The sequence below is a fragment of the Populus trichocarpa genome, chromosome 4, assembly GCF_000002775.5.
Source record: "Populus trichocarpa isolate Nisqually-1 chromosome 4, P.trichocarpa_v4.1, whole genome shotgun sequence".
Lineage (NCBI taxonomy): Eukaryota > Viridiplantae > Streptophyta > Magnoliopsida > Malpighiales > Salicaceae > Populus > Populus trichocarpa.
In genome coordinates, this window is record NC_037288.2 from 4880554 (window position 1) to 4936058 (window position 55505).

The 55505-nt window shown below is 32.5% G+C and overlaps 5 protein-coding genes across 13 annotated transcripts; 4 read left to right on the top strand and 1 right to left on the bottom strand.

The window, feature by feature from the left end:
* Positions 1-3788: 3788 nt before the first annotated feature.
* Positions 3789-5415, top strand: LOC7476335 (anaphase-promoting complex subunit 13). The gene is made up of 4 exons (XM_024599416.2): positions 3789-3934; positions 4211-4313; positions 4431-4484; positions 5019-5415. The coding sequence occupies exons 2-4, from the start codon at positions 4238-4240 to the stop codon at positions 5078-5080; spliced, it is 192 nt and encodes a 63-aa protein (XP_024455184.1). The 5' UTR covers positions 3789-3934; positions 4211-4237; the 3' UTR covers positions 5081-5415.
* A 3940-nt stretch (positions 5416-9355) lies between these two features.
* LOC7476334 (calmodulin-binding receptor kinase CaMRLK) lies at positions 9356-13034 on the top strand. Its single transcript, XM_002305704.4, has 2 exons — positions 9356-11040; positions 11599-13034. The coding sequence occupies exons 1-2, from the start codon at positions 9645-9647 to the stop codon at positions 12234-12236; spliced, it is 2034 nt and encodes a 677-aa protein (XP_002305740.4). The 5' UTR covers positions 9356-9644; the 3' UTR covers positions 12237-13034.
* Positions 13035-16923: 3889 nt separating this feature from the next.
* On the top strand, positions 16924-21413 carry LOC7476332 (uncharacterized). 6 transcript variants are annotated; one of them, XM_024599406.2, is made up of 9 exons: positions 16924-17365; positions 17476-17512; positions 18066-18304; positions 18946-19147; positions 19776-19910; positions 20027-20118; positions 20209-20327; positions 20952-21083; positions 21175-21413. In XM_024599406.2, exons 1-9 carry the CDS (start codon positions 17027-17029, stop codon positions 21248-21250), a joined length of 1371 nt encoding a protein of 456 aa, XP_024455174.2. In that variant the 5' UTR covers positions 16924-17026; the 3' UTR covers positions 21251-21413. The 6 variants fall into 6 exon arrangements, with proteins under 6 accessions (XP_024455174.2, XP_024455180.2, XP_024455176.2 ...); XM_024599412.2 differs by lacking the exon at positions 21175-21413 and adding an exon at positions 20481-20558 and having other exon boundaries at positions 16925-17365; positions 20948-21147; XM_024599408.2 differs by having other exon boundaries at positions 16927-17365; positions 19779-19910.
* Positions 21414-29950: 8537 nt separating this feature from the next.
* LOC7470202 (nucleobase-ascorbate transporter 2) lies at positions 29951-34170 on the top strand. The gene is made up of 13 exons (XM_002305701.4): positions 29951-30416; positions 30501-30598; positions 30793-30969; positions 31444-31544; positions 31620-31695; positions 31812-31871; positions 32107-32291; positions 32601-32697; positions 32780-32925; positions 33001-33092; positions 33174-33251; positions 33345-33505; positions 33693-34170. The coding sequence occupies exons 1-13, from the start codon at positions 30323-30325 to the stop codon at positions 33903-33905; spliced, it is 1578 nt and encodes a 525-aa protein (XP_002305737.1). The 5' UTR covers positions 29951-30322; the 3' UTR covers positions 33906-34170.
* A 131-nt stretch (positions 34171-34301) lies between these two features.
* LOC7476331 (O-fucosyltransferase 8) lies at positions 34302-41257 on the bottom strand. Of its 4 annotated transcripts, XM_002305027.4 has the most exons (11): positions 40542-41250; positions 39783-39872; positions 39594-39690; positions 39391-39461; positions 37532-37620; positions 37095-37215; positions 36860-37003; positions 35792-36126; positions 35460-35700; positions 35025-35344; positions 34302-34706 (listed from the first exon to the last, which is right to left on the bottom strand). In XM_002305027.4, exons 1-10 carry the CDS (start codon positions 40863-40865, stop codon positions 35036-35038), a joined length of 1821 nt encoding a protein of 606 aa, XP_002305063.3. In that variant the 5' UTR covers positions 40866-41250; the 3' UTR covers positions 34302-34706; positions 35025-35035. The 4 variants fall into 4 exon arrangements, with proteins under 4 accessions (XP_002305063.3, XP_052307856.1, XP_024455173.1 ...); XM_052451896.1 differs by having other exon boundaries at positions 34302-35344; positions 40542-41246; XM_024599405.2 differs by having other exon boundaries at positions 34302-35344; positions 39594-39686; positions 40542-40556.
* Positions 41258-55505: the final 14248 nt, after the last annotated feature.

A 55505-nucleotide genomic window follows, 5' to 3' on the forward strand; every position in this document is an offset into this window, starting at 1 on the left:
ATGTTGGTCGAGTTTGATTTTAGGATTTGGATGGTTTAAGATGTTTAATTAATGTTTTAAGGTGTTAGTTTGGCTTAAATCATTTGATATGAGGACTGAGTTATGAGTTTTTTTAAGAACAAGTTGAATTATTTTAAAGATCTGCAGTTTTGGAAAACTGGCAAATTAGGATTTTAAAATCTTAATCAACCGATCAACCTATTTGTCTGAACCAGTCGACCTGTTGTGATTATGGTTGATCAGTTGACTGAGCAGTAGGGGTTGATCAATTCTTTTAGGTTCGATCAGTTTATGACATGTTCGAGATCAATCAGGTGGATTTGTTTTACTTTTATAATTATATTTTGATCTCTAATTTTAGAGTTGTAATCTTTTATGTTATTTGTTTCGAGTTGTATTTTAGTATTTTTTTTGTATTCGTAATAAGTTCTACTGACATTCCTCTTAGCAATCCTCAATAGTCACTAGTTTTATGTCTGTTTGTATTTCGTCTTTATTTTCTTGGTGAGTGAGATAATTTTTAACATGTATGTAATATAAATAAATTTATGTATGTTGATCGTATGATGAGTAGAACTGGTTATTTCTTGAATCTTTTTATATGTTGCTTTATTTTTTGAGTAATTATTCATTCTTGAATTTTCACTCGCATTTTATTGGATTAAATTATATTTGATATGACATTCATTTGCTTTGATAATTATGTGAATATCTGTTGTGTATTGATATCGAAAACTTCAAACTAACAGAGATTAGTTAATCTATATATATATATATATATATATATATATATATATATAGTAGTTTGTATGCCTAGGTGGTGAGAGAGACACCAGCCTGTAGCAACTAATCATCTTATAGTGATTAGGGCTGCAAACCACGTCTGTTATCAAAACCATAAGGTTTCGTCTGTTATTTTTTATATGACATATATTTCACTACCATATACTAATATGCTTAATATATATATACACACACACTTCTGTTTCAGTTCTTATACTTCTATTATATCACAATTTATTATCGATAACTTATAAATATCCATAATGTATATTAAATGCTATTCCTTTACTGAGTTGATTGAACTCACTCCTTTTTTTTAATATTATTTTTAGATTCTTAGCTTTTGGTAGCAGGTTAACTTTGTTGAGAATTTTTGCTTCTTTATTTTTGACTGATATGTCTTGCTTGTTTTTGTAAGGCTTTTCTTTTGGTCTTGATTTGATGTTTTAGAATACTCTATATTATTACACTATTTTAGTTAAAGTTTGGATTTTTATATTGTAATAAGTATTATGAATTATTATTAGTTTTAAAGAATATTTTGAAAGTTTAGGAAATGCTATGGAATTTTATATAAATTATTTTTTGAGAAGTATGTCCAAGGCTTAACGTAGATGGAGTGTTCATATAACACCTCTCTTACGTTGTCAGTCACGAACCTCGAATTTATTGGGCGAACATCCCACACATGTATTTAATTAATCTAGTTTAGTTAATTTAAATTAGATCAAAGAAAAACAAATTGTGATATGTTTAGTTTATTTATTTGTTCTAATTAATCTTTGTTGATACTGAAACACTTGTTGGGTCGGCCATCCCACACATATATTTAATTAATCTAGTTTAGTTAATTTCAATTTAGATCAATGAAAAACAAATTGAAGTTAAAAAAAAAAAAAGAGTAAAGGGTCTGGGGTTAGGTAGCCCATTGTGTCTAGCTCGTAAAAATGAAATGTCATGCTCGAAAGCCTACTAAGATAGGCTTGTGTGCCTTGTTTGTTTAGATATTTTTTAGTGAACCAAGGACGACATTATTTTTTTCAAAAAAACAACAAAAGAAGACGACGTGTCAACTGTTGCGCCATCTATTTTTTCAGAATTCGAGCGTCGGAGAGGAGGTCCAAAATTCAATTAGTGGTTTTCTTAGCCTAAAATTTTATTTTCAACGTATTTTAACCTAAAAACATCCTTAAGCTCTTAAAGAATCTATTTATCAACCCGAGAACCACTAATTAATCTTAAAAACACAAAATTAACTCTTAAACAATTTTTTTTTTTAATAAAACGAGCACCTCAATTTAATTTTTATCATCAAATAAAAATCATTGACACCGAGAATAAATTTTTTTATTTTTGAAAATAGAGAACCAACTATTTTTCAATCGTTTTCATTAAACTCTGTCTCTTCCTCTTTAAAACACAAGGACTAAAACGTGATTCAAATAAATTTTTGGATCAAAACACAAAATTGTCAAATTAAAAGAACCAAAATTAAACTTGTCCCCAATCCAAAGACAAAAGAATGGAAGAAACACACTGACAAGACAATGTGTGGGAAAAGAAAATCCAGTTTTTTGCCCTCAAATTGAATCTAAGTCCCTCTAATTTCAATTTTTTGCAAACAATTAAATTGATTTTTTTTCTGCAAAATATTATAAGAAAAAACAAAACCATTTTAGGAGCACAATAAATTAAATAATTAGTATTTCTATAAGCGTCGGCCTTTCATGAAATTTCCAATCCCGGTACTTTACTTTCACCTGCTTCTCCCTCTTTATCAATATTAAAATAAAACCAAATAAGTAGCTTTTTAATTCTCGAGGAGCCTTTATATAAAAATAACAATACTTTCTTGAAAAATACATTAAACGTAGGGGCCTTTTATTTTCAGCTTGGGGGCGGTCGCCCCCACCAGCCCCCCGGCTCAGCCACCGTGACATTACTGTAGAAACGGAAAATGCATAGGCAATGATAATGCTATAGCTAATCAAATAAAGCAAAAGTAGATGATTCAGCCCCCTTTTATTAGATTTTTATCATGGGAATGCTCCGACAAATAAAAAGAGCAGACCATTAAGAAAGTGGCGTAATTAATGGAATAACCTGAAAAAGATCAATTCATTTACAATCATCAATAAAAAGATTTTATTTTAGAAAAGTAAATTCATCATTACATTATTTTAATGAATAATGAATACTATCACATTGAATAATGTCTTTCATCCCAATTAGTTTTTGATAATAAATGGCTGCTCTAAGACTTTATTAAATCGTTAAATCCATGAATTTCATTGTAAACTCGATTAAGTTTAACCTTTTTTTTTTAATTCATTTTTAATAATATAATAATAAATATAAACATGTGCAAGAAAGTCACTAAATAATTTTTTTTTAAAATAATAGGATATACAAAAAGATTGTTTGCTAATGTTATAAAAAGAATATTAAGATTTTATTTGAAAAAAAGTGAAAATCAAACGATATTAAATAAAATAATTTTTTTAATTTATTTTAATAAGCAAAAATAAAAACAAAAAAAATCAAGCACCTAGACTCGATAGGCTTTTGACCCATATAAAAAAAAAAACTAAGCACAACCATCTAGTAGGTGTCCTAGTGGTAATAGCTTGGGATCAAGGGGTTTACTCCTCCTGTGTTCTTAAAGTTCAAACCCTGTGGTTGCTAATATGATAGACACTGGAAGCTTGCATGGTCGTTAACTTCAAGACCTGTAGGATTAGTTAAGATACACGCAAACTGAGCCGGATATCCATATTAATAATAATAAAAAAAACTAAGCACACATGAATGCATTTTTTTTTTTTCTAAAAAAAAAAAAGGTGCAGTTGACACACCGGAGTTTTTTTTGGACTAAGAAACAATTTTGAACAAAAAGCACGTGATAAAATATAGAAAGGGGTATAGAAACTGACACCAGGCCAGGCCCAGACACGACCAACCTATAAAACCTATTTTTTATATTAACGGTGTCCACAAAATTTGCGCGGGCCTAAAATAATGTGACCCAATGGCTTCTAATTACGAGCATGATCTTCTGGGACCCTAAGCCCAAATCTTGATTTTAGGCAATTATACAGAACCATGTTTGAGGATCTCTTCTTCAAGTCATCAAACCAAGCAGCAACAGCAGGTACATATTCTCAAGCTTCTTTCTTCGCTTTTCCTTTTATTTCTCCAAGTTCACTGCTTTGTACCCCAGTTTTCTGCCTTGATCTTCATTTTAGCTTTAATCTAATTCAGATTTTCAACATGTTCGATAAAATGCCTCAACCAAACTTTACCCCATTTTCTGTTTATTTTTAGCACTTGAGAGAAGTTTTTGTACTCTTTATATCCTTGGAGGATCACTAATATCGAATGTTGCTTAACCTTTGTGCAATTTGTTTGTGGTGTGTATTTTTGAAAGGGAATTCGATTGAAGTAAGAAGCAAATATGGCAGAACTAAACATGGGTATTCTTATAGATATTGTGGACGAGGAATGGATGAGAGACACTTTGCCTGATGATGGTATCATCATTTTCATTCATTTAGTAATTACCCAATGCGGCTTTCTTCTTCTTCTTCTCTTTTATTGTAACTTAACTGCCTAATTTTTGGGATTATTCTTGCCTTAAATGAATGCAGATCTTGCATTACCACCGGTGATGGTTGTCAGGACTGATGATACTGAAGATTCAAGTATGCCTCGCAAACTTTGTTTTAGTGTTGGAACTTTGGAGAAAAAATTATCTCTTTTTTTCTTATTAAATTGGATGCCCATCTTTATAATTGATGTTTTCTGCAATGTCACTGGAGAGGAATTTATTATATTACAGCTTTTCTTTAAATGTGTCTCTGTTTTTTTTTTTTTTTCCGAGTAATTTTTATAGTCTTTGTAAATTGCCAATCAAACCATTTGTCTTCACTGCATTAATCAATTGTAACTATGGAGTATACTGCATTGAACGATTTTGTTGGTTCGCTCAACACAGACCGAGTTTCTGGAACAGTTTTTCCATTTCCATGTGTTTGCTTGTTTATTAAGTGAAGGAGACTTGGCTGGAAATGATGAGAGCTGTTTGGTTGGGTAGTTCCAGTTGATCTATCTCTCTTCAGTAACATGGTTGATTTAAGCGTACTAGTGCTTCTCTCAGTCAATTTTTATAGTCATGTTGTGTTTCAGCTGCAAGTCCATTTCTAAGAGTATTTGGGTTTGCCTTTTTTTTTTTTCAGATCAGGAGACTCAACATGTGGACACAGATGCTTGGCATGATTTGGCCTTAGGCAATCAGTAAAGTTTTCTGGTGCCAGATCTTCTGTTTATTTGTTGTGGAATCTGTCGAGATGGTTGAACCTTTGTTTTTGAGACTTAGTTTTCTCAATGATCTGAAATCTAGACTGAGTCCTGTTTGTGTGTAAGGTTTCAGAAAAAACAACTACTCTTTATGTAATTGAATTTGGGGGGGGGGGGGGGGGCTGGGCTTCATTGGGTGTATTGTGTAAAATGGTTCCACACCTGCCCATCCCCTTCAAAGTATGTTGAGGCTTTGCCCCATTTCGTGATGGCGGTGACATGTTTATAAGTTAATAATGGCATTAATGAAAAGTCCTGTGTGTAAATTGAGTTTCATTCTTCTTGAAATCATGTAATATCTGATACCTTAGAGAATCAGTTTACGTAACAACAGATTAATGATCAGTTTATGAAATCTACGGAAGGAAGCTATGCTAATGAGCTCAGAGTGGGAGAGTTGCTTTCTCTGATGCTTCCATTTCCATTGAGTCTCTACCCCTACACGCACATTCCTGAAACATATTTTTGCATGTGATTCTGTGTTTTGTTCTCATCAACACTTCTGGTTAGATTGAGATTACAGATCAATAAATGCGCAAGTATAACTCAATAATCTAAATCGAACATAAATAGAATCTATCTACCAGGTGATAACAGTGGAATCGGATGCAGCTACAGTTGTGACAGCCATCAAGCCGGTTCCTGGTGGGGAGATTCCTCCTATTATAGCAGAAATAAAACATCGGTTATCAAGCATGCCTTCTGTCTCTGTCAACCTTATTATCAGGAGGGCTAACCAGACTGCAGATTGGGTTGCAAAAGCCATCAAGAACAGCCTTCTTCTTTCCTGATTGGCTCTCATGCAATCCTAGTAGGTTTTATAGTACCCTTGTATCTGATGTTTCTACCTGATGAATCGAAGCGGTAGATAAAAAAAAAAAAACCTGTTAGTAAATAGCAATCAGATTTCCCTTGTCAACATCAATCCCTTATTACTCTCTTATGTTTCCTTACAGTCATTATTCTTTTGCAACTTCAACAACACTCGCCAAAAGATTTTGTATGTATAGGCACAAGTTACTGACACAGCATGATCTCCTCTCAATTAATTACTTAATTACATGACAAAATGCGTAATCGTGTGTATAATAATAACGTGTCTTGCAACCTTGAAGAAACTTTTAGGTGAGGTGGTGGAGAATAAAATTATTTACAGTCTCAAATCTTTGTTGGTCATTCCTTTGGAATTTCGGTTTGGATTCATGCGGATTAGGTGATGCCATCTACTTAGCTTGAGCCTCAAAGCAATTCAAAAATATTTTACTCACAAAAAAAGGAAGAAGGAAACGAAACACAAGTAACGTGAAGGAGCAGGTGAAATACTTGGCCAACACCAAACAACTGCGTAGCAAGTTTTCCAAATCCATCGGAATACTTTATTTGCATACATTTCCTTTTACTGAATTGAGAATCTGTACATTTTGGTTAGTAAAATACCATTTCCCAATGCATAACTGGGTGCCCCCAACCCTAATCCCACGAGGGAAGTTTTCTTTGGAACTTGTCTCTAATTGTTGGAATCATATGGTATTAGTGCGTCTATTAAGAAGATTCACACCCTGATTATCATTACGGTTCAACCATGATTTTAAATAGTTTTAGTTTTAAATTAGTTTTTTTAGTGTTTTTTTATTGTTTGATGTACTGATTTTTAAAAATACTTAAAAAAAAAACCTCTACAGGCCCTCTTAAAAAAAGTCATTAGGCATGAGATGAAAGTGTAATGGAAGCAGCGTTACCTTGTTGAACAAGGGCTTGTTGAACAAGGAGAGTGAGTTGAGGTTTAGTCAAGCTTGTCGAAGATAGAGATGACACTCGCGTCAAATTGTTCCTGAATCATCCAAGAAAGAATGTCTCCTGCCCCATGTTTGTTCACATGGCTTGCTTCGTTAAAAAAGTGCACAAAAAATTGAATTGTAGGGGGGGTGGGGCAGCCCTGATCATCAATAAAATAATCAATTACCTCATGATTTTGATTCTTATAATCCCACAGATTCGAGGTGGGTTTATTACATATCTCTTCCGTTAATCAGAACTGGGAAATAATGTTAGGTGCATGGTGTGGACATTTTTGTGGAAAGAGCCGCAGCTTTTTGCCACCATCATTACTTTGAGGACTAACAGGAGTGGAACTCTGATTTTTCCTCAAGGAATTTTCATGAGTTCATAATAAAATATCTTTTCCAGATTTTGATTTCAAATTATTCAACTTCGTGGAAAAACATGCCGCAATTATTGATACACGTTTTGGCAATATATTTATTTCTACAGGAGTCTGAAATAAAGTTATATACTATAGTATATATTTATAATAGATCTTAAACCGTTAAAATCAAAGAAATCCTAAATATCCAAAAAGTATTAATGATTTTTCTTAACATCTCAGCGTTGCCCTGGCACCCCCACCATATTAATTGTTTCTGATAATAAAATAAAAAATAAATCATAAAAAAAATTGAATATTAGAGTGAGTTGAATCATAATATTTTTTACCTTCATAATTTATATTTAATTCATAGTTAGTGCACCTGTGAAATTATGCATAGTTCAATTCACTTTAGCTCAAGATTACATGCAGCACTGCGAACTTGAACTGAAACGAGCAGGCAATGCAGCACCCTCATGATATCACAGGCGTGGCACGGCCATGTATAGAAGAAGATAGCTTGAATGTCTAATCATAGAATTGAATTTTATAGAAATTAAAGAGAACATGAAGGATCAGACAAGCAGTAGATGGTTTCATTGTTTATTTGAAGAAGATGAAGTTAAGAAGCTTTGCATAACATGCATGCATGGTGATCATGGAAGAGAGAATCAGCTAAAAACAGGAGGTTACGAAACAAGCATTATAAGACAGAAAACACATGCTCAGAAACATCTGATCATTATAATCCAGGGCATTAATTATTATTCACAAAAGATGCCATGCCCTAAGCTTCTCTCCTTTTGATGGAGGTGGAACCTGCAATATCGCAGCCCCAAGTAACCCTAACCACACTTCAAAATAGCTAATTAATTATTATTCAAGAAAACACTATGCGGAGTTGGAGATTTTTTGCAGCAAAAATTATTGTTTGTTCTCTCAAGTTTCATTCTGAATTCACTGTTTAAGATTTTTCTGTTCTTTTTATTATGATTATCAAACCTTTTTTTTTAAACAATTGCATTTTTTTGTGCTAGATTAAAGGGTAATTGATTCAAATTTGTTGACCAAGAACAAGATTAGAAGAAGAAGGATCATTGTGAAAAAAAATGAAAAAAGGTGGCCATTTTAAAATTTGATAAAAAATCACTTTGGTCCTCCTAGTTTTTAGATAAAAAACTTTTAGCCCCTAGATGTTTTCTAAAATTTTATTTTGATCCAAAAATTTATTATTTATTATTTTTTAGTCATTGGTTAAGGAGATAGAGAAGTTAAATTCTGATGGTAAAGAGAAAAAGCTTGATTGAAAATCAATTTCGGCTAAAAAAAATTAATTTTAGAGTTAATGATTTTTATTTGTTGAAGGAAATTTATCAAAAACGCTACTTTCCTTTAACTTTATCGAAGATGATAAATATAAACTCGAATTCTTTTAACTTTATCGAAGATGAAAGATCTGAACTCGAATTATTATTTTTATTTAATACAAATAATTTTTAATTTATTTAATTATATTTGTACATAAACTTTTTAATATCTAATGGAAAATAGTTGGAAAAACCTTACATATTTATTTCTTAATAAAAAAATAAAATTATCTGAATTTGGGTCAAATAGATAGGTATGGAGAATACGCGCTAACCCTCCTTTTCATTTTAAAATTCCTTAATTGTGGGGCGGCCCTCTACCTGTACAAAATACTAGAGTGGGTCCCTTGGAAGGCAACCCAACACATTATCAATGATCGAGATTTATCTGATGCAAATCATAGGCTCATATAGCTGCATATCAAGGTATCAATCAGTGCCTGTAACCTATGGCACCATTCTTGCCTAGCCTGCCACAGGTCTCCTTCAATTTCCTCCTATATTCTAACTCATACAGTAACAAATAATAATATTATACAAAAAGAAACCATCTAAAAATATAAAAATATTAATTTAGAATTAAAAAAATTAAAAATATAATTGGACATAAATATTAAACAACGCCGTTTGAACCTCGAAAATCTCAGGATTTACTGTTTATGTGTAAATATGCCACTTTAAATAACATTTCTTCAGCAATCACCACATCACTAACCGGGGAATTTTCGGACTTCATTTATAGTCATTTGAGACACAGCAGTCAAAGTTGAAGGACAAAATCCAAATTCTTTTCTTCTTCTCTGGTTTATGCTTTAGCAAAAAGACTCGACCTTCTCTCTCACTCCATTAACAAAACCAACAAAATCAAGAGAAGAGCCTCAGCCTAGCCTTCTTTCTTTACATCTCATTCTCTCTAGTTCTCTTTTGCCCTCTCTCTTGTATGGAAAATAGAAGTGACAGTGGTTGACACTTGATGCTGTGAAGCCAAAAAAATGGATGTGTTTTGCAGGTTTTTGTTTGTCTTTTCACTGTTTGTGTTTGTCGAATCTACATGCAACAGCACAGACCAAGAACTGGTCTCGAAGGCTTTTAGCTCTGTCTCTGGCTTCAATCTTTCCTGGTTTCAACATTCTGGTCCTGCTTCAAACTGTTCTCATCCTTCTATAACAGAAATAAGACTTCCTTCAAGAAACTTGAGTGGAAGCATTTCTTGGAAGTATCTCAAGAACATGTCCCAACTGCACATAATTGATCTCTCCAGCAATTCACTTCAGGGTCGGGTGCCAGCTTGGTTTTGGTCTATAAAGAGCCTGCGTGAAGTCAATCTCTCCAAGAATGGGCTTGGAGGAAGCGTTGGGTCTGGGATTAATGGCTCATCTATATCAATGCTTAAAGTGCTCAATCTCTCAACCAACAGGTTCACCAACTTGGATAAACTCTCTGGTTTTGGGAATCTAGAGGTTCTTGATATCTCTCACAATGATTTAGGTTCTTTGCCTTCCGGGTTCGCTAACTTGACCAAGCTAGAGTCTCTAAACATCTCGAGCTGCAACATTTCAGGCAACATAACAGTCACTTCAGGTCTCCAATCATTGAAGTATCTGGATGTCTCAAACAACACCATGAATGGTAAATTCCCTTCTGATTTCCCTCCATTAGATGGCCTTGAGTTCTTGAATGTTTCACTAAACAACTTCTCAGGGCTTGTTGGCTATGACAAGTACAACAAATTTGGAAAATCTGCTTTTAGTCATGGTGGTAGTTTGATTTTCAACACCTCAAAAACCCCAACTAATCGCACCATGAAGCCACAATCCCAGCCTCACGAGGGAACCATAAAAAAATACCCACCAGTTTACTTACATGCCAAAAAAGCAAGGCCCAAATCAAAAGCCAAAACTTTGATTATTAGTGTCTCATCGACATCAGCATTCCTCTTGGTTTCTATTGCTGTTTGCGTCTTCTGCATGCACAGAAGGCGAAAGATTGCAAAAAGAAACAAATGGGCAATCTCTAAACCAGTCCAATTCACATTCAAGATGGACAAATCAGGGCCGTTCAGCTTTGAAACGGAGTCAGGTTCATCATGGGTGGCAGACATTAAGGAGCCAACATCAGCACCAGTGATCATGTCATCTAAGCCATTGATGAACTTCACTTTCAAGGACTTGATTGCTGCCACCTCACAATTTGGCAAGGACTCTCTCCTAGCAGAGGGCAGGTGCGGACCCCTCTATAGGGCTGTCCTACCAGGGGACCTCCACGTGGCGATCAAGGTTTTGGAGAATGCAAGGGACCTTGATCATGGTGATGCAGTAGCTATTTTTGAAGATTTTTCCAAACTGAAACACCCCAACCTCTTGCCACTATGTGGGTACTGCATCGCAGGTAATATTTAATGGTCTCACGGGCTGTCATTAAATTCTAGGGTTCAGACTTCAGAATTTGGCAAGTAGTTGTTTATAGTGTAGGCCCTGTCACTTTAAAATTTAGCAGATAACTATGATTACAAATTTAGAAGTTCGTGATTAATTTTTTGCAAGTTCCCTGATTCGTGCCAAATATTTTGAAAACTTGCACCTGTTTCTCTTCTCCATGTCTGCGGTCTTCCCACTCCGGAGAGTCTTCGTGCCTGTTTCGCACCGAGTTTGTAAATATTCTTGTCTTTAAAAAATATATTATTATATCCTTGGACACCCAAGAATCTTGATGGAAATATGCTTGAGTTTTTGTTTTGTTTAGTACTAATTGATAGTGTAACTTTTATTTTTAGAAGCGTGTTTGTTTTAGAATAAATTTAATATTTTTTTTTAGTTTTTTTATGTTTTTAATATGGTAATATTAAAAAATAAAAAACTTTAAAAAAACATCTAACTCTACGTTTTAATATTAAACTTGATGTTTTTTATTTTCTCTCTCTCCTTTGTTTATAATTTTTTATACCAGGTAAAGAGAAGCTCGTACTGCACGAATTCATGTTCAACGGAGATCTCCACCGTTGGCTCCACGAGCTGCCCACACTCAAAACCAACTTGGAGGACTGGAGCGCTGACACGTGGGAGAATCAAAACATCCACGGGTCCCACGTTGCTTCTCCTGAAGAAAAAACTAACTGGCTCACGCGCCACCGAATTGCCGTCGGGGTGGCTCGTGGTGTTGCCTATCTCCACCACGCGGGATCCATTCATGGCCACCTCGTCGCGTCCAACATCCTCCTCTCTGATTCCATCGAACCCCGGGTTGCCGATTTTGGACTTCGAGACGTCGGCCAAAAGAACAGAAGTGTCGGTTTGGATAACAAAGATTGTGGGTTTGAGTATGACGTGTACTGTTTCGGGGTTGTGTTGATAGAGTTAATGACGGGCGAACAAGGGAGCGGAGAGAATGTGGGGTGGGTGAGGAGGCTAGTGAGAGAGGGTCGTGGTGGTGACGCGATTGACTCGAGGCTGAGACTCGGTGGCGACTCAACAAGCGAGATGGTTGAGTGCCTCCGAGTTGGGTACCTCTGTACGGCTGAGCTGCCTGAGAAGAGGCCCACCATGCAGCAAGTCTTGGGTTTGCTCAAAGACATACATCCGTGTTGAGTTGAGTCACCAGAGTCTGGTTGAAATATTACCTCACGCGCATAGGATAACTACGAGGCCAACATGGTGCAATGGCGCGTTTTGATTGGTTGAATTGCGAAGTGATATGCACGTGCTACGAAGCGAAACGGGGTCTCGGATTTTAAGCTAATTTGCAAGAGACCGTGTGCCGTTGGCTATCTCTCAAGATTTATAGCTTTTTGTGTGATTTATTTATTTTTGTCATCTATAAACAAAAACTTAAAGGAAAAGAAAAAGGTCTTAAAAAATAAAAAATATATTCTTTTTAATATATTTATAAGAAAAAAACACTTTAAAAAATAATAATTATTACAATTCCAAACATTATCTACCTCAGTGATTGTATATTCTTAAAAGAGTTACAGTCAGCAAACCTTCTTAAACCATAAGAAGCCTTTAATCTCCTTTTCAATTCTTGCTGGACTTTTTTTTTTATTGTATTTCTTTCTTCCCTTTATTCGATCTTTAATTGTTTTATATTTTTCTTTTGCGTCTTTTGATATGGATTTTCCTTTTTGTTTTTGCTAACTAACGGAAAGAGGGAGAGATGGATGCTCCGTGACCATGCACGTCTATTTTCAGTTACGTACGTGTGACCTTCAAGTTCTTCTTGTGATCTTTAGCCTAGAAGAATCATATTTGATATTTAACACATATGAAGCAGGGACCGGACCGTTTTGGTGTGATCTTTGATTATATGGCTGTTATAAAATATCTTGTATATTAGGTTGAGAGAATTTTATTCTTTATTAGGAAAATAAGAGGTTTTGTTTTATTTTGGATGTTGAGGGAAGAATTTGAAGGGAAAGCCAATATTGTGTGTGTGAAGATATTTGCCGTTATGTAAAATAAATAATTTTTTAATTAATTGTACATAATTTGTTTTTGCTAAGTTATTCAGATAATTTGTTGTCTTTTGAATTCTATAAATATAATGGATGCCTTTAAACTTTCAAGAAACTTATAAAAGTTGTTATTTATAAGTTTAAGGCTTTGTTATATCTTGAATATATATTGTTTTAGCTCTCCAGCAACTATAATGGAGGTGGAGGGCAATTAATACTTTAAAAATAATGATTTTCACCTCTTAAAATCAACAAATCAATAGATTTGGATGGGAAAAGGCTAAAATTTTATTCAATTAATTTATTTGAAGAGTTTTCTTTTGAATTTTACCGAAATATTGGTACAAAGAGGTGTCTTTTTAAATTTTAAAAACATTTTGAAAAAACTTTTAATTTTACAGGAATATTGGTCAAAAAAACATTATTTTTTTTAAATATCAATTTGATATTAGCAAAAATTAATTAAAAAATAATCTTATTTGCCTCTTGTTTATGTTTATCATGAAAAAAGCATAAATTTTTAAAAACTTTATAGAATATATTCTATAAATGTAAGATTTTGTTACATATAAAAATATATTATTTTAAACGCAATAAATATAGTGGGAAAAATTAATATTTTGGAGGCGGCGAACATGACAGTGGCTGTCATAGATTCCATATGCTAATGGGAAAAGGGTGTATAGGTAAGACGTTGCAAGCAAGGAAATTTCAATTCTGAAGGCAGTTCTTGTCCACTCAACAGAAGCCAATCCCGGCGTCGACTGTTCCAATCACAATCAGAGAATCAATCATGCTGTGCTCTTGTTCTAGCTAGCGACATTTTAGATGAATTATTCAGTGCGCATGAGTGGAGTAGTTCGAGTCCTTTTAATCAATAGAAATTGAAGCTCTCAATCAACATCCATCAGCGATTTAGAGGAGTTCCTGAGACTCAAATTATCGACATAACTCAGCATAATTTAACATTAATTCTCATGTTTTCTAGCTAATAAGCATCCACAGGGATGCTTCCAAAGCCAAAGTAACTGTATTCAAGGAATTAATTACCGCACTAACATCAATTTAATTCAATAATGTTTGAGAGTATAATAATAATTGTTTTTTAAATATTTTTAAATTAATTACTGCATCAAGAAAAAATACTTGTTGAATATCCTTGATATAAATAGGAGAAAGATACATATCCCTAAGGTGATCATACTCAGAATACGAAGAATGGTAATCCAATGCAAATAGCTGGTGCGCAAACTCATCGATCAGATCACTGAATCTTCGAAAGTTAGGCCTTTTCAAAAAGTCGGTTGGAAGTACATACGTTAAGCGACAAGCAATCATCATCAAAGGGCTGGAAAACTAAAGCAAAAGCAACTTCACTCTGAGAAATATTTCTTCTCGTCGACCATCTGCTAGCTATTAAGCTATATATTCTGTAAGAAAGTGAAAGGAGACAGCGATGGGCATCCATCACCAGATTTTTATTGTACAGAAACAATATAATGCCTTGCCTTGATCTTGGGACTTGGAAGAAAGTTACAAGCGTGGAGTTGATATTGATCTTAGTTTAATTAACCATATGGGTTATTTTATTTTCTGTATATACAACAATTAGACAATGCATCTGAATTTATTTTCTGGTTACCAGCAGACATCGATCGGGACAAACTTTCTTCTCGAACTGATTAGTATTCCATTTTAGTCAGAACATTAATTTCGAGAGTTACAAATTCATGTTACGTATAGACTAGATACGCAATCAAATCTGGGGAAAACTGACACGGAGAAACTTCAACGATAATTCTTTGCATCTTTCTTTATCTTGAGAATAGCAAGAGAGGATACGGTGATATATATATTGTGTTGAGTGATGCGATCGATGGATACAAGACTAGGTCTTCCGAGGTCGGCGGGAGACCCTCACCAGTCATTCCCGGCCCTCAGGTCAGCTTGCCCTAGCTATATGCCCGTCTGGCTCTTAGATTAATCACAATCTCACAAATATTAGTTACAGAGCTGGTATATATAGCAATGTTCTTGTGTTGTTTTAATTTCTTAATGCTAATCTTCTTAGCAGCATGCAACCTTCGTACTAATCTAATCGGCTTAGCTTTTAGTCTAGACTAGCATGGTTGCTAGTTGTTTCTACGCTGTAAAGATAATTCCATAATAAAAATAAATATTTGTAGGCAAGATAATGAATAAAATTATATAAAAAAAATATATGTTAATCATTAAAACTGTTTTTTTTCTGATTAATTTAAGTTTTCTTTTTTTACGACAAAATGGTTTTCTTATTAGCAAAAGAAACAGTAATAAAAAAATATATAGTCATGAAGATTGTAATGATTTGAACTAAAAAGGAAAAAAAAATATTTTTAATCATAAACCTACTTTTTTTATTCATGCATTTCTTTTTTATTTCTACAAAAAAAAAACATGTCTTTTTTTAATGAGAAGCATTATTTTTCAAGTAAAAACTTATTATGAACATAGATACAAGAATTAAAACATTAAAAAATCATGAATAAATTATTTTTATGCACATGGTCTATGAAAAAAGCCTAGATGTACATGGCCATGGATCAAATTGGTTATTTGACAATAAAATTTATAAAAAGCATGCTAGAAGCTATTCCAGTAATAGAATTTTCTTTGGTAGAGCTATTACATGGAAATGCTAGTGTAGAAAAAATCACTTTGACTCAATCTTATAGCTTATACACATATGTATTACATCTTCTTAGTATTGTATTTATGTTAATGCATTTTCTAAAGATCAATGGGCAAGGTAGTTTGGGTCTTTTATAACTATATTCCTTTATATTTATAAAGAATACGGATGATATGTATTTGTAATCAAGGTGTTTTCTATGTCTTTTGGGTAAAAAATGGATTGAATTTGGAATTTTTAGTAAAAAAAAACTCGAGACCTTGTTTTTCTAGCAATCTCTAGTCTAAGATTCTATAGAAAACAGATGACGTATCATCTATTGTCTTTTTAAAAAAAAATTGAGGCAGCAACCCCTTAAAGAAACAAAACAAAACAAAAACACTAGTCCACGTGCCTGAATTATTTTTTTAATGCTCAAGAACATTGGGCCACAAAGCCCACACGCTTGGGCTCTTTTTAGTTTTTTTTTTAATTTTGTTATTTTATATTTGGGTTAAAAAAATTGATAAAAAAATCATTGAACCCAATCGAGTCCATAATTAACATTGCGGGTTTAACGAGTTAATCTATAACATTCAAGCTATTATTTGTTTGTTTATTTTTATGTTGTTTTCATCCCTTAATTTTAAAAAATACAATTTCACTATTTGTTATCGATAATTTATTTTTTTATTTAACTCAAACTTAAAAGAATGCAATTTCATCATCAGTTATCAATGATATCTATATTTGCTATCTTGGCGTCGTGCGCTTATTATGGTTTTTTTTATTTTTAAAAAATATTTCATACAAAAAAAACTATCATATATGTACTTTATTGTTGTATAATTAAATTTAAAATAATTTTTAAAATAAAAAAAAATTATTAAATCCAATAACGTATGACTTGTATCCTGATTTTTCTTGATTGACTTAAGTTCACTTATATTTTTTTTAATAGATTTTGTCCTTCAATGAATTGATCTTTTCAATTTTTATTTTTCAAAATTATTCTTATTAATTTCATAAATTAACTCAAGTTAATTTAAATTAATTAATTTTTTATGTTAATATTATTTAAAAATACCATTTAATTCATAATTAAATTTTTTTATAAGACACGTTAATAATACTCAAATTTGTTTTTTTCCCTTCAACCCGCGGCATAGCGCGTGCCGCTAGTCATGTTTTATACAAAATGCAAATATCCCAACTTTAATAATATCTTCCTCTTTTAACAAAATTGAAGAAACCCTAACCCTAGAATTGCAGTCATGGCGTCCAGAAAGAAACAATTAGAAGGAATCGCATTACTCTCAATGTACAACGACGACGACGAAGAAGACGATGAAGAAATGGAAGATCTCCATTACCAACAACCACACAACGACATGGAGGAAGATGCTCTGAACGATGATAACGCCATGGCTACCGAAGCAGAAGCAGCTACCTATTGTCGAAATTCAACTCCCAAAGGAGGACTTTTACGGCCTTTGAAGCCGCAGCAGCAAGGAGGGACTATTAATTTGGAAACAAAAAGAAGTAATAGGAGAGGGAGGCTTGCTATTGTTGATTATGGCCACGATGAAGTTGCTATGTCCCCTGAACCCGAGGTAATTCCTTTGTTTATTTTTTTTAATTGTATGTTCATGTACTGCTCTCTGTGTTAATTTTCGTATGCTGTTGCTTTTGTTTCGGATTAATTGGGTTGTTACTTTTGCAGGAAGGGGAGTTTGAAGAGAAGCTTCAAAGTGTCAATGGTAGGCGTTGCTCATCTCTTTATCTATTTATGTATGGATTCATGGATCAATTTTAACCATTTTTTTCTTAATAAACCATTAGAGTTTGTTCCCCCATTGTTTGCGTGTTGTTATGAAGTTTGTTTTAAATATGATTTTGCTTGTTGTAAATGTGAATTTGTATTATTTGTGTTGAACATCTGTGATGGTCAAGTGGCATTCAGATTGAAAAACATATTTATGATGGTTCTAGAGGAGTTAGGTTAGTTATTATTGAATATAGACTTAATGGGACAAATTATTTTTTAAGTTAGTGGTTTCCTCTTACGTTGCATATGATTTAATGCTATTTTGCTTTGAATACAAGTGTTGTTTACAAGTGTTCTCAGAAACTGACTGTAAGATGAATGAATGCATCTGCGGGCAACAAAAAGCTCCTTCTCATGTTGTATTTTTGTTTGACCACTGTTTTGAAATATGCATGCAATTACAATGAAATGAGACAAATCAAGGTTCTCATTGTTTCTTAGTTAGAATGCTCAAGCTGATCATCGGTTAAATTTGTTTGTAACAGGTGTTATCCAAGAAAAATCTTCTCCAGGAACTGCTCATTTTTTATCTCCCAGTTTTCAAGCAACTCCACAATCATTTGAAAATTTAGGACCATCACAGCTTGATGAAATAAATGATACCACTAATGAATCAGAAGCTGTCAACACCGAAGGTGCTAATGAGGTTCCTGCAGAGGGTGTTAATCCATTTGATAAATTTCTTCCTCCACCACCAAAAGAGAAGTGCCCAGAGGAGTTGCAAGCAAGTTTCTTTCATTTCTGCTGTCAATAAGTGCTTTATAACTTTGCTATCTCTGGTGCTTTTGTCAACCTTGTTTACTATATACACCCATTTTTACAAAATATATGCCTTTTGTTTTTCTGGAGATTTTTTTTCTTGTCTTGAGCAGGGTTGAGTTGGGAATATTCTGATTTGGATGCTATTATTACTCATTGATCCTCAGTACATTTTGATTAAAAGATCTGGTCCTTTAGAAGGACATTGCTATTTTTCACGTTAAAATTTGAAACTATTGCAGTAGGACATTGCAGAGTATCACCTCACAGAACTATTCTTCATTTTCTGAAATTATTCCCACAGATCTTTTTTTGCTTAAGTAATTTGGATTGCATTTTACAGTTTGGTTACCATGAGTAATCTTAGACAATCCTCGTTTAGTTCCTTTGTTGTTTTGCTGCTGTGAGTTATGTTAGAAAATGCCTTGGTTGAATCACGGTTCTTTCCCAAAATTAAGAATGCATGATATTTTTTGGAACATAAAATGAACTGTCTTTCATGTATTCAGATGATGTAGCTTAATATGATTGGTTTGTGATTACAATATGTAGCACATTGTACATGCTCTAACATATTTTCCCCTCTTCATACTGTGTTATTTGCAGAAAAAAATTGATAAATTTCTTGCTTTGAAGAAAATTGGGAGAAGCTTCAATGCAGAAGTCTGCAATAAGAAGGATTATAGGAACCCTGACTTCTTACTGCATGCTGTGAGGTATCAAGTTATTGATGAGATAGGATCTTGCTTCAGTAAAGATGTATTTGACCCTCATGGATATGACCAAAGCGACTACTATCTTGAGCTAGGTTATTGCTGTTTCTTTCCGCAGTCCCATTACTGTCTTTGACTTGGATTTTCTGATATGGGTTTGGGGTTCCTTTAAGTTCACTTGTAATTTGGTTAATTATGAAGATCATGTGTTTTAACTGGAGCTTATGACTTAAAACGGAAAGTCTGCACTTATTTGATACCAGGGATGTGATTCATTGGTAATAGGAAGGGACTAGTCACAGGCCTCTGATTCTTTCTTATAGTTCATCACACCCTATATAATATTTTGCGTTGTCTATGATGTCACACTTTAATATGTACCCTGCTAGCCATAACCTTTTCATACGTCAGCCACAACTCAAATAACAAAACCTCACATTTCATGGAATTTTATATTTTTTTCCTTACAAATGTTGGATATTTAAGTTTGTGTTTTTCCCTGATAAACAAATAGACTTGGTTTTCCGGCTTGGCTGAAGATTTACTCAGATTAGGGCCTGCAGTATGCCTTTATTTGGGATTGAAAAGCTTGCATTGCTGAATCGATTTCTCTAGTGTCTGGTTGTTTTTCAAAGTCATTTGAAGCCCTAATTTTTTTGCAAATAGAGTTGTCTTTCCATTGAATGTAATTTCCTGGAAATGACCTTTAGTATATTTGTAAAGCAGAGGTTGGCATGAGGCGTGAAAGGGAGAGGAAGGAGCAAGAGTTGAAGAGAAGTACAAAGGTCGAATTTGTTATGGGGGGCACTCAGCCTGGAGTGGTTGTACCTCCAACAAAGTTCAGTATGCCTATTCCAGGTCCTAAAAAGTTTCTGTGACTGTAGGCATTGACTTTATGAGATAATTTTCCCTCATGGCATCTCAATGTTGTATTTTATAATGGTCTCCCTGAGCTGATTTTTCTGGTGTTTCAGTTGTCACCGCTAGTGGGATGCGTCCATCTTCAAATGCAGCTGATGCAGCTCCTCTTGAGGTTAGACAGAACAAGAAGTCAAAATGGGACAAGGTTATCATCTCTGCATTTGCTCATATATGCAATCTTATGATTGCGCTGATGCTGAGGAACTACCATTTTGACTATTTTGTTTGCTTTCAGGTGGATGGTGATGGAAGGAATTTACTAATTGGTGGACAGGATTCTTTAGCTGCAGCAGCGGCAGCTCAAGCAGCACTATTATCTGCAGCTAATGTTGGTTCTGGATACACAGGTTTTGTGTAAGTTCCATTAGATCCTTTGAACAATTTATTCATGCTCCTATTTTTTTGAGCACCTTTCCCCTTCTATGCCCTTGAGTTTCTTTTTAAGTGCTTTGATATGATCACAGTAATGAGGTGATTAGGATTGCTTTGGTTGTTGTGCATATCTAGTAATTGGATTAGAAGGACAACCAGCCCATCCACGGGAGTGAGTTTTCTGGTGGATTTGGTATGAAGATTAAAAGTTTGGTATGAGCTATAAATTTGTGGTGAGAAATTTATAATGTTCTGTTTGGTTACTTTGAGAAAGATGTAATATTTAAATATTTCAGGAAAACGAAAAATAAAGAAGAATTGAATTCTTTAGACCTCTTAAGAATAAGGACGATCATGACAGGATTCTAAATACTACTAAACAGCCACTAAATAATCCAGCTATGTGACTTGGGGAGCAGGATGCTTTTTGTCCATTCAAAAACCTTTACTATGGTCCACATATTGTTTTCATTGTATACAATATACGTAAAAGAAGTACAAGGACAATGCGCAGATTTACGAACTGACAAGAACTTTCTTTGTTTACCAACTTCGAAGTTTAATAAATTGATGATGCATAGTGATCCATTTTCATGTGGCAGGCAGCAGAAACGGCGAGAGGCAGAAGAAAAAAGATCCGGAGAAAGGAAGTTGGAAAGAAGATCTTGAGCATTTTGTCATACGCTTCTGCAATGAATTCAGGATATACCATTTTGGGGATGGACGAAATTGCTCTGGGTAAACATTGCTTTGTTCTTGTTAACATGCTAATTTTTATAAAAGAAATTGTATTTAGTTGTAACTTAAAGCTAATTTTTGTAATTTTCAGCTTGGAGTGTAATATAGCTTATAGCATGAGGTCAACCTCTTCTGCTTGCTGTGCGCACGTGTATGTGATCAGCTGACTGGTTTTTGCAGTGAGCAAACCATGGTTATAAAACACGCCCAGCCTCGTTGGCTTTTTTTTTTTTTTTTATCTTTTTCACATCAATGTAAAATTGAAACGAAACAATGTTCAACATTGTGACGTGGGTAATGAAATTGGTGATAGGCTAAATATTATGTTCATGGTTGCTGAGTACTCCTTTACTCACGCCCACATGACATGATTGAATGAACATTTCTTCGCATTTGCATTGTTACAAGACGCCTTTGATCCTCAATATTTTTTTAAATGTATTTTAAAAAATTACTTTTGATTTAATTTAATTTTTGGTATTTAATATAATTCTTATTATGGTATTAATAAAAAAAAGTTTAGGGAGTGAAATTAAAAAAGAGAATAAAAAACTAAGAAGAGTGGAGACTGAAATGATAATATTAAAGAATATACAAGCTTGGATAATTACTTTTGTTCATGCTGACTCTACGATACATAAAAATCAATTTTAATTCTCATTATCTATTTGTTATTATCTATTTGTTGTTCAAATAATTTTTTGATTTGATTTGATAATTTTCGAAAAGCAAGCTTTTGTTCATGTTGATGTTGTTTTGAATAAATTCACAATGTATTTATTATTTTCCTTTTATGTTCAATTATATTAATTGAATTTGTTAGAATATTTGTGGTGGACATGCTCGGTGAAATTAATTTATGGTGAGTTAATATAAATAATGTAATGAAAAGAAATAAATCAAAATCCAAGTCGCTTTTTGTTATTATTATTATTTCAAATCTTGCCTCGTAATAAATAAATAAAAAAAGTAAGAATTAGGCTTTCTTATCAAGCCTAAATTTCAAATCATTATCCAATAAGTTATATATATTAGATGAAATATTAGCATGTGTGCATAATAGATATTTTTATTATTAAAATTAAATAACAAAGCAAATTATCATCTATCTTAGATTAGATGTTTTAGATTTATTTTAGCATAATCAAACATTTATCTAAAAATCTATGAAAACCAATTAAAATTTTTAGTTATCAAAAAATTAGATAGCAATTCTTTTTTTTTACCTCATTCACGTGACATAAAAATATATACTAAAATGGAGGGGAAGTGTTGCACAATGTTAAATAGTGTGCACACACTTAAAATGCATTGTGGACTGGAAAGTGCATTTTCTTTTAAATTCTCAATTTAAATCTCAAACTTTTATTTTACACAATTGAGTCCAAATTAGCACCCAATTGTATATTTTTTTTGGAAGAGAGTGTTGAATTGAAAGACAAGGGATTGAAGTGAAAAAAGTTAGTAAAATAAGTGGTGACTTTGAATTTTATTTGAAAAGTTTGTTTTAGTCCCCCATCTTTTTTAGCTATTAGATAACCGGTCTTTTTAATTTTTTAAAATTCAATTTCGATACCATATTTCATTTACTTCATTTTCAGTTTTTTTTTTCTTTTGTGGGAGAGAGATGGGCTCGCCGGATTCCGGTGTAGAAAGAGAACGTTGTTGTAGGTGACGATTTCAACCATCTAAACGGTCAATTTTTGTGTCAAATGGTTTCATATGATGAAAGGGGTTCAAATTAGTTTTTTAACCTTGAAAGTGCCTAAAAAAATGAGCTTAGGAAGAGTTTTGGTTTCGGGTTGATTTTCAATTATGAGGTAGTTTTTTGTGTTTTAAAGATCATTGATTGGTTTAACAGGAACCTCGTTTTATCGGCCATCACAGTGGCTAGAATATGGGGAGCTTCAGATTATGTGTCGTCTATTTTTTTTAAAAAAAAAATTAGGGCAAATGACATTAAGTTAAGAAAAAATAAAGGCCTGTGTTCATGAGCCTGACCTTTTAGGCCCGCGTGTGAGCCCTTTCTTGATGGGTCACGCGTTTGGCCTGGCTTATCAGGCTTAGCAGGCCTGACCTTATTTTTTTATTTTTCTTAATTAATAGCTCTTTTCTTATATTTTTTAAAATAATTTTGTTTTTAAGTTATGAGCTTGGGATGATATTAAGTTAAAAGTTTTATTGTTTTTAATTTTACATTTCAATTCAAGTTTATAGTGTAATGGTTTTTTTTTTTTTTCATTTTGATCTTCATTCTTTTGATTTTTTTTTAATATTTTTTTTCTTTTCAATTGAACTCTCAAATTAAAAATTTGTTGTTGCTCTTTAATTTATTTTTTATTTCAGTTTCAAACCTTGTTTTTTTAATTGTTATTTTTGGATTTTTTTTCGTGTAATATTTTTTTGATTTTATCTTTCAACGTTTTATTTTACAAGGATTGAGCTTCATAATTTTTTTCATGTATAATGCATTTGGTCTGATGACCCAGGTCGTAAGTTTAGAAACTTAACATGAGTTTACATCTTTTTTTGTCTTCTTGTTTCTGATATTGTCGTTTGACATTGTTTTTTTTCTTTTTAATAGTGGCTTTCTTCAAAAAAAAAATTATCGAATTATCTCAAATTTATAACTTAGAACATGGATTTATCAGGTTAATCTGAACTAGCTTACTCTTTAATGTTCATATTACATGTTTATCATGCTAACTCACACCAGTTTTTTATCATTTTCTTACCATATTTTGACCTTCTATGTTTAATGGAATAAAAATAAAATAATATCTTTTTACTCTTGAATAAAAGGTTTTTTTTTCATGTTATCATAATTGCTTATATATATATATATATATATATATATATATCCTATCTTTGTTATTTTTTTTATTTTTCACATAATTTAAATAAAATAAATTTATTTAGTTGATCGAGATTATAACCCAAATTATTATTTAAGTGTACAGAGAGAGGTGTAGTCTCGAATGTGATGCAACTGGGGCACAGCTGGGCTGCGTAGAAAAGGGAGTTATTACTTATTAGTATGCTGTCCAGCTTCCCCTCTATTCAGGGCAGAGTGGCCGGTAGGCACCTTGACCCTATAGTCTAATGAAAGCCAGCACTGGTCACTAGAAAGTGATCCTTTAGGATTGATTACTACGAACGCGCGCGCACTCAGAACCACACTTTCTATGTACATTCCAAGGTTTTTCCCAGCCGAAAGGAATTCCGAAGCAGCCATGGCGTGACCTCATTTACATGGCTCTCTTTCGGATGCCATTTGCACTCTCATATTCCTTTGTAGCATAGCACTCTTTTCTTCCCCATTTCGTTTTCCCTTGCCGATCACCATAGCCAACAACAGAGGCCCGTGGCCACTCGACACAATTATTCTCCCCTCCACTCGTGTCTCGGACACATCGAAGATTATTGTATTTCATCATCGCATTATTGCATAAATCTAGTTCGACTGTGATAATCTGTCTTTGCATTGTTAGTTTGAGATTCCCAGTCAACATTACTTGGCTAAAGTAGTGATAGAGACCCCCCCCCATGCTATGTGTGAAAGTGAAGCATATCTCAATTACATGGGATCTTGATGCTTTATGCAAAAAGAACTTTAAGCATGGATAACATTGTCAGTGAATATACCATCTCGCTGTTTAGTTGCTTACATAGTGTATTAAACATATTTGTTATCAATAAAGTTTTTTTTATATTTTATATTTATTTATATCCGATTAGTAAATTTAATCTTTAATTAATGAGGGTAGCGTAAAGATAAAGTTCATGAGACAAAAATACTTCGCAAAAAAAATTATAAAATTGTTATAATTATGAAATTCTTATTGTATCAAAATATTGTTTTTAGATGTTCTTGATCAATATTTTATTAAGACTCGATATTAATCAGAGCTATTGATACCGATATATATTATGTTTTTTCTTTTATGAAAGGAAATTGTTGTTTTTATAAACTTAGGTATGTGAGATATCTAGAATAATATGTAGGTGCTTGTCAAATGATATGTACACTAAACTGGCCCACAAGAGAATTCTATATAGAGAGATCACATATATCTATGGAAAGACTCATGTGATAATTGTGTAAATAATCTTTAAACTTGAAATCATTAGTTATATTATATAGAGAGTATTATGTTTTGATCATGATCACATGTTATCCTAATCAAGGGTAACATTCCACATGTTCTCAAATTCTCAAATAATATTGATTGTGAAATCCTTGAGTTAGGTGGAATGAAATTTGAAAAAAATTTACATCTTATTCACATAATTAATGACCATAGTGTTGAGAACTAAAATGATTTAACAAAGCAGGTATACTTCATGCTATAATGTTTAAATCGAAACATTCTCGATGGAAAGATAATAATTATACTGAGATACTAGTTACTAAAAGGTTAAGTTAAATTACTTATGACTTTCTTAATATTTGGGGATCATAACTGGTTGTTAGACATCGTATATTTGATCTTCAAATATAAATCAATCAATTATTGAATTGATAATAAATCAAATTATTTAATTTATTTAATCTTATTTTATTTAGGATTATAATTTATGTTTGGGTCAATTTATTAGGAAACCTAATGGGTCACACATATAAGAACCATTGATTAGAAATCAAAATGGGACGATTAATCAAGTGTGACTTAATTGAAAATAAATTTTAGAAATTAAGAATTATAATGTAATTAATACAAATGATTACAATTCAAGACCTAAAAACAACAAGTAAGGACTTTATTTAATATATTTATAAGATTAACCTAAAATAATATATGTGATATTATTTAAGAGGCAAATTAATATTTTTTTATTTATAGAATTTTTAGATTTTTCTATAAATAGATGTTACGCCTCTTATTTTCTAAGGTAATAAAAGTACAAGATAAAAACACTTAAAACACAAAAAAAAAAGAGTTAAATATTAGACGGCTTATGGTTTGTAGCAACCCAGTTTTGAAGCAAATATTCAAAGTCGAAAAGAACATATAATCTTTAGGTTATCTTAACATAAATCCTAAACAACTTTAAATTTATCTAATGGACTCCCGACAAATTTAAATTTTTTTTTTTCACTGTATACATATAATCTTTAGGCTCACACTTTTATGTTTTTGAGTATTCCTTTTGTAATCAAATGCTCATTGGTTTTCTCACATTTCCAGGAAATTCTTACTACTCCTTAAACACGCCTTTCCTAGTCTAGAGTTGCGTGTATCAGAAAAATAACACGGAATACGAATGACCGTTGCATTATAGATTATATAATTATATATATATAGACATTAAATAATAATATATTTTCTGGTTACATGTTTTTATCATCATCATCAATACACAACTCATAAAATTCAGAGAATCTAGTAGTTTATTTAGTGATCAATTGATTCTAAATCTTTTTTCTAGAGTTATCCAAAACAAAACTAATAGATAAAAGCACATCGACTATCTTACCTTTTACATGTACGTGAATTAAAGATTATATAAGTAATCTTGAACTCCTAAGGTAAGCAATCCAATCATCCTTTTCACAATGTTCTTCTTCTTAAAAAAACAAAAAAAAAACTGTAGGTAGTTGGTAACACGAAATTTTCGTAATTGGCGGTCCATTCCCATTCAAATTCGAAACATATTTGTAAATAGTACAAGTTTTATTTGACTAATGATGGCCACGTAAGATGCGGGGCAATTAAGGATTTGTCAGTGTAAAAACAAAAAACCACATTGCAGAGATGAGAATTGCGACCAAACAAATTATAATAATACTAATCTAACATTACTTGCATTGTCCGACGTGAAACATGGAGCTCAAACTGTCAAAAACGTACACAAAGTCTGCAAACTACCTGCTGAAGTGATTAATTGAAATGTATATTTTATTTGTTTTTATGTTTTAATTTTTTAAAAGAAAACTTCATATTTTTTTATTTTTTCTTTGTTTAAATTAATATTTTTATATATTTTTAAATTATTTTGATTTACTGATACTAAAAATAAATTTTAAAAAAATAAAAAAATATTATTTTAATATATTTCTAAATAACAACCACAACTGTTCTTTTAATCATTGTTATAAAAAACAAAAAAAGCTTAAATGAGAGAATTTATACTCTTATGCATAGTTTTGAAACCCGGTTCGGCTCGACGGGTCGACCTGGGACCCGGCCGACTTGAGGCTGAAACCGGGTTGAAGAAAAAATAGAAAAAATCATGACTCGGTGTGACCCGGCAGATCCAGTGACCTGGCAAAACCCGGTCAAAACCCGGTTGCAACCCGTTGACTTATGTTTTTTTTGTTTTTTTTACTAGAACGACGCCGTTTTGAATTTTTTAAAAATAGAGATTGATCCGGTCAAAACTCGGAATCCGGGTCTTGGACCGGGCCGGGTTTAAAAACTATGCTCTTGTGAATATATTTTCCTTGAATTTATTAAACCTGGACTAATGAATTAATATAAAAAAAACCTATGATTTTGAACCTAAATCAATTTGAGTTTTAAGTTAAATTTTTTTAAAAAAATTAATTAAAATAAAATTTAGTTTGAGTGATATGTTTGTTTGACTTAAGTCAGTCAAAACTTACCTAGGTTAATATCGGATAAGTAATTTTTTTAAAAGTTAGTTAAAGAGCAGCGGGTTACGACAAATATGGATTTTGTTTTCTTCCATTGCATTTTCTTTGACAGTTGGCTCACGTCAGGTCAGGTCAGGCAGTGGAAAAGATAGATTTTTATTAGGTGATTATTTTTTAAAATATTAAAATTTATAGTATATTAAAAATATATAAAATTAAAAAAAATTGAAAATTAAAAATTTTCGAAAACATTTTTTTATAAGCAAAGACAAACATATTATATCATGCTGAAGCGAAATGGCAGAGAGCAGTGAAAAAGTGAAAATGAAGCCATAAAGGTGAGCTCTGATATCTAAGCTATTTGTTTGTCTTTGCATGGAAATAGAGACGTTAGAGATTCGTACACTGTTTCTGTTCCTTCGCACGTTGGGTCCTCCTGCTCAGCCCCTATTTATTATTATTATTATTATTATTATTATTATAAACTGCTACTTTTAACTGTTTCCTGTGAAAAAATTCCCCACAAAAAAACAAATCATGAGAAAAAATAAATAATGATTTTCTCATATTTTATCTCATGGGTAAAATTGGACAGAAATAGTATCATTTAGTTGCCACTGTTTGATATTTTTCTTGCTATTACAACTCCATCCCTATAGTTTAGAAAAATGGATTATTTAGTCCTTGTGGCTTCAAAATTGCATATTCGATTTTTATATTATTAAATTCTTTAATATATCTTAAGTTCATTAATAAATCTTATTCTATTGATTTTTTTAATAAATAGAAAAGGAAAAAGAAATGAAACTGATTAAAACTAATACATCAAAATATTTTTTACTTGAAAATATAATAAAATTATATTTTTTTTATTTCTAAACTATTACATCAAAACAATATAAAAATAAAAAAATAATTTAAAAAAATATATATAAAAAAAAGGGTAAAACCTCACAAACATACCGACTCTACAAAATATGCTGCAACTTTTGAGGTGTAAGAGCTAGAATTTCGGCGCTGCAATTGGGAAAAGAAGAGAAAATGACATTACTAGGAATTTCCCCAAACTTGGTTATTTAATTTTGTAATATTTTCAGACAAAAAACACACAAATAAGAACCCAGCAACCGTCAAACATGTGGTCGTCAAAGCATCTGTTTTCTATTGACATTTGCTGAAATTACTGCTGCTGTTGTTCGTATCTGTAGAATAATTAGTTTATTTCTGTTTCTTGAAATACATTTTATTTTCCCCAATAAAACAATATCTAATCAATGCCCAGAAAACAATTAGAGGGGCTATAAAGAAGGAAGAAAGCATGCAATAATTCTTTTATTTTCTTGAGTTCGTGACTCCCAATTCTTTTATGAAAAAGCTGTCTTTTATATTCCATTGTAAATATAGCTATAAAGCCATGCATACACATGCAGTCCCTAATCTTTGCAGTAAAGATGAGATGGACAATGGCCATGCCTCCTTTTTTTTTTTCTTCATAAAACCATGTTAATATTTAATTAATCATATGCAAAACAAAAAGTAAAGAAAAATGAAAAAAAAGCTTGGCTTTTCTACTTCAATACTTGATAATCTCTATCTTAACATTAACTATTTACATTGAGGATTATTATTAATAATTAACAGTTTCAAACTAATACCAATCAAGTGTTGGTCTAGTGATTAAGACACTGCTATATCCCTGCAAAGATGAGAATATAAATTTGATTACTAAAAAATACACTTATTGAAAAGTACAACCACAAACTACGAACATAACTAGTTTTATTTTTTAAAAAGATATAAAAATATCCGGGTAAGGAAAAAAAAACAATTCACGCTGACACATTTAAAGTAAAAGTTGGATGGTATTTCATATTATCAGAACATCCTATAATTTAATCGTTTCTATACCTTACTTTTCGTGTTTTGAAAAATTACTATTTATTATATGCATAATAAAGTTAAAAAACAGAAAGAAAAAAAGAAGAAAAAAAGAGTAGAAACATTCTGAGTTACAGTTACACGTGGGCAGAGGAGGCTGCGTGCTTCTATTTATGTCTTCATTCATGGTAATAAATAAATGTGCAGACACAACAACTACTCAGTTGAATAAATTTATCATGGAGGAGGAAGAGGGAGGCAGTCAGGCAACGGTAATATTCAGTTTGAGAGAGTTACTTAAAGGGCAGTTTAGGGAATGTCGAAGAAGTTAACGTTAACTATTGGTTTTGCCAAAAAAAAGAAAAAGAAAAGGCACATAAATATAGATAGGCATAAACCCTGTAGAGAGAAAGAAAGGCAAGTTGAGTGCGCGGCAAGTGCCAGTTCTCTCTCTCAATTTGTACTCTCTCTCTATTTCTTTCTTTCTTTCTTGCTTGCCTTTCCATCTCTTTCTCTTTAACCCTTTTTTGCTTTTGTCTTTCGTTCTTTCTTTTTCATTCTCATCCAGTGAATCAAACTGCATTCCTTTGTTTCCCTGTGCTTTAACTGGCTAGGACTCTCTTGAGATCATCAGTACTTGAGGGTGTCCCTTTCTTTCTCCCCTAGCTTATCTATCGATTTTTTGATTCATTTAGTGGATACCCTTTTTGAGTTTTGAGCTTAAGAAGTAAAAACAAGGGTGGTTTTGAGGGGATTATAAACAATGGCAGCTGATCCAAAACCAGAAGAGATAAGTCACCCTCCAATGGACCAACTTCAAGGCTTAGAGTACTGTATCGATTCTAACCCATCTTGGGGTATGTTTTGTTTTTTTTGTGAATATCAAGTCTTTTTAGCTTGTTTTAGTCTCCTCTTTTCTAACTTGGTGTTTGTGGAAGCAGGAGAGTCTATAGCTTTGGGTTTTCAGCATTATATCTTGGCTTTAGGAACTGCTGTTATGATCCCTTCATTTCTTGTTCCTTTGATGGGTGGAAATCATGTGAGTCGATTTTTACTATCTCCTTCTTCCGATTTCTATGTATCCATTGCTTTAAAAATTCGTACATTGGGCATATGACCTGAAAGAACCTACCATTTGTTTTTAACTTCAAGTAGATCAATTAGACCTGTGAAAGAGGATCTTTATTTATCTATTTATTTGTTTTCGTTTTGGGCTAATACGGTGTGTTTCAGGGTGATAAAGTGAGGGTGGTGCAGACTCTGCTTTTTGTTGAAGGGATCAACACACTTCTACAAACACTGTTTGGGACGCGTTTACCGACCGTAATTGGAGGGTCTTATGCATTCATGGTCCCCATTGTGTCAATAATACATGACCCATCTTTGACAAAAATTCCTGATGACCATTTGGTTAGTCTCGTTTTTCTTTTCTTCTTTTACAGTTCTGAATATAGTAGAAAATCTTTCACTTTACAGTTAAGTCCATCGTGAGAACCCAGAAGGATCAAGAGGTCCCTTTCGTCAACTTTGTTGTGACCCACCCACTCATTTAATTGGCTTCACTATTTACAAGGCTGTGCTGTATCTAAATTCTCCGAATCCAAGTCAAATCAAATAAAACCGGTGACTTCAATTCTGTATCCAAAATGTAAAAATAAAAATAATAATAAGTGATATAAATGCAAATGTGATAGTACTAGTAATTATAGAGCGAATGAATGGAATCCATGAAGTGTTTGTGTGTGTTTACAATAGTTTGGAGGGGCAAAAATTGTACAAAGTGTTGGATTGACTATTGAGTTATTCCAAATACTCCTTGTTTTGATGATTTGTCATGTTATAATCAGATCAAAAACTAATGGAAGTGTATTTTGTATTTGTCAGAGATTTCTTAGCACAATGAGAGCAGTCCAAGGTGCTCTGATAGTGTCATCAAGTATACAGATAATTCTAGGATACAGTCAACTATGGGCCATTTGTTCCAGGTACTACTACTGATCATGAAAACAAATTTTAGCATTACTTTTGTTGCTGATTTATTGATCTTATTTTCCTTTCAGGTTCTTCAGTCCAATTGGAATGGTTCCAGTCATTGCATTAGTAGGTTTTGGTCTGTTTGATAGAGGCTTCCCTGTGGTACAGTGACAATTTCACTGGCATTTTTTTTTCTTTTTGCAGGATTTTCTTGCCATCGTTCTACATCTTAGTTGTTCTGACTGTTGTTGCTTCTTTTTTTGGTGAATCCGTTTCAGACTGGACGGTGTGTAGAAATTGGCATCCCCATGCTTATCCTGTTTATAACCTGCTCCCAGGTGTTACACCTAATCCTAGTGTCAATACTTTTGTTAGAGTTTGAACTTTTTAGCTTCACAGAACAATACACATCAAAACTTAGTCACTCTTGGTTCTGTATATGCAATATTAAGGATTAAAGAGACTAAAATTTTAGTACCTTTTCCATTTTTCCAGGAACTAGTTCAATGATTTGGAACAAAAAGGGTGTCTTTCTAATTTTTATTTGGTTTTATTTTGCTGTGCACGGTGCAGTACTTGAAAGGTTTCCAGACAAAACAACTGCCAATACTGGAGCGGTTTGCTCTCCTTATATCAATCACAGTGATATGGGCATATGCACACCTCCTGACAGCCAGTGGTGCATACAAACATCGTCCAGAAATCACCCAAATTAACTGTCGAACTGATAAAGCCTACCTCATTTCTTCTGCTCCATGGTTGGTAACTCGCTCTTTTCTGTGTTTGGATTATAAATATTTTCACATTTCTTATTTGCACCGGAGGATATATAATAAGTTTCTTAATGTCTGGAACCCCTATTGCCTGAGTTAGATATGTGCATGTATAGGAAAAAACATATGCGAGTGCATGCCGATTTCAAAATGTGATTCAAAACAATTTGATATGAGAACAACTATTCAAAGACTTAGAAAATTTCTTGACATTATTAATCTGATTACTGTGATTCTGATTATTGTTACAACCTGTTTTTGATACTTAAGGTTTTTTCTTTTTTTCAAATTCAGGATAAAGATCCCATATCCTCTTCAATGGGGTGCTCCCACCTTTGATGCCGGTCATTGTTTCGGAATGATGGCTGCTGTTTTTGTCTCATTGATTGAGGTAATGGTACAAACGAGTTATTTTTGGAGCTTTATCTTACTCTGTTAGTTAGTGAAAGCAAGACTAATGACTTCTTTGACAGTCAACTGGAGCATACAAAGCTGCGTCACGTCTAGCAAGTGCCACCCCACCTCCAGCTCACGTTCTTAGCCGTGGTATTGGCTGGCAGGGCATTGGGATCCTATTGGACGGACTATTTGGAACATTGACTGGCTCGACAGTGTCTGTGTAAGTAGCATAGGTTCATCTCTCTTGAAGTTCTCATTTCTATGCAACGGGACTAATATTTAAGAAAAACAACAGAGAAAACATCGGGTTGCTTGGAAGCACTCGTGTCGGAAGCCGCAGGGTTATTCAAATCTCAGCTGGTTTTATGATATTCTTCTCTATTTTAGGTGAGAGATACAGCCAAGTATATGCTTATTATTTATAAAAAAATAACTCGTCTGTATAATTGATCTTCCACCTTCTGGCAGGAAAATTTGGAGCTTTATTTGCATCAATACCCTTCCCTATTTTTGGTGCTGTCTATTGCGTGTTGTTTGGTCTAGTTGGTGAGTAATGGATTGCTTCTCTTTTGAGATCGTCATGATTCTACCAAGTTCTTATCACTTGTAACTGATATTTGCAACATTTTTGTCTTGCAGCTTCCGTGGGGTTGTCATTTTTGCAATTCACAAACATGAACTCAATGAGAAACCTTTTCATTACTGGCGTTGCCTTCTTTCTTGGTTTGTCCGTCCCTGAGTACTTTAGAGAATACACTTCCAAGGCCTATCATGGTCCTGCTCATACCAGAGCTGGATGGGTAAATTTCTACCATCCACTATGAAAACAGCTCACATCAGATCTAGTAATATGGAATGTGTACTCCTCATGACAAGTTAAAGCTGATGATTCTGCGTTCTTATAGTGCGCAGTGCACTATTGTCTCATTGCTGCTTTCCTTTACAATTGCGCAGGGCAATTGATTATTTTGTTTTTTTGATGTGCAGTTCAACGATTTCCTCAACACTATCTTCTTCTCATCCCCAACTGTTGCATTGATAGTCGCTGTTTTCTTAGACAACACACTTGACTACAAGGACAGTGCTAGGGATAGAGGAATGCCATGGTGGGTCAAGTTTCGGACATTCAAAGGAGACAGCAGGAATGAAGAGTTCTACACCCTTCCTTTCAACCTTAATCGTTTCTTCCCTCCATCTTGAACTAACTTCAATTCCAACGAAAGATGATAGAGGAAAAACATCATTTCCAGATCAGGAATATATGTGGGGACCGGGTATTACAACTATAGTTAAGAAGAGTGAAACAAAAGATCCATGTGTTTTGCTTGCAGAGAATGACTCCTTCCTGCTTTCTCCTCTCTCATTTTCATTGATTTTGTTATGTATATGACTTGGGTTGGTCAGGTTTATTACAACAAAACTAATTTATCACCAAATTAACGGTGTGATTTTTGGAGAAATTAAATATTCGACTCTCTGAAGAACTCTCTTTTTATCTCTGAAGAATTCCAGTTCAATTGCCACTCCAATATTCTGCCCCAGAAGTTGTTAGTAAAAAAAAATCTCTTCCTGGTGCGTTTAAATGGAGAAGGAACATTTACCATGCTGCTCTCAATATCGTAGAGACTAGCACAAGTCAAATTAGGAAATGATCAAGAAATGTAAAACAAAGTCGACAGTCCAAGGGCACAATGTTCTCACATCTCACAACTAGACTTTTCACTCTGATGGATTTCTTTTCTAAGATTCAACCAAATTTTGTTTTGAAAGGATTCCTCCGATGCCTTCTCTTATCAGTTGCCAGAAAACCTGCATTCATGAACAGTAAAGAGTGTTCAAATTTGTAACCTCTTTGCCTTGAATGTTTTTCCTCAAAAGTATTGGGCTCGTGAGGACCAGGGGAGGGAGGGAGGGGGGAGCTGCTGTTGCCATTTCTGCTCTCTCAGAAAAGACATTGAAACCTTCCAGTTCATGTAGCAAAAGGAGAGAGAAGAGAGCAACCTATCATAATATTAATATCAGGAATGCATTTAGTGGGAAGATATTATTGAATCGAACAGGTGTCTTATATATACAAATGGAAAGAATTAAAGGAATTAGAACAAAAGGGAAGAAAATTTACAAATACAACCGACTGTTATATAAACAATTAAACAAACGGATAGATGATGCATCAGGCTATCAGCATTGCCATTTGCATTCCTGATGGCATGATCATCAAATGAGGAGCAAAGCCATGATTGTGATGCCTGCAGGGATGTCATTCTAGGCCGATGCAAATCAATTTCAAAACAATAGAAGGTAGAAAAAAGTGTGCACCTGAGAACATGCTAGTATGTTTTACACATGCATTCTGGGCACCTTGGTTGTCTGTAAATGCTTCGACCAAAACCCCGTATGCGAACACTCTGACCATCCTTAATCATCTTTCTTACTCTATCTTCAAAACTATTCCAACCTATGGTGCCATTCTCTGACAAAATTGCTGCTAGCCTCTTCTTGTTAGGCCGCAGGGTAGGAGCATGACCACCGCCATAGTAAGTGCGGAATCCAGACACCAGAGATGAGAGTTGGCTTCCAGAATCAGTCATGGCAAAGACATCTGCAGTTGCACAGGCGATAAAATCCAATGCTGCTAGCTGCAATCAAAGCAGTTCTCTACAATGTCAATGAAAAAGTAGTTCCGAAACACTGCTCATGCTGGAATTTGCCAACTATTTTCAAGTTGAACACGCCCAAAGAATGGTTGATTACCTGCGAAGAGAAATTCCTAAAAGGTGCAAGCTCACTGGGTGTCAGGAGAGTTTCCTTTGTGACTAAGTTAGGATAGAGGTTAGTGAATGAATGCATCCTAAATTTTCCCCCATATATATGAGAACTAGCAAGATAAATGTAAGTTCCATGTTTGACTCCAAGACCAGCAAGCATAAGTGCAGCTTCTTCGGGTGTTAATGGGCATCTCCCCAAGTTTCTCAACACCGATGAAGAGATAGGCCTGCAAACATCAGTGATATGAAAGAGAGAGATTCCATATTTAGATCATCTCTTAGAGTGCATATAAATTATAAAGTTGAAGCAATTCATACATGGAGTGTTTCAAGCGCTCCATAAGCATAGGGAAATGGCTTTCTCTGTAGGCTTGGAGTTCCCTTCTCTCCTTTTGCCCTCCTCCAAAATCACACAAGGAGTAGGCAATCATATCCACTTCAAACCTCAGGTGTAAAGCAAGATATTTAGATGAGCCTCTTGCTGAATCATGTTTATTTGAGGGATTGCCAGTCAGAAACTCTCCGAAAAGTTGTCTGTCCAATGTAGTCTGTGCAGCGTCATTCTTCCTTATCCTTCTGATCAACAATGAACCAGCTTCTTGGATTTTTGGCACGAACTTCAATGCATGGAAGTTACATTTGCACCTTAATTTCTGGAGAATATTTCATATCACAAAGGCACTAATAAAACTATAAATGATGCTTCTTTCATATAAATGCAATTATAAAACTATAAATGATGTGGCTTTCAAATAAACTAAGCTATGATTGCTTTCACAAAAATTGAATAAATGAATGCTCTCATAGAAAGTTAGTTAAGATACTGATAACTGTCTGTCGTGTTCTGAGTGATTGCAGAATTTGTCTGTAACTCCAGATATCATTCTCATTCATGATGTTTTGTACCATAAAATGCCTCAGGCTTCCTTCAGCTGTTAATGTAATCTATTTTCGATGGTTATGGATAGGTGATAACTATGCAACATACTTCAGAAGAAAAGACCAGCTATATCCAACGATTATTTTTCTTTTTCATATTTTTGCTAATGGCAAAAGGACAGAGGATTTCGATTCACTACGAAGTGCCATGCTTTGTTTGGACCTTTTTTTGTTAATTCAGTATTAGTTGGATACTTCATAAAGAAATCACTGTTTATATTACGTAGTTATTTTCTGGTTTTGGGGTGCGAAGGGATAGTTGCTTCAGTCAAGTTCAATTGTCACACTTCGGAGAAACCCTTGCCTAGAAGGGGAAAAGGTATCTTGGAACACTTATACTAACATCAAAGACATTGCGAAGAGATTCTTGTTAACGTTGAGCTTCTCCGCGTTTAATATCTGTCCTGTAACTATGTAATATTTGAACCTCCAAGTAATGTCCTTTACCTGAAGTTTCGAAGGCAACGGATCAAATCCAAGCCGATTACCGAATCCAAGAAAGTGAACAACTCCATTTTGCAGCAGGAGAGGAAGAGTTTTTGTAAGGTAATCGATGGGCGTTGCCTCCTTCACAATGTCCGCATCAGTAATCTAACAAAAGCAAGATGAAAGGAGATAACGTAATGCTGTGAAATAGCACTGCCTTTATATTAAGCACGTAGAAACCAAGAAGATCACACACTAGGCTACCGATTGCGTCAATATCTAATGACTTCAAATGAGAAGGAAGCTCCTTTACGATATTCACTTCATCCTTCATGATATTCATAAAATACTCCTCTTGATAGATATCACCGAATTGGCTGCATTTCCATAAAATGAAAGAGGTGAGTTTTCTGTAGAGTAATACTGAATTTCCATGATCATCTCATGAAGAAGATAGTGCTATAGATTTATTTAAATACCATTGAACAACAGCTTCACTCCCCCCTTTAAAAATAATATAAGCCAGCATTTTATGAAAGAAAAGGCAGTTCATGAAGAAAACAGCAAACACAGAATAGACTAAAAATCACTTTGCAACCAGGTTATATGAGCAATGACCAAATTCAGATATGACATGGAAAGCAGGGCAGTAATATAGATTAGAGGAAGCAATTTGTATATATAATATCAGACCTTGGATCCTTCCATACATTGCTGTAAAGAAATCTGGGAAGAACTAGGGTTGCGTTAAGTAAAGATGCCAAGGCAATGGCATTGCATATCTGCCATGAGCAACAATTGTGTCACTGAAATATATAATGGCAATTCTGATAGCAAGGAAAGACATAGAAAGATGCATGAAGCACTCACCAGCAAGATAACAACTATATTAAGCTGAGATTATCAAATTTCAAATATAAAAAATTCCTTCAGGAAAACCTCAATGCTGCTACATCTTGTAATCAATTTGGTAAAAAGCCTATATGGATTATCCAGGCTTCATAAATTTGATTTAGAAGGGAAAAACAAAAGCTATGGTAAGAAATGCCTCAGATTTAAAACATCTTAATAAATTGATCATTCCGGACTATTTGTTGAGGTATTTCCTCTTCAATGATGACTCCAACAATTGTTATAATTCATCAGTCCCACATTGTACTTTATCAAACTATAGTCACACACAAAGATAGGTTTCACATAATTTCAAAGTCATTCTTCCAGTTCTTCCATGAACACATTCCAACCTTTAGCTATCTACTAACTCCACTCTTCTGCCAATGAGCTAGAGCTCAATTGGCATTAGCGTCCCCTCTTCTCAATTTCGAACATCCCCTTTGTAGAGAGAGGAGGAAAAAAAAAAAAAAACGAGTCCACTCTTCTAATATGTGCAAGGCCAAGAGAAAAAATTTAAATTCCATGGAGGAACTTATAACTCCATTTCCGAGTACTGAAATCCAAGACCTATCCACGCTGTTGCAATTCAAAAGACCTTTATCTGTTTAAAAAATGGAGACATAAAAAAGCCAAGCTATTTTTGTATTATCTGTTTTCTGGAACTTCCAAATTTATTTTTCATGCTTGAGTAGATTCCTTTTATTTTATCCCCAAAAATCATATCATTGAACCAAACTTCATGTGGATGCAGACCGAATGTGAGCTATCCGTTGGATATACTAACCTAACTTCATGTGGAGATGCAACTAATGTGAGCTAGCCACCTGAAGATGAGATTTCCTATTCAATGAGCTATGATTTCATTAGAAATTGCCGAAAGAAAAGGTTGCAACTAAGTACATGGAATATGCAAGAGACTGTATCTTCAACTTTGGCTCATATACAAGACATCTGCTTACTTTTTAACTTTCACTTTACTTCCCCATGTTCTCATTGATCCTAAGACCATACCTACAGAGATGTAAGAAAACATGGTATTTATTGTTCCTATTTTTCTACTAGAAATCATTCTCCCCAGTAGGTATGCAAATTGTTCCAGTTGTTTGTGGTAAATTGCCAATTAACTCCATAGCAGTGGCTGAAACATTGCACGTTGTGGTGAGAATCTAACAACTTCAGTAATGCTTGTTTCCCTTGCAAATCTAATCAAACCATTTTAACATATGCCTATTGATCTCTGATTTTTTTTTCTTTGTTTCCCTTTTTCTGTTTCACCATTCTGTCAATCAAAGATGATAATGAATTGTAGAGAGGAAGATCGTGTGATGTTTACATGAAAATACAACCCCGGGATCAGAGAAGCTCTAGCTCAAACCTTTTTATTCATTCTATCATGAACAATCTAAGCAGGGAGCAATTAATAAGCAAATACCAAATGCTAAATGATTATGAATCCTGCCGTAAATAATGTAATCCATGCAGAACTCGACTGTAAGGTAGTATCATCATGAACATAAAACTTGAGTCTGTAAAACAATTGAGATGGATCAACCAACGAAATAAGACAGAGCAACCAATAATATAATTCTATGACACTTCAAAAAGTAAATTATTAAAAACTACATTAACCTATGTGTCTGAAAGGTTTAGACACTTACAGCTACTCTTTGTTGATTGAGACCACCATTTGCACTGACCATTATGTACCCATTGTTTTTGTCAGGTTGCCCTGTCTCAACAAAATAATTTTCTTAATCACGGTACTTCTGGTCATTTAATTTCCCAGATTTTATACTTGCATCACCATTCATTATACACTAAACATTACTTTTACACGCAAAAACAGAAGATGTTAAATTACCTAATTTTTCTGCATCTTTTCTATCTCCACAAGGTTTCCATAAAGATGCCTTCCGTGGTTCCTCCCAAAAATTCGATGTATCTTGCTTAAACTCTTTCTAAAGCAGAGAAGGGGTTTCAGATTCATGATATTACATACCAAAAACTCATCTAACATGAATCTGTTAAATGTAAAATTTTTGAAGCAAACCTCGGCAAGAGCACTGTAAGCCAGGTTTTGGAGCCGACCATGCATCTGGACTGAACGTTCCTCTTCATTAGCATATGCAGTTCTATCCCCCTTTAGATACAATAATTACCAATTAACTAAGTAACTGTCTCAAACACCCAACCTATTAACTTATTGAAATTTGCATATTTTTTGCTAAAAAAGAAGAAGAAATTATTCGGCTGGATCCTCTATGATACATAGAGAACTTGATCTACAAAAAAGAAAAACTAAAAATTCTTAAATTCATAAATCTTTCAGATTTAATGATAGGCTTGCAAATGTTTTCTTCTAAGCAATGTGCGGAATGGGAAAAAGAAAAAAAAAAGGGTTCATGGTCCATTATGTGATGGTAGAAGCCATGGCCCTAGATAGGTGCGCTCGTATAATCATAAAAAATAAAAAAATTCTTTGCATGACTAAATGTAAAAACAAGTCGCATGTTACTGAAGTTCATTTGCAAAATTTGGACTAAAACATTATCCACTAGTCCCAACTTCGCTAGCTGAATAGCAGAATTGGAATGTCAATGCAATGCATAATTGTATGCTGTAGAATGTGAATGATAAGTAAATTGTATAGACCACAGAAAGAGAAGTGAATAGTTAATTCGAAAACGCAGTTGTTGTTGTTGTCATCTACTGCTGTAGATGATGAACACAACTCCTAAGAACAGTTTCCAACACTGTCAAGATGCAAATCCGAAAGTTATGTCAGTGCTATAAACAAGCAGCATCGTACCTTAACACCGCTTGATGTCATTGGGGGTGAACTATTTTGCAGACTTATCGAATCAAAAAGTGACACCGTGAAAGAATCAAGCAAGAAAAGAGACCCCATCAATGCAAACATAAGAGCAATTGACTTAACATGCTTACGGAACCACAAGTGCCTTTTCCCAACATAAACTGCCTTACAAGAACCAAGATTTCCATGCTCGTTTTTCAAATCATGAAGCAATGCAACTTTAGTTTTCCAATTATTATCCCCTCCCGACAATCTCCTCCCAAGGATAGGATCAATACCAGGCAAACATTCTGAACTTCTGGTCTGATAATCTTTCATTTTCACAACATCAGGACGAGGACTTCTAGGGGATCCTTGCTTCCCCAGTATAGCATTACCTCTCTCAAATCTCAATAAAGCTTAATTAAGTAGTCAGACTAATTACAAAATGTCACCACAGTCTCTAATACAACACGACTAAGAAACTCGAGCAACCTATTTTAACATCAATATCAACGTTGAGAATTTAGATTACTTTCAAGACGAAAACTACAAGAAACCCTCACGCCTGCGTCTCTCTCTTCAAACAATGACCCACCAACGCATTCGATCAAATAAAAAAAAAGAGTTCAAGTTCGGTCACACATTGAAACCGTGAATTAGGAAATTTGTGATCGATGAAGCAAGAACATCCAAAAATAAATTAAGAGTGAAGCTAAGGAGTAGGTGATAGTGATTTATAATATATTGTATATATCCATAGATGAGTGAGATATAAGAGTTGAAAACTCAGCAACACTTTCCAAACTGATTACCTTGTAAAGAAAGATTCATATCTGCAACAACTACTTGCCACCTAACCCAACAACAACAGCAACAACAACAGCTAAACATTCTCTCGAGCTTTTGGTCTTCTGTTTTGGTGCAGATACAAAGAAGAAGAAGAGAAGAAGAAGAAGATATGATGATGCTGATGCTGATGAGAAAGAGAGCTTAACAAGAAATGGGTGCAAAATGGAAGTTGTAAGGTTTCGTCAATTTGGCGGTTCCTTTGTTATCCATATAACGAACCTTTCTTTCCTGGTACAGGAAACCGTTAGGGAATTCAATTGAAGAAAGGGCGAACTGATCAGCTTCTTCTTTTTAATTTATTCGGTTTTTTTTTTTTTTCATGCTTAACTGGTAGCAATGATTTATTAAAATATCGTGGTTGAGGTTTTCGACGGGGTGTTGAACCCTTCTATATATATATATCCTTTTATTTTGATGCTCTGAAATAGGATATTTGATTTTTTTTTTTTTTTTGAGTTTGATAATATCAATAAAATTAATTACACAAGTATTATCGTTAGACAGAGCTTTTGATATCAAAATAATTCTTTTATAATACAAATTGGTCGTTATAAAATTAATATATTCAATTAGCAAAATCGGGTATTCATTTTTTAAAATATATTTCAGTGTACAATTAGTAAACTCGGGTGTTAATTTAATTTTTTTAATATATCAATATGTTAGAATTTAAAAAAAAATATTAACGAAAATATATAAAAAAACTGCAGCAATGCACATATCTCAAGCTTTTTTATAAGCTTTAATAATTATTATTTTTTTAAAGCTTCAGTTATTTATCTTGATTTTGGTCCTGCTACATAGAATATCTGATTTTTAATGTTTTTTGAGTTGACAAAGTAAAAGCAATATATATATATATATATATAAACAGGAACGTAAGCGTTACGTTTAGGATTAATTCTTAGGAGAGTTTCTAAATCTCGGTTGAATCATATATCTATGTCTTATGAATCATATATCAATGCAATTAAAAGAGGATATTTGATTCTAAAAAAATATCTCTCCGTCATATATTGATTAGATAATGGTATAAACATTGTAAATAATTAATATTAAACTTACATATTATATTAATATTTTTGTATCCGAGATCGCGACGACCCACCATCTTTCTTAAAGAAAAAATATTATCACTATAAAGGATTCTAAATGAGATAAGCTGCAATGCTACTTGTTTTTTATTATTATTATTATTTCTAATGGTTCATTATACCTAATATCAGTTGTTTGTCTACATGGATGAGAATAAATTTATTATAGTTAGTTAAACACTGAGTGGACGAGTATATTTTAAGACTATCAATTCTAAGTCAATGTTTTCTTTGTCACTTTCAATTACCTGGTGAATTGATATATCCACCACTATTTACTCTTAATTATAACATCAATAGTATATCAAATCATGTCAATAAATAATTAGGTGAGCTTTTATTGAAATCATTAAATCCAACTTAAATTTTATGACGAGTCATTGCTAAATATTTTGTTTATGTAGCAGCAGCCCATGGATAATAACTTGTTCAAATTTATTTATCCTATAATACCGAGATTCACTTATAATTTTTATTGAATGAAATTTTTATACTCAGACCCCAAATATCCAAACAATAACTATTATGAGTTGATGTACCTAGAGGTAAGATTTGGTGACACAAATGTTTGGGACTTATAAAAAAAATTAATATCCTTGATTGACATATAGGTGTCATCAATGATATTAGACCTAAAGGTTTAAAATTTGAAAGGAAAATATGTTTTGTAAACAAAAAAAATTGATGTGTTACTACTCATTAACATTTAAAATAATAGCTTGTTACGAGTCTATTTATCTCAAATACTTTAAGTGAATAACAAAACGTTTATTTTTTGACACGGTTTAAAAAGGAAAAAGTTTTTAAGGGGTTTTAGAATGTCGACCCGTAAAAACCTTTTTAATATGGATGGCATCTTTATGAACTTTATAAATAAGTTATAAAACTTAATATGCATGCAATATAACAAATATTTTTATTGTTTTTCTTATTTGGAAATAGGGACATAGAAACTTAAAATGCTTGTATGGATATATCAAAATGATTTATAATGATGATTAACAAAACTTACATGAATTACAATTAGTACATGCAAAAGTATAGTTGTTCTTATCATTATTATAGTTTTTTTATATTTTTTTTTAACAAAATTATATCGAGTCTTCCATAATTTTGTATCCATGATTTAAAAAATTACATTTTATATCTTTATCAAGTCAAAAATTAAAATAATATAAAAAAATTAAATTTACTAACACAAATACACGAATGTCATATAAAAAAAATATAATTTCTTCCCCGTTAATTTTCTTTCTCTTCTCTTCTCAATTAGGGTTTTATAAACAGTGAAAATTAATTCCAGTTTTTTTTAGGGTTTTCAAGAATCTCATGACAATACATAATATTCACTTTCAAAATCCATGAAATAACATATTCACTCTCAAAACTCATGAAAGAACATGTTTACTTGAAAATCATTTGTTCATGGCATTTACCGGGAAAATAAGAAATTGAACCCACTACCGAAACCAGAGCTTTGAGGTGATTGATAACGAGCTTGTAAAATTTTGTTTTGATATGGTTTCAAGGTTATCGGCAAACACCATTACATGGGAATGGATATGGATATACATCAACTTCCATAAATCAAGCAAGAGGACCTGTAGAGAACGGTATTACCAAGACCCAGGAAAAAATTCACCAGAGATCAAAAGGACAAGGAAGCATCAGAATTAAAAGTGGAAGAATGTGTAGAAGAAGATCTTGATGGAGAACAAAATCATGTTGAGCTCTAAAAAAACAACATAAAATAACAGTTTTTTAATTCTTGTTCTTTTCAAGTGGCAAATCCATAACTCAATATTTGTCCCCCCGCCCTCTCCCCCTTTTTTTTCATTTGTTTTGCGAATACTGTCTGACTGGTGATGAACAGTACTTTTCTTTCCATGGCAATAGGCGACTGTAGTTTTCATGATGAGTTATCTTTGCCCTAGACTCCAGTTTTGACCCTCTTCCGCAACTGCACTATTTTTCATGATTTTAGAAACTACAGAGAATCATCATAGGTAACAAAGAGAACATTCTATATAGCCAACTACGACTTTTTTTTCGCTGTACATAGCAACTATAGGTCTGTAAACTGACGCTGATGATCCAAACTTTTTGGGTTTAATTTGCCAGATTCCGGCAGGCTGATGGATAGAATTTTATGCTCGACATAGTGAGGAAGAGTGACAATTTTGTTATTTTAACATAGCTAGGAGGTTTTTTAATCATTAATTGAAGTAAAATGATAATTTTGTAAATAATTTTAATTTTTTTATTGATTTTTTTGGGTGAAAGTAAAAGTGTATGAAAAAATAACTAAACTATACAAAATGCTTGATGTAATTTTCTTTTTAAAAAATCTTTTTTACGAGAATGATTACTAGTATAATATTCTTTTAGTAAATTCTACTATGCTTTTAAAATCGGGACCATAATCCAAACCAAGAAAAAAAAACTACACATCTTCCTTTCGGCCCAGTCAATGTGGAGCAAAGTTGAAAGCCTTGTCTTAGAGCAGGTCTACTTGGCCCAAGTAATTTATAGCATGTTTAATTCAAGAACTTAATCATGTCATTTTATTTCAAATCAAGGGATCAACTAGTAAAACCAGATTAAATTATAAAAGCACCTTTGTGAATGTAGTTGGATCATTTTTTAAATAAAATTTGAAATTTCTTTTTTAAAAATTCAAGTTAATATTTTTTAGTATTTTTTTATTGTTTTGATATATTAATATTAAAAATAAAAAATAATTATATAAAATATATTTTTAAGTAAAGATCACTTTCAACATTTATTTTAACCTCCAAGACTTAAAGTCGTTGACCCAGTTTAGTCATATCCAAATAGAGCTAAAGATGGATCAATCATCTTTTCATCCATGTATATTATTTAATTCTCAATTCCATCCTAAAATAATTAATTTTATCAATATTATCCTTAATACATCAGACATTGCTCAATTGAACCAGTCTACCTGAAACCATCATAAGCTCTTAACAACAAAAAAATCTCAAACTATCTTCCAAATGAAAACACTTTCTTTCCAAAAATAGGTATTTTAAAAAAAATGAATAAGGAAAAGGTTTGCATCTAACTTTGAAGTGAACCATGATATAATAAAAATCTCTATGTATAAAAAATGAAAATAAGTTTATAATCTATCATAAATGCATTCGATAACATATAATAAAAATTAATGGGGAAACTATTTTATAAGTGGACGAACAACTAGATGATGAGTCAATTTTATTTATTTATTTATTTTTGTAAACGTATGGGTTTAGCACATGTGTTAAACTTAAAGCACTTGGATTTGATAGTGTCAAGTTCAAGTTAGAGTGAGTCTAGCACGTATATAAGATCCAATACACTTCGACTTAACAATTAGTCAAGTCAAAGATAACGTGAGTCTGACATGATTGGCAGTGCACCAAGTCTATGGTAGTGTGGGTCTGACATGTATGCTAGATCCAACACGCTTGGACTTGGTAGTCAGCCAAGTCCAAGGTTGCGTAGGTCTGGCACATCCAATATGCTTGGACTTGGCAGTTAGCCAAGTCTAAGATAATCACCGTCTTCTCATGGCATGTCCAGGAACGTGACCAACCTCCTTTGGATCTAACTTTGGAGAAGAATTAAGTTTATATAGGCTTAGCTACACTTGACGTCTTAAATTTTTTTCTCCCTATAATTTTTTATGTATATAAAAATCTTTTAAGGACCCACCATATTCTTATCAAGTAATGAATATTTATCCCTCATTAAATGTTATCAAGATAACACTGTAGGCTCTCCTTTTTACAGAAAGACAAGATTTATAGGCTATAAATACACTATGAGAGCTTCATAAAACAAGTTCACAATCTTCAATTCTCTATTGCATTTATATTTTCAGAGCATCTCTCAAGAATATTCGTGTATTCTTTCTCTCTAAAAAGATATTTATTTAAGTTTCGGAGAGTCCTCACCTGCACCAAAGAAAATCTTTTGCAGGTATTAGCCACGAGTAGCTTTAGCCAATCAAATATCAAATATAAGCTATTGACTATATTGACTAGGGAGAATGGAGAAGATTGTCATGACCAATTAATTAACCGACTTGTCCAACCTGGAAGTCATGTTTCCATACTAGTCAGATTTTTAGCGCATCATCACTAGCATATTTCTTTAGCAATCCATTTTAGTTATGTCACCTTAATTTTCCATTTGATATTCAGCGAGATCTAAAACCAAGATTTGAAATTTGCATATAACTTTCATGGCAACATATGATCCATGAAAAAGTAGAATTTAAAGAAAAAAACTAGATAGACTGGAAAAACAAGATTAAAACAATTAAAACAATCAAAGATAAACCTTAAATTAAGGAAAATACCTAAAATAAGAGACTTCCACTTAAATAATTCTCATAAGCCCAACGACAACCTTATTTCAATGCAAACTTTCCTTACTGATTGCAATCATCAAAGGATCAAGATTTAAGGATAAGTTAATATAAAAGGAAAAACATGCAATAACCGTACCCTACCTTGGATATTTTTTTTCAAAAGTAGCACACTGCCACAAATTTTTTTTTTTTTTTGTAAGATAAGCATAAGTTAAAAAAGTATATTTGTAAAATAGTATAATTTTAATAAAAACATGATTGATAATAGAAGACGTGATTAGAAATAACACCCTTGATAAAAAAAAATCACAAATTAATTTTAACTCCAATCCTAAATACAAACCCTAAATAATACTCTAATCCCGAACTATAATACTAAATCTCAAAAACAAACACTAAACGCTAACATGAATCATAAAATCAAATACTAATCAATAATTTTACAAATAAATCCTAACAAAATATAATAAAATATCTTGAATTTTGTTTTTATTTATTCAAGGTTTATCATCAACTCAATATTTAAAAATAAAATTCGATAAAAACTAAGTATGAAATTGATTAGTGTTTGTTTTTAGGATTAATAATTATTTTTAGAATTTAGGGTTTGTTTTTTAGATTTAAAGCTATTATTTGAGAAAAGAGTATTGTTTAGAGTTTATATTCGAAGTTAGAGTTAATGTTGGTTTGTGGACTGAATTTTTTTTATCAAAATTATTATTCTCAATTTTCTCTTTGATAAAATCATTATTTCTATGTGTATTTTTATTAAAATTACTATTTTTAATCGTGTTTTCGTTAAAATTATTTTATTTTTCAAATATCTTTTCTTCTTGCTAGAAAACTTTTGGCCAAACGTGGTAGAAATGAAAATTACCCCTTATGTAGACAAGTGTCTGAATCTTGACGGTGATGGTAACCCACTGTACGAGCATCACAATGGAGGGCCTGACAGGAGAGCTTATCAAGTAATCAGAGGTTCAGTAAGACCTGTTACCACACTAGCCAGATTTGACTTTGACCCTGATGATAACAAAAGCCTGACCAAACACCGACGCAATAGCCCACATGCCACGTATCTCTTATTGCGGTCAAAACTGCAACAGTAAAAAAGAAGAGAAAAACACAAAACTAGGCTGGAGCTGGACCCTTTTCCATGTTTTTGGTTCCCTGTGGCAGCGGTGCACCGTTTTGTTGAATTTTATTTTATTTTTGTTTTAAATTAATTTTTTTCCCCTATCTTTAGACTGTTTTTGTTGATATCAAAACCATGTTTTACCACGAATACAAAAAGAGGTTTTCTTGCCAAACATCAGAAAAGAAAGTGACCGAAAGCTAGGGGTAAATCCGGCCACGAAATTCATTTTAGAGAAAATATGGTAAAAAAGCCTTTTCTTGCACACCTTTTTTTGGAGGGAGGTAGCTGTGATATATATATATATATATATATATATATATATATATATATATATATATATATATATATATATATATATGCAAGTCATTTTCGTTAATGTAACTGTAGAAGGATAGGTTGTTTCGGTTGTTTTTTAAAGTATTTTTTATTAAAAGGTATATTAAAATAATATTTTTTTATTTTTTAAAAAAATATTTTTAATACTAATATATTAAAATGATCTGAAAACATCAATAAAATATTAATTTAAATTAAAAATTTTAAATTTTTATAAAAATATTTTTAAAATCCAAAAATAAACAGTGTCGGTCCAAAGAGCATAACAATATAATTGATGGGTTCAGCTTTTCTAAACAACCATGGTGTGTTTCCAATATGCCACAAATCCATGTCTAGTGCTACCAAATGCAAGTTCCAAAAGTTGCCTTCCCGAAGCTATAATTAAAGTCGATGATCTAAATACTATACAAGATTTAAAATTAATTATACAGCTGATTATCATGAATTTACCATGGAGCATTGCCTCTTCTTTGTCTTAACTCCACGCTGATTCTGGTTATTACAACAACATCAATGGTATGTAGTCATAGCCATGGTAATAGGGACAGCAATTGTTAATGTTCGTCAAATTAATAATCATAATAATGTTAGCAATAAGCTTATGGTGATGATGGTCGGTGATAGCAATCATGATGGCCATAACAGTGTTTACTTAAGAGATTGAAATAGAAAAATCACTTTTTTCTATATATAAAATATTGTTCTGTAATTCCATGAACCATTTTACATGAAAAAAAATACAATAACCCCATAAATTTATTGATACTTACTGTTTTTAGGGCACGGTAACAAGACGTTCTAAACAAAAAAATCACACCGTCACCAGCATCACCAGCACCAGCACCAACTCCATCAATTTCCAGTTTCTCATAAATATTATATTTGAATATATAACATGATGATGTGAGAATGGTGAAATTTGAAGAATTGGGTTTGTGGGCATTGCCGACTGACGAATAATTGCTTGATCTTTCCATCATGCAAATGATATGTGCGAGAAATAATGTTGTCCACATGCATGAGATGGGAAAGCATTTGCTACATCAAAATGGTCAATTCTTCTAGCATGAAAACCTTGAAAATAATAAAAAAAAATATATATATATTATCGTCGTCATCCCCTTCTCCTTCTCTCCTCATCTCATCTAAAAAAAAACAATTAAGTCCAAGATTGCAACTATATAGTAATCCTAAAATAGTGCTAAAGTGATGGGAAATTATATTAAATAAGAGGAAAGTTTAGTCATGGTCAACCTTCTTTGAATGTAGTGGAAGAATAGTATTACTTGCTTTACAAAAGGTTTGAGAGGGTTTTTTTATTATTATTTTACACTAATGATGAGTTCTTTGTTGACAATAATAATAAACAAAATGAAGTTTTTAGCTGAAAAGTTGGATTCATCTCCCAAGGAAAATAACATAGGAAAATCCAATGGGATTTTGTTTTTTGTTTTTTGAGAATATAATTGGTATAATATTAGTAGCTAGCAAGCTAGGTCCCATGGATTGAATGGATGATCAAGCCTCATCTCCATAAGAGGAAAGCTGGCATGTAGTTGCCGTTGGACCACCAAGCTGGTGCCCTTTATCCGTTATGTGTCGCATTTTATCTTCATTTTAAGACAATTTTACCAGGATTAGCTACAGTAAACAAGCAATTACAGCATTAAAAGGCAGTCTTAACACTTGAAAAAATCTGCTGAATCCACACAAATAAGACTGTAACAATGTAATTTTAGCCAAAACATTAGCTGACATTTGAAGTGTTGCTTCAACAGCAAAGCGATCAACTGCGTGTTGGTGTAGCTATAGTATTTTTGTAATTCTCAGCGGCGTTTTATATAGTTTGATGTCTATGCTTATAGTGGAAAACAAAACAAATTTTATCAAAATGTCCAATTCTATATATACTTTTTTTTCTTTTTTTAACTGTGGCAAAATTAAAAATTAAAAAAATAAAATTACTTAGTGTTTTACTTTGCAGGGAATTTAATGTAAATTAAAATAGTGATTGCTTTTTTTTGTTTTTTAATGAGTTTTTTTTGTTTTGATCATTGAATTTTTTTTAATTTTATCATTGAATATTATGTTTACTTGAATTTGAGATTGCTAATTAACATGCTATAAGGTTATCGCGTTCTTGAAAAAACATTTATATCTAAAGTTGATGCTCAATTTAGCAAAATAGAATTTAATTTTATTGTTTAATGGTAATTAAAACTTTAGGGATTAAATCGAATGCTAAAACAAAAAATCAGCCTTTTTTATTTATTTTTTTACACGAGGCACATGTTTTTTTTTATCCCTTTTGTTTTAATATTTTTATTTTTTGTTCAAAATTTTATTTTTTTCACATTTCAGTTCTTGAGTTTAAGAAAGAAGAGAGAAAGTTATTGGTTAGCCATAATCCAACAACAAAAAAGTTGATCTTGCTGTGAATAGATTCTTTTTGATGAGATGAGTTCCATTTAGGTAATTTTGAGTCTTTATCTTGTTAAAAAAAGTAATTTGGGGTTGATAAAAATAATAATTTGATTTTGTGTTTTTGAACCAATTTAAAGGTGATTTAAGTTAAGAGATCGGTTTATTTAAGTACTAAGAGTATTAGGTCTAAAAAAACCCAACCTGATTTTTCATCCACCTTTCCAGTAGTTGAAATTTGGTTAAGCAGATGACACATCATTTGTAACAGTAGGCATAACATTGTTTGCTATCTTTTTTGAAAAAAAATGGATGGACAACGCGTTAGCCATCCATTTTAAGGGGAAAAAAAAAGGAGATCAAGTACGCAAGCCTAACTTTTTTTTAATTGTGCCACCTTGAGCCATGCACTTGGCCTCTTTTTAACCTGTCTTTTTTTTTTCTTTTAATTTTAATTGTAATTCATTAAAAAATTATTTTGTATATTATTTTGTTAAATATTTTTCAAATTTTACTTTATTTTTTAATAAAATAGTGACCTTCTTTTCATTACATTAGCGAGTATTCTTTTTATATAGTCTTTCATAATACTATTTTAAAAAACTTATTTAGTGGCTTTCCTATACATATCTATTTTTATTATTGTTTGATCAAATAAAAAATAGATTCTAAAAAAGAAAGTTACTAGCCTAACTAGATCCATGACCTGGGTGCAGGTTTGATTGGTTAGCCTTGATTGGCCCAGGTTGATCAAAAACTTTGGCATCTCAATCTATATAAAGGTTATAATAACATGGTCTTGAAATTTTTTCTGAAGTCAAATTGGGTTGTGATCTGGTGGCATTTGGACCCTTTAGGTCAATTGGGTCGCATCTAGTCAGCTCTTACCTGTTTTTTACTTGAAAACACAACCAAGCAAGGGATCGAGTCATGAGGTCTCCAAGTTGACCCGCAAAGCCAAGCTATATTTGGTAACCCTACCAAAAAGGTTTCCACGACAACAAGCGAAAATTCATCCTTTAATTGAATGAAACTCGCTTATAATCTCATGAATACTACACCCTTTCCTATCTTTGCAAATAGATGTTGAATCATTATTGTTTGACATGTTGTCAACTAATTGATCCCAATATGATAATAGTTGTAACCCAATTCTAGAATTCTTTTTTTCCCCAGCTTGAACCTTACAACGTTCTCTTTCTTTCCTCTTGTCACTACTGCGTGTGTTGCTACTAGTGGACATATTAACCCCTCTAACCATGTTACAAACATCATCGGTAAAATTTGGAATTTCATCCTCTTCCGAATCACCATTTCCTTCTTTCAAATCAGGCTGATCAACATTGACATTTTGATTACCATCAACACCAACATTATCATCACACAAGACTCTAGACCATGGTGTCCACGCATAATCTCCAGTAGCAACAATGTTTGGGAATATTCTGTCAAACTTCATACATAAAGATAGTTCAATATCAGCTTGCTTAAACTTTTTTGCTCCTTTTATTTCCTACACAAAACAAATAAAATTATTTCATGCAACTTTAAATAATTTATTAATTATTGAACTAAGATTTAAACAAATTAAAGATTAAGGATCATGATAAATAACATGAATCTTTACTTTCTACCACTCATCACTAGCAGAAATTGTTTCTAATTCATTACTCCAGTCCACACCAGTTTCAGAAATGACCTTTGTTTATATCCTCTAATCCTTTTTATAGCTATCCCATTTATTCTTCAGTTGTGCCTTGGTGAATATATGACCAGTTTATTCTTTGAAGGATGTCAATAAATATTTCCAACTAGTTTTGTCAAAATGAGTATTTTATCTCATTCTCATGTCAATAGCCTTGATACAAAGGTCGTAAAAGACATTTAATATTTTTTTAGTCCAAGCAGCATTATCTATAGTTTGAGGACCTTTCATTCCTAGTTGGATAACATATTTGAAAGCAAACACAATGAATTATAACATGCTTAAAATTTGACTAATATTTGATGCAAGTATATTTAACATACAAGTACTCAAACCATAGTTTTGAAACCTGACCCGGCCCGGGGCTGTAACCGGGCCGGGTTGAAGAAAAAATAGGAAAAGTCATGACCCAGTGTGACCCGGCAGGTTGACCCGGTAAAACCCGGTCAAAAACCCGATTGCAACCCGTTGACTTTTATTTTTTTACTAAAACGACGTTGTTTTGATTTTTTTAAATAGGGATTGACTCGGGCGACCCGGTCAAAACCTGGAACCCAAGCATTGGACCGGGTCGGGTTTAAAAACTTTGACTCAAACAATCAATGAAGTTGAGAAAATAGAAATGAAAAAAAAAAAAAGACTTCCAGTCCCAAAAATGAACTTAGACCATCAAATATATATGTGATTGTTAGATCAAACATGTAATGCAATATATAATGGCATTAGCTAAAATTAATTAACATCCCATCAGAAGTTAGTGGCTAGAAGAAGCCACGGTTGCATGGAGAATGTGAGGGTTAAAACTTTAAAAAAAAAGTACAATCGTAAAGTAATAGGTCATTGGACAAAACAATTTGGTTAGTATACAATGATTAACCAAAGAAGAGAACCTTATGTAGTATATATTTCTGTATATTAATTTGGTCAATATACAAACTTAAAAAATTAATTTCTTCTTGTATATTAATTTCTGTCAATTCACATTTACAAAATCATAATTGAGTATTTATTTATCTAAGTAAAATTTTCACTCAAATAGTTATTTCTTTGCTTTTCTAATTACATAACAGGTTTGCTATCCAACATGAACTCCTCTTTCAATCTCTTTGATTGTCCCATTTACAGATCTTGAAAGATCATCTCTTTTTTTTCTCTCTCTCATTGCATAATCCTTCTCAGTTTTTCTCATATTAACAAAAGACTTAATTGAAATCCTTTAAAATAGAGTACATGATGACATAAAAAGGGTCCAACAAAATATCCTGTAAATAAGAAGAATCAACAAAGGTTGCAGTATTGTAGATCCATAAATGCAAATGACCTAGAAATGCAGATGGTTAATTAACCTACTTCATAACACCTAATTATTTTTTTTTTCATGTTGGCAGCAAACCCAGTAATGCAGATGGTTAATTAACCTACCTCACGACACCATATGTTCACAATATTGTAAACAATAACAATACACAACACCCAAACTTTAATTTATGTATTATTAAAACATGTAATTAGTTAAATATTTGTAAAAAATAAACACATAATCACTTTTACAACACCTTCTCTTTTTGTTCCCATACAAGTTTTCAGGATCTCTTTGTTTTTGTGCCTTCAAAACTAACATAGATCTGTAAATAGATTCATCAACAATAAATACAAAAGTATGAGAAACAATAAAAAAATGGACTTCATTTCTTTTTTTTTTCCCGCAATGACAAAACAAGGAGATGCCAAATCATGTATTCATTTTGAAGAAGACAAGTACATAAGATAAAAAAAAATTGGTCACGGTGAAAGCAATAAAAAATGAAAAAAATTACCTTTTTAAACATATCTACAAGATTATTACATTGTAGAAGCGTATCGGGTAGAAAAAAGAAAGGAAAATTATTTTTGACAACAAAAAAGAGAAGATAGTCAAAGAAAACAAAGATCTCAAATTTTTATGAGAGAGATAAGGAATCTGACCGGCTAAGAAAAGATTGCAAGGTATTTTTGCTTTGATTTTTTAGATGAATTGTTGAGGTTTTGGGAAGTTTGATATTCCAACAACTTTGTTTTTTCTCTTTAGAATATGTGTTTTGTCGGTGAATCTTGAAAAATGAGGTAAGCTACTGTTTGCAGAGCTCAACTATCTTGCTTTTGTTCAACCTCGGGTGCAATCTCAATTCTTGACGGGTCCCACCAAAATAAAACCTGATTTTAACCCAACCAAATACATATTCCTACGGCTCACTTTAAACCTCACACACAGCCACACTATCAAACAAGTGAAACAACACTTAAGTAAAGCCATCGAGTCGTCTAAAGAAAACGTTTTTCACTTTTTAAGAGGAAAAATTGTAGGGTTTTTATTTTTTTCAGGATGCTCAAGATGATTTTCTTTTTGACAAAACACTAATGTTAATGGCTTAAGATGCTTGTTTTTGCAGTTTAATCATGTTTTTTTTAAAATTTAAATTATATTTTTGTATTAAATTATTTTTTATTGTATTTTAATTGTTTTGATGTGCTGATATCATTTCTTTTAAAAATAAATAAATAAAAATATTATTTTGATATATTTTCAAGCAAAAAACACTTTAAAAAATAATTTTTATCACAATTACAAACAACATTACAATGATTAAGGATTGTCGATGGATTTCTTATTTCCAAATTCAACTATCGAATCATTACTCAAAATGCTTGCATAATAAATATATTTTTCAACTAGTCTAAAAAAACAATTATGAAGTCATTAAATATACAATAAACTAATTTTCAACATATAAGTTGATTCGCAACATGCAGAAATAAATTAAACATACAGCTTCTTGTAAATTAGATGTATATGTAAAGATTTGCTTCATGTTTTACTTTATTATTTGTCGTAACATCAAGACATTATCAAGCTAATTAAGTTTTAGGAAAATTATCCTCGCATAAAATATGTCCACTCATAGTTGAAGTTTGTTCATTCCAATCTCCAATTGAATTGATGAAGTGAGAAACTAATCTTTTATCATTTGAAAAATGGAAAGGATACAATATTAGAGTGTGTTTATGTTGCTTT

What these genes read in the sequence shown, in the direction of transcription:
- LOC7470202 (XM_002305701.4), top strand. Translation starts at nt 30,323, where the DNA reads ATGGCAGCTGATCCAAAACCAGAAGAGATAAGTCACCCTCCAATGGAC. An exon ending in TTGATAGAGGCTTCCCTGTG is followed by an intron (nt 31,696 to 31,811) that starts GTACAGTGACAA and finishes AATCCGTTTCAG; the next exon opens with ACTGGACGGTGTGTAGAAAT. An exon ending in TTTTTGTCTCATTGATTGAG is followed by an intron (nt 32,698 to 32,779) that starts GTAATGGTACAA and finishes CTTCTTTGACAG; the next exon opens with TCAACTGGAGCATACAAAGC.
- LOC7476331 (XM_002305027.4), bottom strand. Translation starts at nt 40,865, where the DNA reads ATGAAAGATTATCAGACCAGAAGTTCAGAATGTTTGCCTGGTATTGAT. An exon ending in TGACATCAAGCGGTGTTAAG is followed by an intron (nt 39,873 to 40,541) that starts GTACGATGCTGC and finishes TTGTATCTAAAG; the next exon opens with GGGGATAGAACTGCATATGC. An exon ending in AATGTATGGAAGGATCCAAG is followed by an intron (nt 37,216 to 37,531) that starts GTCTGATATTAT and finishes ATGGAAATGCAG; the next exon opens with CCAATTCGGTGATATCTATC.
- LOC7476332 (XM_024599406.2), top strand. Translation starts at nt 17,027, where the DNA reads ATGGCGTCCAGAAAGAAACAATTAGAAGGAATCGCATTACTCTCAATG. An exon ending in AGAAGTCAAAATGGGACAAG is followed by an intron (nt 20,119 to 20,208) that starts GTTATCATCTCT and finishes GTTTGCTTTCAG; the next exon opens with GTGGATGGTGATGGAAGGAA. An exon ending in TCTGGATACACAGGTTTTGT is followed by an intron (nt 20,328 to 20,951) that starts GTAAGTTCCATT and finishes TGTGGCAGGCAG; the next exon opens with CAGAAACGGCGAGAGGCAGA.
- LOC7476334 (XM_002305704.4), top strand. Translation starts at nt 9,645, where the DNA reads ATGGATGTGTTTTGCAGGTTTTTGTTTGTCTTTTCACTGTTTGTGTTT. An exon ending in ATGTGGGTACTGCATCGCAG is followed by an intron (nt 11,041 to 11,598) that starts GTAATATTTAAT and finishes TTTTTATACCAG; the next exon opens with GTAAAGAGAAGCTCGTACTG.
- LOC7476335 (XM_024599416.2), top strand. Translation starts at nt 4,238, where the DNA reads ATGGCAGAACTAAACATGGGTATTCTTATAGATATTGTGGACGAGGAA. An exon ending in AGACACTTTGCCTGATGATG is followed by an intron (nt 4,314 to 4,430) that starts GTATCATCATTT and finishes AAATGAATGCAG; the next exon opens with ATCTTGCATTACCACCGGTG. An exon ending in TGATGATACTGAAGATTCAA is followed by an intron (nt 4,485 to 5,018) that starts GTATGCCTCGCA and finishes TTTTTTTTTCAG; the next exon opens with ATCAGGAGACTCAACATGTG.